The following is a 72,089-nucleotide window of genomic DNA, read 5'->3' on the forward strand; positions in this document are numbered from 1 at the left end:
CTTTTTGTTATTATTTTACAATATCCTTCATCATATTATATTCGTCGTTCTATTAATTTTGCCAATGTCCGTCCTTCTTTTTTTCTGTATGTCTACCTATATTTTACTTTCTATACTTACTATAAGTTTCTTTGAAAGCGCTTTAATAAATTTCAGTCATAAAATGTAATTTAAGCCTACTCCTGCCGACTATGATTATATTTACACGATATACTCGTTGCAAATACCACATACGTTTTTGATGCAAACGATGAAAATGATTAAAGTTTTGTTTTTTTCTTCTAAAATTAGCTTTTTTTTTAATTTTAAGTATTTTTTCCCAAAATCACTCTTTTAAAAGACTTCAATCAATTCCTGTCAACAAATATCATGTATTTCTGGTGATTAAATCACTACTCTTTCAAAATAAAACGTCATTTTACGCAAAATACGTAGTTGGCATAGGCTAATAATGTTCAGAACGCACTGTAAAATACATGATATTGCGTATAAAACGTGACCGTATCCCTAAATCACATGAGGAAAATGCAATAATTTTTATATAAGTGAAAAGATAAATAGTTTCTCCGTTTTCATGTAAAATTTGATGAAAATCCAAGCTATGGTTGAGGAGATATGGGCCAAAACACACATTTTAAAATTAGATTTTTTTTTTTTAGAGACAATGCTGGCCATAAGTGTTGGGACGGTTTGATAGGGTAATGTAAATAAGCCCCCCACTCCCCCGATCAATGTTGAATTCGACTTTTTTGGTCACACGAGCCTTGTGGCACCCAACATTGACTGGTGGGGAAGGGGGAGGGTTGGGGTGTTAGGAAAGTGTTTAGGCTTGACACCAAAGAAACCTCCACTTTATCACGTTAATAATAACGGAAATAAGGTCATACTATAGTGTACGTTTTCCATAAGTGTCCCAACACATTTTGGCCATGGTTGTATTTGAAAAGTTGAAAAAAATCATCTAATTTCAGTTTTTTTGCTTATAACTCAAAAAAGTAAATATGATATTGCCACCAAATTTGGAGCAGTTAGAGATCTTATCATGTGGCTTTACCAAAAAATTTTTGGATGGCTACATTTGAAATTTAGGGACTGGTCACTTAAAATGTCTTAAAACGATATTTTGGCCCTGTCTAAGTTCACTATTCGTCACTTTAACTGTCAAAAACTTGGGTTTTAAAATGGAAAATTATTGTTTCCACCAATTAAAATGTTACATTACAACTATAGAAGAAAATAAAAGTTATCACAACATCTCGTGATCAAAAAACAAATAAAGGAATCGAACCCATGCACACTTGTTTTCCCAATTTACCGCAGTCTACCACAAATGAAGCAACAAAATACAGAAAAAAGAAGGACGGACATTGGCAAAATTAATAGAACGACGAATATGATATGATGAAGGATATTGTAAAAACAAAAAAAAAAAAAATATATAAATAAATTCAGGGGCTTGAACTGTGTCCAAAAAGTGCCTGTAGATGCCGTATCCATTGCACCACAGAGCTGTATTTAACAGGCTTAAATTGTAATAATGTATCAAGATGCATGTATATAACATATACGTTTACGGACGATAAACAGTCAAACAAATCAGAGCTGTTTTTTATTAACTGAATATTTATATATAGCAGGTGTTGGTGACATTTGTGCTCCATATATTTCAGTTTTGGGCCGGGGTAATGATTTTGGGACAAAACGAACGATATACACGTTTGTAAAAAGAAAAAGAAAGTAATATTATATTAAAATTCTTTACTCTTTAAAGACGTGTATACCGTCCGATTTTGTCCCGTAGTCATTTATCCCGGACAAAAACTGAACTAAATGTGGAGCACAATGTCAGCCAACACCTGCTATGTGATAAATATTCAGTTAATGAAACAAATGCCGTAAAAATGTATTTTTTGGACTGTATATCGTGTGTAGAGCGTATATTTATATACATGCATGTTGAATAGCATTATATTATAGTTTAAGCCTGTTGAAGTTACACAGCTCTGTGGCGCAATGGATACTGCATCTGCCACAGGCGCAGTGGACACGGGTTCGAGCCCTGAATTTATTTAGATTTCTTTTTCTTTTCTTTTTGTTATTATTTTACAATATCCTTCATCATATTATATTCGTCGTTCTATTAATTTTGCCAATGTCCGTCCTTCTTTTTTTCTGTATGTCTACCTATATTTTACTTTCTATACTTACTATAAGTTTCTTTGAAAGCGCTTTAATAAATTTCAGTCATAAAATGTAATTTAAGCCTACTCCTGCCGACTATGATTATATTTACACGATATACTCGTTGCAAATACCACATACGTTTTTGATGCAAACGATGAAAATGATTAAAGTTTTGTTTTTTTCTTCTAAAAATTAGCTTTTTTTTTAATTTTAAGTATTTTTTCCCCAAAATCACTCTTTTAAAAGACTTCAATCAATTCCTGTCAACAAATATCATGTATTTCTGGTGATTAAATCACTACTCTTTCAAAATAAAACGTCATTTTACGCAAAATACGTAGTTGGCATAGGCTAATAATGTTCAGAACGCACTGTAAAATACATGATATTGCGTATAAAACGTGACCGTATCCCTAAATCACATGAGGAAAATGCAATAATTTTTATATAAGTGAAAAGATAAATAGTTTCTCCGTTTTCATGTAAAATTTGATGAAAATCCAAGCTATGGTTGAGGAGATATGGGCCAAAACACACATTTTAAAATTAGATTTTTTGTACCTTAGAGACAATGCTGGCCATAAGTGTTGGGACGGTTTGATAGGGTAATGTAAATAAGCCCCCACTCCCCCGATCAATGTTGAATTCGACTTTTTTGGTCACACGAGCCTTGTGGCACCCAACATTGACTGGTGGGGAAGGGGGGGATTGGGGTGTTAGGAAAGTGTTTAGGCTTGACACCAAAGAAACCTCCACTTTATCACGTTAATAATAACGGAAATAAGGTCATACTATAGTGTACGTTTTCCATAAGTGTCCCAACACATTTTGGCCATGGTTGTATTTGAAAAGTTGAAAAAAATCATCTAATTTCAGTTTTTTGCTTATAACTCAAAAAGTAAATATGATATTGCCACCAAATTTGGAGCAGTTAGAGATCTTATCATGTGGCTTTACCAAAAAATTTTTGGATGGCTACATTTGAAATTTAGGGACTGGTCACTTAAAATGTCTTAAAACGATATTTTGGCCCTGTCTAAGTTCACTATTCGTCACTTTAACTGTCAAAAACTTGGGTTTTAAAATGGAAAATTATTGTTTCCACCAATTAAAATGTTACATTACAACTATAGAAGAAAATAAAAGTTATCACAACATCTCGTGATCAAAAAACAAATAAAGGAATCGAACCCATGCACACTTGTTTTCCCAATTTACCGCAGTCTACCACAAATGAAGCAACAAAATACAGAAAAAAAAAGAAGGACGGACATTGGCAAAAATTAATAGAACGACGAATATGATATGATGAAGGATATTGTAAAATAATAACAAAAAAAGAAAAGAAAAAGATAATAAATAAATTCAGGGCTCGAACCCCGTGTCCACCATTGCACCACAGAGCTTATTTAACAGGCTTAAACTGTAATATAATGCTATTCAAGATGCATGTATATAAATATACGTTTACGGACGATAAACAGTCAAACAAATCACAAATTTGTTTCATTAACTGAATATTTATCATATAGCAGGTGTTGGCTGACATTTGTGCTCCACATATATTTCAGTTTTGGGCCGGGGTAAAATGTTTTTGGGAAAAAAACGAACGATATACACGTTTGTAAAAAGAAAAGAAAGTAATATTAATATTATATTAAAATTCTTTACTCTTTAAAGACGTGTATACCGTCCGATTTTGTCCCGTAGTCATTTATCCCGGACAAAAACTGAACTAAATGTGGAGCACAATGTCAGCCAACACCTGCTATGTGATAAATATTCAGTTAATGAAACAAATGCCGTAAAAATGTATTTTTTGGACTGTATATCGTGTGTAGAGCGTATATTTATATACATGCATGTTGAATAGCATTATATTATAGTTTAAGCCTGTTGAAGTTACACAGCTCTGTGGCGCAATGGATACTGCATCTGCCACAGGCGCAGTGGACACGGGTTCGAGCCCCTGAATTTATTTAGATTTCTTTTTCTTTTCTTTTTTGTTATTATTTTACAATATCCTTCATCATATTATATTCGTCGTTCTATTAATTTTTGCCAATGTCCGTCCTTCTTTTTTTCTGTATGTCTACCTATATTTTACTTTCTATACTTACTATAAGTTTCTTTGAAAGCGCTTTAATAAATTTCAGTCATAAAATGTAATTTAAGCCTACTCCTGCCGACTATGATTATATTTACACGATATACTCGTTGCAAATACCACATACGTTTTTGATGCAAACGATGAAAATGATTAAAGTTTTGTTTTTTTTTCTTCTAAAATTAGCTTTTTTTTAATTTTAAGTATTTTTTCCCCAAAATCACTCTTTTAAAAGACTTCAATCAATTCCTGTCAACAAATATCATGTATTTCTGGTGATTAAATCACTACTCTTTCAAAATAAAACGTCATTTTACGCAAAATACGTAGTTGGCATAGGCTAATAATGTTCAGAACGCACTGTAAAATACATGATATTGCGTATAAAACGTGACCGTATCCCTAAATCACATGAGGAAAATGCAATAATTTTTATATAAGTGAAAAGATAAATAGTTTCTCCGTTTTCATGTAAAATTTGATGAAAATCCAAGCTATGGTTGAGGAGATATGGGCCAAAACACACATTTTAAAATTAGATTTTTGTACCTTAGAGACAATGCTGGCCATAAGTGTTGGGACGGTTTGATAGGGTAATGTAAATAAGCCCCCCACTCCCCGATCAATGTTGAATTCGACTTTTTGGTCACACGAGCCTTGTGGCACCCAACATTGACTGGTGGGGAAGGGGGAGGATTGGGGTGTTAGGAAAGTGTTTAGGCTTGACACCAAAGAAACCTCCACTTTATCACGTTAATAATAACGGAAATAAGGTCATACTATAGTGTACGTTTTCCATAAGTGTCCCAACACATTTTGGCCATGGTTGTATTTGAAAAGTTGAAAAAAAATCATCTAATTTCAGTTTTTTGCTTATAACTCAAAAAGTAAATATGATATTGCCACCAAATTTGGAGCAGTTAGAGATCTTATCATGTGGCTTTACCAAAAAATTTTTGGATGGCTACATTTGAAATTTAGGGACTGGTCACTTAAAATGTCTTAAAACGATATTTTGGCCCTGTCTAAGTTCACTATTCGTCACTTTAACTGTCAAAAACTTGGGTTTTAAAATGGAAAATTATTGTTTCCACCAATTAAAATGTTACATTACAACTATAGAAGAAAATAAAAGTTATCACAACATCTCGTGATCAAAAAACAAATAAAGGAATCGAACCCATGCACACTTGTTTTCCCAATTTACCGCAGTCTACCACAAATGAAGCAACAAAAAAAACAGAAAAATAGAACGACGGACATTGGCAAAATTAATAGAACGACGAATATGATATGATGAAGGAACCTGTATTGTGGCAGATAAAAGAGCTGTAACAGGCTTAAGAAATAATGCTATTCAAGATGATATATAAATACGTTTACGGACGATAAACAGTCAACCCGTTTGTTTCATTAACTGAATATTTATCATATAGCAGGTGTTGGCTGACATTTGTGCGCCGCATATATTGCAGTGGTGGGGCGGGGTAAAATGATTGTGGGACAAAAACGAACGATATACACGTTTGTAAAAAGAAAAAGAAAGTAATATTATATTAAAATTCTTTACTCTTTAAAGACGTGTATACCGTCCGATTTTGTCCTGTAGTCATTTATCCCGGACAAAACTGAACTAAATGTGGAGCACAATGTCAGCCAACACCTGCTATGTGATAAATATTCAGTTAATGAAACAAATGCCGTAAAATGTATTTTTGGACTGTATATCGTGTAGAGCGTATATTTATATACATGCATGTTGAATAGCATTATATTATAGTTTAAGCCTGTTGAAGTTACACAGCTCTGTGGCGCAATGGATACTGCATCTGCCACAGGCGCAGTGGACACGGGTTCGAGCCCTGAATTTATTTAGATTTCTTTTTCTTTTCTTTTTTGTTATTATTTTACAATATCCTTCATCATATTATATTCGTCGTTCTATTAATTTTGCCAATGTCCGTCCTTCTTTTTTTCTGTATGTCTACCTATATTTTACTTTCTATACTTACTATAAGTTTCTTTGAAAGCGCTTTAATAAATTTCAGTCATAAAATGTAATTTAAGCCTACTCCTGCCGACTATGATTATATTTACACGATATACTCGTTGCAAATACCACATACGTTTTTGATGCAAACGATGAAAATGATTAAAGTTTTGTTTTTTTCTTCTAAAAATTAGCTTTTTTTAATTTTAAGTATTTTTTCCCCAAAATCACTCTTTTAAAAGACTTCAATCAATTCCTGTCAACAAATATCATGTATTTCTGGTGATTAAATCACTACTCTTTCAAAATAAAACGTCATTTTACGCAAAATACGTAGTTGGCATAGGCTAATAATGTTCAGAACGCACTGTAAAATACATGATATTGCGTATAAAACGTGACCGTATCCCTAAATCACATGAGGAAAATGCAATAATTTTTATATAAGTGAAAAGATAAATAGTTTCTCCGTTTTCATGTAAAATTTGATGAAAATCCAAGCTATGGTTGAGGAGATATGGGCCAAAACACACATTTTAAAATTAGATTTTTTGTACCTTAGAGACAATGCTGGCCATAAGTGTTGGGACGGTTTGATAGGGTAATGTAAATACGCCCCCCACTCCCCCGATCAATGTTGAATTCGACTTTTTGGTCACACGAGCCTTGTGGCACCCAACATTGACTGGTGGGGAAGGGGGAGGGTTGGGGTGTTAGGAAAGTGTTTAGGCTTGACACCAAAGAAACCTCCACTTTATCACGTTAATAATAACGGAAATAAGGTCATACTATAGTGTACGTTTTCCATAAGTGTCCCAACACATTTTGGCCATGGTTGTAGACGTTGACCCACAAGCCTCAGCACACTTTACAAGTTGTCGCTGACCACTACGACCCACATCATTCCATAAACCATTAAACAAAAAATCATGGACTTTGCTGCTTTAAGAGCGCATACCCTAGACATTCCACAAATAACCATCGCAACCAGGATCAGCTCCCCGAGTTTCGTACAGGTTACAACGAGACAAATCAGCAGTAAGTTCCATGTCCAGGGTAATTTCAAGTTAACTCAATCTTTCCACGAGAGCATACTAGGCACCAGCAGGGTTCGAACCCGCAACCTTTCGCACCATAGTCGAACGCCTTATCGATTGAGCTAACTTGACTGCTGTATAGAGTTCGCCGACTTATATAGACATAATAGATGCCTTCAGTCTTTCGCCATCTCGTGGGCAAAAGCTGGTCATGGGTGCATATCCTGGCACTCGTCTCTATGTTATCACGCGATTTCTTTATAAACTTGAAAGGTAATTTATATGCGATCAAGCAAGCGTCCAAATAAACCTTCAAAATCTCGAAATGTGCCAATTTTGTCATTACAGCCATTTGTGGCAGGATTTCATTCCATCTACGAGCATCTTTAAATCGACACTACATCACAATGCATCGACCGATTTCAATTCTGTTTTTTGATTTCTGATGCTTTAATAAAGCCCAATAATGTAGAATCCTTAAATAACGTGTTTCTGCTGCGCTTATATTTGAGGTGATATGCCAACTTTTAGGTTTTTCCTGCGAAGTCAAAACGCAATTGTATACATTTTATTGTTACACCCTGTATGCCGGGCCTGTATGGTACCTTTAACACTGTTCACACTATATAAACACCTGTTCGTCTAGTAGTAGTGTAATCTTGCCTATAACCGGTGATCCGCGCAGAAATTCCCGAGTTCCAGACAGAAAAACAAACAAACATGCATACATACACTATATAATGGTCCCAGTACCACTTTTGTCTTATTATTCCTGTTTTTACGATTCAATTTATCAGTTTTAGTCGACTATATCTGAATTGATAAGTGAACTGAATACTCGGACAACTTACTATTTATTTGAGTGTAAATTGTTTGCAAAAGAAACGAATTAAAGGAATTATTTGACACAATAGAGGATAGAAAATACAATAATTCCAATAGTTTAATAATTATCATTCTTAGTCAGGTCAATATTATTTATCACACGGTTTTACTAAGCAAATATTATGATGAACGTCATGAATGCTCCCCTTATTCTAAAATGAACGAGACCTGTAATTACATGTTTAGTTGTGCGCGCCACCGCGGTGCGATAATGTGCGTAACATAGGCCCAATTGAAGCTATTTGTTGGAATAATTTGGCACTATTATTGTGTACAATTTTAGTTTTAATGTGAAATGAAGGTCAAACTTGAAGCAAGTGTTCACTATTATTGTATAAATTATTGCTTGGAACATATAGGGTTGGGAGTACAAAGGGGCATTTGTTTATCCATACAGAGGGGTTGGAAAAATACAAAGGTGGTTTGTTTATCCATACAGATGTCTATACAGAGGGGGTTGGAAATGCAAAATGAAGATCCATTTGAAGACATTTCTTTCAGGGTCTATAATAGAGGATTGATTATTTTCACCCGGTCAAAAAAGTAGGGGCCACTGGCCCCTGGCCCCTCGCGGCTCCACCGCCGTTGATTATACAACTCGCTACATAAGCACGCCTCGATAAGCATGTTCTGCGACGACCCGGCCACTTTCCATAGCCATGGTAGTGTCACAGACGGCACCAAGGAACAATGACATTTAGCAGTTAAACCACATCCACTGAGAAAACATGCTAAATAGAGTATTTCTCTGTCTTTTGAATTTGAATGCAAACGACACTGTACCTACTTTCCTATGTTGAAAGCCATCGGAAATGTATTCCCAACGCGATTTGAGATTTACAAAAATAGGGCAAAAGATCAATAGAGGTAAATTACTCTTATGTTGCAAAATTAAGCTAGTGGAACATATTCGAGATAAGGATCGATGGTTCAAAAATATAGGTCGTCGGATTTGTTGAAGAGGCAGTATGAGGCTTTGTAATGAAGTTTTTGAAATGGTTATTTGTGCTGTTAAGAAACTACAACGTTGCTTTATGTGACAGTCGGCAAGATTTTTTTTGAAATCCATTATTCTTTTTAACACTCTCTGTGGTATTTGCTTATTGAAGTTATTGTAAATTATCTCGTCAATTGGGAACACCTTTATATACTGCTCACATCGTATTGTACCTCATTTCTCCATACATATGAGAAAATGCCAAGTTAGGAAATTTGTCATCAAGCTTCAAGAAATCTTGGAAGTCTTAAGGGATCTAAAATGAGCGTTTATTGCGTTTCGACAGTATTTTTTGTGGGACCTGAGAGCAGAATGACATTCTTCGTATTCAGAATGCAATTCGATATGTCTGGTGTGCTCTAATGTCCCAAAATAAATACTGTCCAAACGTTCATACCCCAGCCCTTAACGCTGTCGGCAAATCATGAAAATGGCCGGCTTCAAACATCACTTATCGTATTCTTTATTTAGAAATTACCGAGTTAAAGCAACTGATATAAAGGTAAAAGCTTTACGGGTTTTCTTTGGAAGTGTCATACACTTTAGAAAAAAAGACCTGTAAAAAGTAAACGTCTGCAATTGACATTTCGCTTAAATACAAAGTATTAAAATTCACTTAGTTTACCCTGAAGTCACACACACATATAAAAACACACACAAAGTCTCAAATTGAGAAATTTTTATTTTTATTTGTGAGGCAATGAAGACTTGTTTTTATATAATAAGTTAAACTTCCAAGACTTGTCGCCTTCAACACTGAAGCAAAACATCTTGTTTTCAGTGAGCAAATAAATACTAAGAGAAGAAAAGATATACTGTTTCTATGTTTTCCTTACATATTAGAAAATGTACTTGCAGTTGGAAATAATACACATTGCAAAATGCATTATACACGTAATTGTGGACTACCATTGCCTACAAATCTGAGTTATTATCTCGTTATAAATAATCTCGTTAGTTTGTGTAATGTTTCATGTAATTTTAAAATTATTATTACTATTATGTATAATAGGTAATCTTAAACCATAGCCAACATTGTCTGTCTCACGTGTCCTGTCCGGTTTTTGTCTGCACATAATTATGTCCTCATACGTCTTTTGATTGTGTTTCGTCCTGAATGTTTAACTTAATTGTAAAGGGTGGCCAAAAATTGTCGAGCTCTGCTCTGTTTGGTCTCCTACCATATGATTTTGCTTTACTCTGTAATAATTATTTAAAGGTGAAATAAACTGAACTGAAAGGATTGAGTAAAGTTATTATTTTGTATTTAAATCATTTTAATTCGGATAAAAATCAGATAAAAAAAATAAAACTAGTAATAGGCCTAAACGTTTTTAATCGCTAAAACATTAATTAAGACCTTCTCACATGAAACCCGGATGAAGTCGGGAGATAATGTCCAAATCTAAAATGCTCACGCAGCCACACTGCCAGCTTTAAAATGATAAAATTTTAAAATATCACATTATGATTATTCAATCATATATATATAATCATACATTGAAAATACACAATTAGTTTCAACATTAAGATTTGGCGGCTTTGTCAGGTCTCAAATTATGACTCGAAGTCTAATTATTTTAGGCTTACTGTTTTAATGTACATTCATGGTCATAAGCATAAAAGAGACAGAGCTCTAGGCTAATTCCTCTAGTTTCCCTTTTGTATTTCAATATATTCATTAAATAAAGACAATACAATTGTCACAGTATGTCTGCGTTGTTACAGTACACGTCTTATTCGAATGCTCAAGTTAAATTTCCAGGCACAGGCTGTATACACAGATAACATCTCATATTTGCGGATAGGTGCGAAAGTGATGACCCGTGTATAGAGGCCTTGCATGAAATTATCGATTGGCTCCAAACAAAGGATTTGAGCCGGTGTCCTTCACCGTAGTTATGGCGGAGTGCAGTCCATTCAATCAAATGTTGTCATCAACCTATTTGATCGTAGTGCAGGGTTATGTGTGAGACGAACTGTCACGGTATATTGCAATCATGCTTTTGTTGAATGCATTGGAGTAGTCCGCCATATTTGCAGGTAACATGCAGGTAAGGCAAAGATGGTTGATCATCATACATCTTTGTGTCCTAACTCGGTATGCTTGGTTCTTGTCGTCCTGTTAGTGTACACCAGCCAAATCCTGAGGTTTGGGGAGAAATAATATATGCATGTAATGTTTTAAAATTACAATATGATTATATATATATTTTTTTTTTAATTTGGATTTTATTTTGAAAAAAAAAGCAATTTTGTCAGTATTGCCAATAATGGTGTTTATTTTTGTTTGAAACAAATATTTTGAAAAAAAAGGAGAAAGCTTTCCCTAGACTTTATACCGCTCGTAATGATAATGCAAAAGGTTTACATTTACTTGCAAATTTGTCAAGTTATCTTGTCACGAAAATCGTACAATGTTGTCAAAAGTGTAATCTGAGAAATGGTGATTTTAGTAAAACAAGTGTCAAAATTGTGCACAACACGTCCATTTATTTTAAAACGGTAGCACTTTCACGCTTTCAAAAACTGAATCTGGTGCATGGTCTTAATTTGCATCTTTTTGCACCAATGAATCAATAATGTCAGCAGTAAAACGGCAACAGTTAGCCGCTACCTCAAAAATACTGAATCGACATGTAAGCATGTATCAACAACGGTATAGGTATAGGTATAGGACGAGGCTGTTGCTGAAAACAAGTTTAAAGTGGAATGCAAAACATTTACGCTACCTCTGCCCATGGCTGGATTTACATTTTCCAGGCCAAAATTTTGAGGCACCCAAACACACCGTGAGGAAGACATTGCACGTTTTGACTTACGTATACTATACGATAGACAGTGGCAGCGTGTAAACTCAGAGGGAGACGTAGATATTTGTTCCGATTTAACTAAGAGATGTTCAATTTCAGGTGAAATTTACTATATTCGTAAAAGACTAGTGCTCACGAAGCACGCAAAAGTGTGCAATTTAACCCTATTCTGAAAAGAAAAATGCACAAGGCTATTTTAGGAGCAGTGGATTGCATTACATTTACGACATCTCTGCCTTAAACACCGTTTGCATATTCACTTCACAATTTGAGTTTTTCTTGAGGTTTGCTAGCTGTCACTAAGGTGACCACGTGGTTTAAGTTTAGCAAAATAGAATTCGATTACCATTAGTAACAGAATATTAATTGTCTTCATTATGAGCCCACTTCCTCGGTCCAGTCTGAATAAACTTGTGTCATTTCAATAGTGTGTATTTAATTCAGTTCTGTGTAATATGGTTATTATTTCATTGGTATTAATAATGGTTGCGTTCTTACCATGATAATACAAAGAGTACAATATATCCGGAGCACATGACAAAGAAAACAGCGTTAGGTTGAGTTTCCACAGTAGCACTGTAAATCGGATTGAAAATCAATGGAGAAATACAATTGGCAAAACTCTGCATACTTGCTGCCAATGCAAACACTACACCTGTAAGGATTAAAAATGAAACCGTTTAAGGGATCCAAAATGAGCGTTTATTGCGTTTCGACAGTATTTTTTGTGGGACATGAGAGCACCTCAGACCTATCGAATTGCATTCTGAATACGAAGCATGTCTTTCTGATATCAAATATTTTTAATTTCTTAAAAATCACAATATAATACAAATTTTATGACAAATTATAAAAATTTGATATTTTTCAAATTTTGATATATGACAGTCCTCGAAGTAAATTATATAAATCTAATGATATATTCTTAAAGTGTATGTAGCAGGGAGGAAAAGCCGACGGTCAATTGAAAATTTTGACCTTTCATATTGAAAATATGGATTTTTTCCCAAAAAGACCTAATTTTTTTTGGTGTTTTGGGAAAAAAATCCATATCTTCAATACGAAAGGTCAAAATATTCAATAGATCGTCGGCTTTTCATCCCACCTACATACACTTTAAGTATAAATCATCAGATTTATAAAGTTTACTTCAAGTACTGTTAAATATCAAAAATATCAATTTTAATGATTTGCCATAAAATGTGTATTAAATTGCGAATTTCAAAAATCAAAATTATTTGATATCAGAATGACATTCTTCGTATTCAGAATGCAATTCGATATGTCTGATGTGCTTTAATGTCCCAAAATAAATACTGTCCAAACGTTCATACCCCAGCCCTTAAGAAAACCGTTAAGGTTAAATATAGTTCTAGTATCCTCTCATTAAGAACTCAAATGTCGATCGTATCCACGGAATGTTGAAACAGTGGACCGATAATAGAGCCTTGTGGAACACTATATGCAAATGTCAAAACCTTTCTATGACATGAATGTATTCATTATTCATTACTATGGTACCAATACACCTGGAACCTTTAGAATATATAGTTGAAATAAGAAGCTTTGATGTACTTATGGCTGAGCGAACATGAGAAATCCATACAAATCGAACTATGTCTTTTACGGCACTCGTATTTCCATAATCTCTAAAGCTGAATTTATACTACATCGCTGATCGATAGCGATTGGTTTCCGGCCAATGAGGTAGAGCGCTTTTTGTTGGGTTGGAAAAAGCCTTATTGGTCAGATATCAGTCGCTCGTCGCTCAGCGATGGAGTATAAATTTAGCTGTATTGTCTTATAAGTGGTAATGCGAAACAGAATTTATAGATAGAATATAATTTTATCGAAAGTTACCTCGTTCGTTTGGCTCAACGAGTGTAGACAGCATTGTCTCTAATACTGGTGAATCCATCGCACGGAAAGCGGAGACCACTGCCCCTGTAGAAGACAAAAAAAAGTTCGTACTCATCAATTTTAATGTAAAATTTAGACAATTCTCTCCCAACTGACCAACAGGAAGCCAAAGGATGGAAGAAAATGGTAAATTTAAAAACAGCAAATACGCAAAAACATTCGATGGAGGTAAAAACTAATAAATACACAATTTGATTTTACCTTCATTGCTGTTTCATATTTGTGACGTGGTATTGCGAAAGGAGACACTTTTGGGCACGGTCGTAATAGCAAAAAATCTGCCCGGGGTTTGTTATAAATGTGTGATGTTTAAAATATAATTGTCCGATAGTTTCAGACCGGAATAAAACTTGCGTCTTGTACTTTTTTAGACATTCCTACTCTTAACATTGTCAATAATATTTGTAAAGGCCGATATCTCAATTTCCAATTTTATAATAGCACAACTCAATATGGCGGAAACGGCATTGTGGAGCAAAATATATCTATATTTAAGATATGTAAAACATTCAAAAGTGTCTCTTTTTGATATACATCGTTACATTTGTATTGTACAATTTGATGACTGTAATTAAAGCCATAATATATGATTTGCTGAATTTTTAATTTTGTTATTCTTTACCAAAATTATGAATCAAAATTACTAGCAATTAGGAAGGTAGCCGAATTAATGAGGTAAAATTAGTAAAAACCTATTATATTGATCGCACAGTGGGACAGTTTTTGCATCTATTGGACAAATTCAGAAAAATTGGTTTTCGTGCATACAAAATGTAATCTAAAATGTTTTACAAGAATGAAATCAAACCCAAAAAACATTACTGGAATATCATAATTACAGCAATTCCCCCGATATGTCAGAGGTCAAAGTATCCCAAAACTGCTCTCAAAAATCGGAAGATGCAATGACGATTGGGCTTATTACCACTGTATCTTGCTAAATCTTACAAACCTAATCCACCGTGCAAGCATGCATGCATCCAACGTGCATGATGCTTGGACGCAATCACCGTCAGTATTACATAAATTAACTTAAGTATCGTTGGCCGGATCAGCGAAACACCCATGGCTTACCAACTGGTGCTTGGCACACAAGAGGTCCGGAGTTCGAATCCCTAGGGAAACGAACAACTTGTTCATAATCCTTTTTCCTTTAAAGCTTCCTTCTTTCATTTTCCAACACCAAACAGCATTCTCAGCGTTAGGGTAAATCAACCTCTTTCATAATAGCTCTTGTCCTACAATCACAACAAATTTGGCTGATTCAAATTAAGTGTATGTAGGGACATGTAAACAGGCCTTATAAAAGGATTTTTAGACTAAAATGATTGTAAAATATATATAACCGGTAATAGTTTGAGCATTTTGATATATTGATATATTGCTCTCAATTGGGGACGAGATTTACACAATTCAGAAAAACATTCGCCAATCAAGCATTACGCTACGTGCAACTAGCGTCACGAAATTCTATATCAATACATGATTATCATGATTATTATGAGTCATTTTTTCACCAATTACAAGCTTAACATTCTATATTTTAACGTATTTTAAAATCTTTCGTAACATAATTCAGATAACAAAATCTTTCCTTATACCAGACGTGTCTGACAAAGTTGTATCATTTACCGATACTGATAATAATTTTGAGATACACTATACACGAATCCAATTTCACGCATTCCTACTCCTCAATGGCAGCCATAGCCGCGACGGGGATCCAGCTATCTCACCTAAATTGTGAAATGATGCGGCCTTGAAGGGTATTTTAAACTGCATTCTATCACCCGTGTTACACGTAGACAAAATAATGATGACAGTTTACAACACAAAAGAATCTAACATCGAATTTTAAGCGGGTTTAAGCCACCCAATTGGGCACTCACAACACCTGTTTGTTGCATGCGGGGAACCAAATATGGCCGACCAAATCCTGACCATGACTTGGCTCGTTGGATTTGTCTATACCTGAGATTTATGATGCTATCGTACCTACTGTCGAAACTTACCCATCAAAAAAACTTGCGTAGTTTTTGCGAATGCTGATATCAGATAAGAAATGATCCCAAAGACATATGCAATCTGTAGAATCCAGAAGTAGTTGACGCAAACAGCAAATAATCTAGATAAAAAAAGTACTCCTGGTAATAGAAGTGATTGGTGTCAGGCATTAATAATAATTTACATCAAAATTTGACGGGAAATGTGCCAGGGACCTTGGTGCTTAGAAGCACACACCCTAGACATTGCACAATTGACTATCGCAGCCGGGATCAGTTCCCCGAGTTTCGTACGGGTTACCAGTGGTTACAACGGACAATTAGCAGTGAGTTCCGTGTTCAGATGAATCTTTATTAGAGTGTTCGAACCCGCAACCTCTCGCACCATAGTCAAACCCGGAGTCGAACGCTTTATCGATTGAGCTAACTTGACTGACATAAACTGACTAACTTGATTTGACTAAGGTAAACAGCAGAAACATAATACCAGGAAACGTAAGTCGTCGGACGCATCACATACTGGTTTCTCTCGAAAAACACGCAAATCGTAATTGGAAATGTTCGTATAAGTTTACATGTCTATAATTTAATTAGACTATGGATTTTCATGAAAGTGATTTTAAAGGGCATATCTATTGCAAAAACAAGTTTAACTCCATTCGAAGAGAATAATTATTACATTACAAGTTGACACTCGTTACAATTTGTTTATGCGTATTTCTCCTGAAAAAAGAGAAATTGTGTTGGTAAAGTTCGGGCTCGTACGAGTCCTTCCCCCGTTCGAAGCGAAATTAATTTTCAAGGCATCGGGCTGATGACGTTAGTAAATGGAGCGGACACTATAGGGAGAGTGGGGTAATCCCGAATATCTTTTTATTTAAGCCTATTACTACACATTAAAACAAAGTAAACCATACCAATATCAAGAGTGGGATTACCCGCCATTCCCCTATGATCACGATAACACATGAGCTATAGAGCCCCTTTTTATGTTCATTCATGCATAGATCATCTATTCTTGAAGAAGCACCTTAGGGCGACATAATAAGTTGGCGGTACAAATGGGCGCGAAGCGCGCGAAAAATTTTGCCATATTGAAGCTAAAGTGCTGAAATATGGTACAAAAAAGTGGTATAACTTGGCGAGAAGCGCGCAAAAATTTGCACTTTTGGGGCTATAATGGCCAATGATGAGGTTAATTTGGTCAGAAACCCACATGCAGGCGTCAAGGTACCCCACCCCCCTGGGATCTACGCCTATGAAAATAACCACTTACCTAGTGCACCACATGCAAGTAACGTAAACGAATATACTCCTGCCGTAGCCGATGTCCAGCACAATGGCGGGCCAAGCCCATACAGTATAAATATCTCTGTAGCTCCTAGCGACTGTTGAATAAGATTTGTTACGAAATAGATAAGTAGAAACATCCCCAACCGAATTCGTCTTTTTTCTGTATTGACAGCGAAGATATCCATGATATCATTGGCAAGTATTTTGAAGGAGGTTTTCTTTGCTGAGTATGATCCAACTCGCGGTGGTAATGGAATACAAGGTGATAAAATGTATAATATTGCAACAATAAATAAACCACAGGTGAGCCAAACGAGTGACTCGAAGCCATATTCTTCCACGAAATATGCTGCAGGAATTTGGGACAATCCAGAGGTTCCTTCGAACAACGCACGGGCCACAGCTATCCGTAGGAGTCTAGATTTACCGCTGCTTATGTCGGATAAATAGGCGTAACAACCACCTAAGAATAACGTGTACCCACCACCCACGCCTATTAATAAAGAGGCACAAACTAAATATGACAAAGGCAAACGAAAAACTGTCATAGTTCCAATTGCAAAGAGCCAGAGGGCGAAGCCCAGGCTGGAAATGAGCAAAGGTAGCTTTCGTCCCAACCTATCACTTAAAGCTCCAAAGAAAGGTCCGGTAAATATCGCTGGAGCAAATGACAATACCGTACCAATCATGACCCAATGGGCCGTTTCGGCAGCTATGTCCTGTTGTATCTGATAATCAGAATCGTTGGTGCCTTGTTTATCAATGCAGCTAACATTGAGTGCATCATCTTTCAGAAGAGTAAAATTACGATCTTCAGCTAACCTGTCTTCTATGTATTTAGGAAAAGCAACCATACCGATGGGTGACGCAAAAGCCATCAGGATGATGGCAGGCTCAATGGTTATCCATCTCGTCTCCGATAAATGCTTGATCTTCGAATTGTCTTTTTCATCTTTCAGGAGCCTGGATTCTATAAAAAAAAAAAAAAAAGAAAAAAGAAAAGCCACAATCATAGTGTATTTGATGAAAGCTTTAACAACATTGCAGGAAAGTAAAGAGATGAATAAAATGAGGACAGTAAATTTCTGTAATTTTCCTTCTAATTATAAGATGGAGAAGTAAAACTTCAGAGGCAGTTGTCATAAAATTAGCAGTTGTAAATCAAATTAAAGAGAGCAGAAAACTCCGATTACTAGAACAGTACCTTGACTATAAACCAGTCTGATCTAAACTAGCTTTTCGAATTTGGCAGACGTACATTTTTAATACAGGCAATTATGTAGGTGTCCTTATTGGTCCAAAACGTAACCAAATTGATCCAGTGGAATCAGCCGTGTTGTGGCTCATCAATTCTGTTTTTGAGTCAAGGTGTCGAAGATTATTACTGAATATTGCTTGACTTTGTATATACTACACAGGCCTACTATTTATATTACAACAAAACAGCAAATGGACATACTGACCCTCACATTTCCCATTCGTTACGATCTTATTCACTGGGCATGGTCTATTTTGTAACCTTAAAATCTAATAGAGGGCGGCTTATCTGCTATGTCCTAACAGGACATCAGTCAAGATGAGATATTAAATATCTAATGCAATCACAGAGGATACATACCTGATAAAATAACAAATAAATAAATAAATACAACATGGAGCTCAGGCAAACTGTACAATAATAAAGGAGATTAAAAAAAATCAGAACCGTTCGGATTCGAAACAGTGCGAACTCACAATTAATTACATGTCGTTGAGTTCACCACCACACGCCACAACAGTTTATGGCGGATTTGCCGGCGAATTAAACATGTAAGGGTTTTATCCTGTCGAAATGTCTCATGGCCAAGTAAATTTATTAAAATAGAGGGGCGCACAGTGTCATCGTCCCGATATCTTCATGGCAGATATCGCCATGGTAGGTTGAATCCACAGCCACGCATGGCCATTTTGTTCCGACCTGTTTAATAGTTTTGAGACGCATAATAGGCTGAGGGACATCCGACTACGGCTATTGACAATAGCCTGGTGATTGACCTCTGTACAGTCAGTGAGCATGGTATACGCTATGTGGTCATCTGCTTTTAGACTGCCTCCACGAGTGGTCTACGCTGCGCTATAATTCGGCACATATAAAATCAGAATTTTTGTCGGTTTTTGAGCTCAATACGCACGGTTCTTTCTCAATACGCAAGCTAACGACTATCATATCCTTTCAATACATATATTCAAGTGCAAGCACAAAAAATGGGTTCTTTAGAATAAACAAAATGCGGAGATATTCATCATTTTCTACCCCGGTATCCAAAGATTTATAGTCTGAATATCAAATCGTGCATAGCACAGTACATTCACGTGTATCGATCCCGGGTATTCATTTTAGTGTCTCTGCTGTACAATGTAATTATTAACCAGGCGATGTCGGTGTGGGGCGGCCTATATGTTTAAAATGTGACTGACAATTGCAAAATTCCGGGTGTCATCTATCAGACCGAAGGCGCCCCTACGTCATTGTGGACTGTACTAAAATGTCGGTTCTAATATATTACGTAAGCTCAAATTTCTGCATGTATGCCTACATGTACCATGCATAGTCTATCACACTATAGCATTAGTGCACTCAGGCCTAGAGTTAACATAACTGATACGATTGATTGTATAAATAACTACCTTCAGATTGTTCTTCAGACATCATGAATTTAGTTTTTTACGTAACCACGCAAAGGAAAACCAAGGCAGTATTCAGCCTTATCGTTCAGCTGCACGTTACTATAAATAATAAAAGCATCTATAATGATAAGTTTCAGTTTCAGTTGTATTGTTGATATTTTATTACAAATCAGATCGTAGCTTGTAGGCTGAATTACATGCTATTCCATACTCTATATCATATTGCACATCAATAATAGAATTAAATCCGTCACAAAACAACATAATACTGCATGTTAACAGCAGTGGTGTAAATTTCACTTTTCCGACATGTTTTTGTTCACTTGTTCGCGCCAGTGAACGTTAATACCACTTGCACCCACATCTCATATGCACAGTTTATCCCTTACATACCCTGCGTCTCGAATAGCTATTATAACCCACCATCCCCGTGGTTAAGAGGCTAGGAAATAATTCCTAATCAGTCTAAACGCAGGACAACCGATTCTTTTGTTCTGCTTAGTCGCGCTAAAAGTCGATCGATACATGTTAAAATCAGCACAATTCCGAGATGCACCTTTTTGCTATGAAATTTATTTTCTCGGTCAAATATAAAGCAAATTTTTTTTTTTCTTCAGTAATGTCAAATAAAAACATAGTGCTTGGATGAACATTTTTTTAAAATCCTGGTGTTAAAATTAAGCATCAAATTGTGTCTTTTAGTGTGATATTTTTGATTTTTATAGGCCTTTAGTTCGCCCGTGAGCTTTTTACAGAATTCATTTTCTAGCGTCTCAAACTACTATAGTTTGCTAAAGAAAGATATTTCCCACCTCTGTAAAGCACATCGTGTGGGTCTATATGTTATAGTTTTGTCAGAATTTCCGTTTTATTTTACCCTTTTTCCTTCATCCTCCGAAAATGTCAAAATCAGTACTTTATCTCGAGAGCAACCAGCTGAATTAATCGATATTTCAATTGTTGTCAACCAGGTCCCTTTTCCATTGAAAACCAGGATTGCCTGACCAGCGATTTGGTAGCCCAAATCCCCAATTCTGGTATATGAGGTGAATTTTGGAAATTTGCTCCCGTGATAGCCTGCAATTTCAATTTACAGGGGCTATGGATTCCATGATTATGAAAACCATTTTGTCTGTTTGTTTGTTTGTTTGTTTGTTTGTTTGTTTATTTACCTAGGATGAGGTCCATGGGAAAATCCACTGTCCAAACCTAGAAAAATTCGCGTGTTATTAGAGGGGATTTTAATTTTCTGTCCCTCCTATCTCCAGGTGAATTTTGAATGACCCCCCCATCGGGCATCGCGGGTTGGCATTTTCATTACACCCTTCAGACTTGCGTTCGGGTTTGTGTAGGCCTATTTGTCATAATTTAGCGCTATAGGACCTACTTTATAAATGTATAGCTATAGCCGTGCTATATAAATATTATAAGGTACCGGTATGTAATATTATGTAGGCCTATGGGGGTGGGGTGGGTACTCAACACATTTTAACCATGACTTACAATGCAAGGCTCATTGTTGCCATAAATGATTTTTCCTTTAGGTCATTATAATAGGTTGTTATAAACTTCCATGTTTAACCTTGTATTGTTTTGGCTGCTTCATTATGACTTTCGGTGGGTTTAAGCAATTTCAAACAAACACAAACTAAAGGCATATACCCAGTCACCTTCATGACAATTGAAACACCAGGTAATTTCTTTGCTATATTGAAGTTCTGGCAACACTCTATCCAGGCCGGGCACCCAGAGATATCGATCCACAATGCTAGTATTAGCCGAAGATTTCACGCGTGGATTTGAAAATATTTCAGCTGGTAGTCAAAAATTATGGAATCAAAACGGAAATTCTGACAAAACTATAATATATAGACCCACACGATGTGCTTTACAGAGGTGGGAAATATCTTTCTTTAGCAAACTATATTAGTTTGAGACGCTAAAAAACGAATTCTGTAAAAAGCTCACGGGCGAACTAAAGGCCTATAAAAATCAAACATATCACACTAAAAGACACAATTTGATGCTTAATTTTAACACCAGGCTTTAAAAAAAAATGTTCATCCAAGCACTATGTTTTTATTTGACATTACTGAAGAAAAAAAATTTTGCTTTATATTTGACCGAGAAAATAAATTTCATAGCAAAAAGGTGCATCTCGGAATTGTGCTGATTTTAACATGTATCGATCGACTTTTAGCGCGACTAAGCAGAACAAAAGAATCGGTTGTCCTGCGTTTAGACTGTAATATCTTATACTAGGGATGACCAGCACAACAGCCCACTCATTTGGACATCTTTTGTGTTTACCATGCAGCACTGAGCACACACACACACAATATTAATGGGGTTGTCCATGCAGAGACTATCTCACTGGACTGACCAATGGATCTAGGTTGAGTGCACAAATATCAATCAATATATCTATAACTTGGCCAATCAGCTGACCGGAAGTTTCCTCTGGTAAAGGTGAGTTTATGCTTTCAACTACCCATACTTTTTCGTCCACAGCTAGCTAAAGTGAAATCTACAGGTTATTTATATAAAAGAGTGATTTTACTGTACATTTTCTCCAAATTCCAAGATATATATGGTGAGTAAACTTTTTGTATACTATACTAGATATATTTATCTAATTCCATGTGCAATTTCATAAAATGTCATTACTATTTAGGGGTGCATATTGGATGATGAAATTTAGACCCTCTTTAATCGGATTCAGAATTATGCAGTACCGTATAGGCCTACATGCACAATGTACTATGCAATGACCATGGTAATATCTTAATATTGCACATGAAATTGGTTCAATATTATTATTATAATATACAAAACTTGAGTCATCCAATATAACTTGGAATTTAGAGAAAATTTGCAGTAAAAGCTAATTTTGAAGCAGATATACTGTAGATTTCACTTCAGCTGGCGGTCATTAACAGTCACATAGTTCATGTCTAACCCTCCATGAGAAACTGAGCGCATGGATGAGTCTCATGAGTAAAAAATGTATCACCACATTTTGACAACTTGTTATTTCAGTAAAAAAACATGTAATTAAGTTGATATGTAGTGACGAATTTTTATGCAAGGTTTCCGAATTTTGCACTTTTTTGGACAAAATTCGGAAACCTCGTACAAAAAATCGTCACTACAAATCAACTTTATTACATGTTTTGTGACTTAAATAACAAGTTGTCAAAATTTGGTGATACATTTTTTGGTCAACTTTGTTCATAATTTTTCTTCCATGACTGCCATCTTGGATTTGTACAAAGAAATATAGAACAAAAAGGCAATTTCACAAGAACAGATCGCCGAATGCATTATGAAAACCCGTATTTATAAATGATTTCTTCTTGTGAGTGTTTGTATAAATTATGTAATCCATTTTCAAGGGTTACTGAAAAGGTGTTTTTTTAAAATACTGAACTTGAAACTGGAAATTATTCAATTTTGTGCCATTTTTCCTTGGTGTCCATAATCTGTCCAAACTGCCTATTCAAAACACGCATATAAAATTGGCCATAACTTCAGAACCATTTATCCTATTGAGGTCATTCAAAGACTGAAATGCTCCATTTAATGAGCTCGTTAATATAAGGTATGATTCTACAATACAGGAGATTTAAAATTTTCTTGGTCATCCCGACTCATACCCTCGATCATTTGTGTGCCTTTATCTAATCCTGCTACCCATGTCAATTACTATTTAGCACATTTAATCCTGAGTGAGACTGCTTAGTGTAGGATTGTTTTTAGCCTTTTTATTAAACATGTTTGCAATTGGCTTACAGTCATCACATGCTGATAATACACATAACTGATTGATCAGTATAAGTAGCTATAATGTATTTACTTAGTGATTAGACATATCTGTATAGAAACCTATTCATAGGCGATTTACTTCAGAAAATAACTACACTGCACAAAATTAAGTCCATTCTCTATAGTTAATTGAATGTTTATTGACTCTTGTAATAACCAAGCAATGTGTGTATAAATATATCCAATGTATATTATCTTTTACAAACTAATTAAATTGGTGTTCATAAAGCTGGGATATGAGACAAATATCCGTGACAAAATCTAGCAAGACCACAATGTATTGTAATTTGTTTACTTTAGTGATAAGTCATCTAGCATCTGTATAGAAAACTATTCAACAAAATAATTTGACATGCAGTGTTCCTGAAACACATTAGGCTATTTGCTTCTAAATAAAACTTCTTTTAAAAAGGAATGGGGCATCCAACGGGAAATAGCATTTGATGCATGATGGGCTGATACAGTAGACATTTTCATGTCATTTTCTTCGTATAATAGCCAAATTTGTTTCCTGCAGGTAGCTTAAAAACCTAAATGCAAAATGAGGTTTTCTGAAAATTATTTTCCAGAGTCAAGATGCAAGTATCATTTATACCTCAAATCACTTATTTATTGTCAAATCAGTGCAGAGTAGGTTAGTATATGAATATTGAAAGTTTAACCAAAGTAGTTCAAAGTACTATACACCTGTTCCGTGAACTTTGCCTTTTTAAAGACAAATTATTGTTTGTGCTAATTGGAAAGAGCTAATAACATGATGCTCATGTTAGTTCTCGAGTCCCGGTCTCAAGAAACACTGTAACTTTGTGAGTACGTGAGTACATGTATGCATGTATAGGTAAGCTTATTCTATTTTACTTTAAATCAAAATGTCGACTATACAGTATACTTACACGGTGAGTAGTCCAGTAGTAGCCAGTCATTACCATTGAGCTGTATACAACCACCAGCGCAGCCAGTAAATTGACATGCTTGCATGAGCAGAAGTTGTACTCGTACGCATTCACGTGTTTCGCTGTGTACAACAATGCGAGACCACAATGCAAATCACAGGTACCAACATATTGTAGCTTGCTTATTCACACTTAAAGGGGCATTTCGTGATCCACAGCATCATCCCCTCACTTTTCTCAAAACAGGTTGAGATTTTTATATCGCTAGAAACCTCTGGCTACATAATGTTTATGTACAAAATATTTCTTGCAGATTAATTCGTTTAGCTAAGATATCGTGAAATTTGAATTTCGTTCTGGTGCACCAGAACGAAATTACAACGCATTGTCTATGGAGCAGTGTAATACACATAATCATGCATAACTCGCAAACGCAAAATCGGAATCAACTGAAATTTTGGGAATAGGCTTTTTCGTGGATATGTACTGAAACATGTCATAAAAAGAGGATGCTAGGATCACGAAATCCTCCTTTAAATAAATATGGTAAAAATGTTGTTTTTCACGGCAGTGAAATAATGCCACTTGCCCCCACATCTCATAATGCACAGTTTATCCCTTACATTATCCTTAGTCCGAATAATCAGACCCAGAACAAAATATTAATTTCTGACATGATCCCTGTTTCCATTCGAAATCTTGATGCCAAATTGGACAAAAGAAGCACATGGTCCTACCAGAGAGAAGATATTCTTGAGAGGGCACTATATTCACGCGGTTTCTTTTCCAACGCTTAAAGATCACGAATTTTGGTGGTTTGCAAATGAAAAGTGTCCGCACTATCGATTGATTACGTAACTGTTATGAAATAATTTATTAGGTTTTTCAATGCAATCGTCTCGACCCATTAGTACATTATTATCTGTATTATCAAAGTAGGCCCTACTTGGAATAGCAATACGGTGAGTTCACTGAACTACGCCCTAATACTGATGGAGGTTTAATGGCGTTAATCCTCTCCATACACAGATGAACACATACAATAGATGGAGGTCAACACGTATGACCTCCTATGTGACATGTTATATGCGATGTACAAGAACCTAAATATCATAAAGATCAGTATTCGTTTGTGCATATGAACTGCACATTTACGTTGCTAAATATTACTCATTATATATAATGACAAATATTGGTATTATGACAATACGGTATATACATTGTATATACAACGACTAATAGATCCTACTATCATGGCGTCAGGTCAATGTTCATCATATCCCGTATGTTTCTTAAAATTCATTCATATTTGAGGCAAATTGCTGTGCCCATTTTATAGGTGCACAGGTAGATCCGTGTTTTTTAAAAATAATGTTCATTTCCTTTTAATGAAAGAATTAAGGTTTCCACTGCACGGGGGCCACAAGGGTGATATTAATTTTAATGCTATATTTTCAAAACGAATACGTGTTCCCGGTTGGCTCTATAGCGATTTCACAGAAAAGGTATTTCTAGTGCAATGCAGCGTCGGACTCTAGCTGAGAGCGTAGCCTAAGTCATTACGGACTCCAAGAAGGGCTCTCCATACACAAATGAACAAACACAAAGGAGGGTAGTCTCCTCCGTGACCAGCTTGATTTCGATGGAGCGGTACCAAATTGGCTGCAGAGGAGACGGATCATTTTGCTATGCAAATGAGTTGAGTGTCATAGCCCTGGTCCTACTTCACAGTTTTTTAATCCCCTATTCATGTTGCGTGAATCACTCTATTGTGGACCATCCTTTTGATACTTCAGTATTTGGACAAGCGGAACAGTTTTAGTACGGCACTAACATATCCTGTGTCTTGAATAGCTATTGTAGTGCACCAACTCTGTGGTTAAGTAGACTGCGGAACTCAGTCTTCAATGATTCCCAAATCTAGTTGCTTTAGGCTTAATGTCTCTTGTACAATCGTGGTCATTATCATAAATAAGACAGGGCTCCAGGTTAATTCATCTATTATTTTCTCCTTTTGTCATGAGTAGGATATACTCGTTAAATAAAGACGTCAATTATACTGCGCTAATAAAGTATCCTTACAGTTGGAAAATTAATCACAATTTTCGAACTGAACAATATTGGGGTAAATTTGTTTTTTAAATAGATGCACTAGCTAATCCTGCACATTATGACACCACATTGAATCCAATGTGACTTCAAGAAGCAAAGTTACAAGCATTTGATTTGACGAAGGTCCAGTTTTAAAAGTGACAAATTAGCCTATTCAAAACTCCACAGAATAGACATCTGGTTTGAGAGTGGTAAATGGCTAATTTATTCGTTTGGCCTTAATTTAAAACAAAAGGGACAAAAGAAATTGAAACAAAAGAACTGACAAATAAAATGAAGCTTTGAAAAGTACAGAGAAGTAAAAACTGAAATAAAAACTGCTTTAAATAACGCTTCATTGAAGAAACTGTGTTGTCTCTTTGTTTCGCTTGTTGGAATCTTTTTGCGCCTTGTATAGGCCAGTTTGTCACTTTTAAAACGGGACCTTCGTCTATTCAAATGCTTGTAACTTTACTTCTTGTGCAGGATTAGCTAGTGCATCTATTTAAAAAACAAATTTACCCCAATATTGTTCAGTTTTAAAATTGTGATTATTTTTCCAACTGTAAGGATACTTTATTGGTACAGTATATGTTGTGACAGTGCAAGTCTGATTCTAATACGCAAGTTGAATTCCCTGTGGATGCCGGTCATCCATACTCTCTTATTAATTATTTCTGCATGTTATTGAAATGTTTTAACTAATATTTTTGCTCTGATATTTTTGTATTTTACTATTCACATATCATGTTCTATTGTTTCTGTAATTGTATTTTACTATTTATTACTTGCACGCTTTGTAAAATCAACACGTTTGATTTTCAGTCTTTTCCCCTTGTTTCTGCTCTCCTTCTGACTGTATTCTTAATCGTGTTGGTTCTTTAAAAGAACATGTTTGCTTGTATATTTTGTTGTAAAGCGCTTTGAGGCTCTTCGTAATAATGCGCTATATTAAGTGCCTGTTTAGTATGTGATGTGCCCTGAGTAATTTAATTTGATGATTTATCTTTGTTTACAAAGTTACATGAGTGATGACATTTTGGGGGAATTCCCCTCTCACATTGAGCAAAACAAGTTCAATCATATCTAATTTGGAATATTTGGAAACCCCCTGAGGTTGTAAAATGAAAGTGATGTAATGGAATTCCCTATTAAAGGAAGTGATGCAATGAGAAAGGTTAATGTTATAATTAAGACTTTGGAATTCCCCAGATTGAACATAATGTGAAGGTAGTAAATGGCCCATAATAGAATGGGGTTTTTCCAATGCTTGGGATATAAGAAAATGTAAACACAATTATGGTCACAGTTGATAGTGTTGATCTGGGCTATGCTTACAGTCCAATTCCTTCAAAGAAAGGAAATTGCAAACCAGAAATATTTTATGTAGTCAAAGTACTACTATTTGCCAGTGTTGTCGGAGAAGATCTAGAATACGTCAAAGAACGTACTTCTTCCAAGAAAGGAAAATATATTCTTGTGTCGACTTGCTGAAGTCTGGTATTTTGATTCAACGCAACTGTCAAAATAAGTGGGGACAACTGCATCGCAGTCCTGCTTCCTGAAGATATTGTGTGAAGGTGGAAATAGCACCAAGTTTGGAGAAAGCAGCGCAAGGAGTTGAGTTTGGAGCAAGCAGCGCAAGGAGTCAAGTTTGGAGGAGAAAGCAACGCAAGAAGAAAGCAACACCATTTTTGTGTTAGGATTTCATACGCAAGGATATTCATAAACTCAAGTGTTCACTGGACTTCGCTGGTTTTCGCAGGACAAGTGAATAGGGATATATTACATCAGTCGTCCAGAACATTACAAGAACTTTATGATCGCCAAGAAGAAGAATGCTGGCTAAGTACAAAATAGTTAAAGAGTGATTATATTTGATTAGTGTATATGTGCATTTGTTGTCATTATATTGTACCAAACAAAACTTGCTTTCAATTAAAGACTTAGATTTTGTTAGCTTAAATAAACAGTGTATTTGTGTTGTGCATTCGTGTGAGTTCGGGTAAAAGGTGATTTTGGCCTTGAGTCAAGTACGACTCGTAACAAGTATTATTATTATTATGTTTTGCACAAATATATACGCGACGTCGCGTCGCTCCATGGTATCAGCTTATTATGTGGCCTGAAGCAACCCGGACAGGAATCATTGTACACTTGCCTGCGCACAACTGAAAGAGCGGGGTATTTGATTTGCATTTTGGCATGCATGGGTAAATCTTTAACCTGCGGCCTATTCAGGCGACGTAATTCTTGGCACTCACGCTAGTTCCGCTATGTGATACAATTCCCTATGTCATTTTAAAAATTGCACGAATTTCCAAACAAAGGTTCCTCTGCTCACGATGATTAAACTTTTGATATCAAATTTGGTATCAACCTTCGAAGGAAAGTGTATAGAAAATTATTATAAAAATGATTTTGCCATAAACTCATCAGACTCTGAGTAAATGGGGATGGAACTACTGGAGACTTTTTAATTTGGCTGTGTTTATTAATTTATCATCACTGTTATAATAGTGCACCACGCAGGTAAGGATTAATTCACCATTACTGTTATAATATATGAATCGTAGATCATGCATGTGAGGAATACTGGTCGATCATCATGCATCTGTTTGTCCTAACTTGGTATGTTTTGTCCTTGTTGTTCTGTTAGTGTACATCAGCCAGGTCCTGAAGTTTGGGGGAGAAATAAGAAAAATAATATGCAATGCATGTAATTTTTTTAAATTACTAATTAGGATATGTATTTTCAGCCTTAAACATAATTAGCAATTTAAGCCTGGTGGCAGTGATTTGGGATCCTGCAATTCGATAACACAGTCTCGGACTAAAACACATTGGTAATTTAAGCCTGGTGGCAGTGATTTGGGATCATGTCATATGATTTCATAGTCTCTGACTTAAACATATTGGCAATTTAAGCCTTGTGACAGTGATTTGGGATCCCGTAGTACGATCACACAGTCTCAGACTTAATAATGGCAAAAAGGTATAGCAGTGATTTGGAATCACGTCATGCGATTGCGCAGTCTCAGACTTAAACATATGTGATGCGATCAAGCAAAATCAGTCGGAACTCGCAAATATTGATTTTGAGATATGGCCAAACGAAGGAAATATTTCCTTTTGTTTCCTATTGTTTTGGAAACTCTTTAATTGCTCATATCTTTGGAACTGGTTGTTCAATTTTAATGAGGTTATCTGCAAAATCCAGCTTTGTAAATGCTTTTAACTATTGTATAATAAACTGGAAATTTAATTTTACCGAGTTCCGACTGATTTTGCTTGATCGCATCACATATTGTGGCAGTGATTTGGGATCCCATCATACATTTACGAAGTCTCTGACTTAAACATAATATTAATTGCTGCGTTCTTACCATGACAATAAAAATAATACAATATATCCGGAAGACATGACAAAGAAAACAGCGTTAGGTTGAGTATCCACCGTAGCACTGTAAATCGGATTGAAAATCAATGGAGAAATGCAATTGGCCAAACTCTGCATGCTTGCTGCCAATGCAAATACTGTACCTGGAAGGATTAAAAATGTAACAAGTTCAAAAGAGCCTTTAGCTCAAATAAAGTTCTAATATCCACTCAAGGAGCTCTAGTAGCGAATGTATCCACGGATTATATGTTTAATATGGACCGAGAATAGAGCCTTGTAGAACACTATATGTAATAGCAAAACGTTTCTACGACATAAACGGATTATCGCTGTAGATTATATAAGCTTTGTTGATATTATGACTGAACGAAATCCGTAAAAAGCGCTAATGCTAAAACAAACAAAAAATAGATACAATATATCGAAATATACCTCGTTCATTTGGCTCAACGAGTGTAGACAGCATTGTCTGTAACACGGGTGAATCCATCGCACGGAAAGCGGATACTACTGCCCCTGTAGACGATAAATGTTTTGAACGGTTCTTAATCATGAATTTTAATGTAAAAACTAGAAAATGACAAATGACAATCCAATTTCAATACATAATTCCAATTCTATTCCAACAAACTAATATGGACCCAAAAGACATATCAAAGAGGGTACACGTGTGTCACACTAACAAAGGATAAATTTAAAAATAGCAAAAATATGAAATAACATCGGAAACATGTGGAAACAAACAAAAGCACAATTTGTTTTTAACCCCATTGAATGTGTCACATTTTAAATGTTCATTAGGCATTTCAACAAAACAATATACAGCAAAATTAGACCAGGGCCCAACAAAAGTGGCAAATTAAGCACTGATATCTAAGAGATGAGTGGACCCCACCCTTGCAAGCTGGTCATGAAAATAAACAAAGTATTGCACTAAAATACACATAAAAATTTCAAAGATTATTAACACATTAAAAGTACAAACATTTTTAAAAACATCACTATGTTAAAAGCATGAAGCACTTCCTGCCGAGGTCACAACTATTTCCGTAGTGATGGATCAAGCGGTTTTTTTTATCTTTTGACATAGTATGTCAGGCAAAATGCCTTTTATTCACATTAAAGGGGCATTTCGTGATCCACAGCCTCATCCCCCCACTTTTCCCAAAAAAAGTTGAGATTTTTACACCACTGGATACCTCTGGCTACATAATGTTTATGTACCAAATATTTCTTGCAGATTAATTCGTTTAGCAAAAATATCGTTAAATTTGAATTTCGGTCTGGGGCACCAGAACAAAATTACAACGCATTGTCTATGGAACAGTGTAATACACATAATCATGCATAACTCGCAAACGCAAAATCGGAATCAACTGAAATTTTAGAAATAAGCTTTTTTCGTCGATATCTACTGAAAAATGTCATAAAAAGAGGATGCTAGGATCACGAAATCCTCCTTTAAATACACTATAAATATTATAACAACAAAAGTTATTGCACTACACATAATCCATATATAATAGTAGATGTTATAAAACAAATTTACATACATGTATATAATAAGAAAATCAAACAAATAATTTAAGCAAAATGACAGAGCCAAGAACAGACACGGAAGTCATCCAAGTAACTGAATATATGAATACAAAAGCCACCTAAGTCCATACTTTGGCCAAATTGAGTTAAGCATGGGAAATTGTTGCTATACATAGGCTTGTTATATGCATGAAAGAACAACTCAAATTCATTCTTTGTGTCTATTGGGCATGTGAAAAATAGCATGTATGAAAGAATCACCCAATTCCATGATTTGAGTCTTGTAACACATTGATTGAAATCCAGTATGTATAAAAGTCCACTTGTAACACATTCATTGCTAGAGAATGACTTTTGAACAAAAAATGGGTTTAATAAAGGAAAGTGTGTGGTTTATATTACATGGCAGAATGCTTATCAACATTATACATACCTGTGTGCTTTATTTTGTATTATCTTACTAGTGGTAATCTCATTCTAACATTGTTGTCTTTGTATATGATTCAAAAACCACCAAAATTTAAAATGAACCCCACGAAGTCCCTGAAATGCTAATCGTCGTACCTAATACAGGTTAATCCACTCATTTGCACGTAAAACTTACCATATTGACCAGGTAAATCTAACTGAAGGAATTAAAATGATACACGGGTTTTTCTCTCAAAATAACTTCGCATGGACTTTGGTGGCTTTTGTATTCATGTATTCAACTGTTCATCTGCGATCAACTAGCTAAAGTCATCGCGGACCAAACCTCTCATACGAAGGTCCTGCCTAAACAGTCAGCCACCTGCACAACCGATTCTTTAGAAATGCTTAGTCGCGCTAAAAGTCGATCGATACATGTTAAAATCAGCACAATTCAGAGATATACCTTTTTGCTATGAAATTAATTTTCTCGGTCAAATATAAAGCAATATTTTTTTTCTTCAGTAATGTCAGTTAAAAACTTGGTGCTTGGATATATATTTTTTTTTAAATCCTGGTATTAAAATTAAGCATCAAATTGTGTCTTTTAGTGTGATATTTTTTATTTTTATAGGGCTTGAGTTCGCCTGCGAGCTTTTTACGGAATTGGTTTTTTAGCGTCTCAAACTAATATAGTTTGCTAAAGAAAGATATTTCCCACCTCTGTAACGCACATCGTGTGGGTCTATATACTATAGTTTTGTCAGAATTTCCGTTTTTATTTTCCCTTTTTCCCTTCATGCTCCAAAAATGTCAAACTCAGTACTTTTTATCTCGTGAGCAACCAGCAGAAATAGTCGATATTTTTACTGTTGTCATCCAGGGTAATTTTCCATTGAAAAGCAAATATTGCCCGACCAGCGATTTAGTAGCCCAAATCCCCAATTGGGTTTTCTGGTAAATGAGGTGAATTTTTAAAATTTGCTCCCGTGATAGCCTGCAATTTCAATTTATATGGATTCCATGATTATGAAAACCATTTTGTCTGTCTGTTTGTTTGTTTACCTAGGTTAGTCCGTATTTTCTCTTAAAAGAGACGCACGCTTGAGGTCCATGGGAAAATCCACGGTCCAAACCTAGAAAAATTAGCGTGTTATTATACGGGATTTTAATCTTCTGTCCCTCCTATCGCCAGGTGAATTTTGTATGACCTACCCCCCCCCCCCCGCCCCCCATGGCGGGTTGCCATTTTCATTACACCCTTCAGACTTGTGTTCGGGTTTGTTTTTAATTTGACATGTAGGCGCTATACCTAAATGTATAGCTATGCTATATATTATTATGTAATATATTATTATGTATTATTATGTACATGTAGGCCTATGGGGTGGGGTGGGTGCAGAGGTGTGTGAGGTAGGTAGTGGGGGTGTATGTAGGGAAACTTTGGGGTGGTACTCAACACACTTTAACCATGACTTCCAATGCAAGGCTTATTGTTGCCACAAACGTTTTTTTCCCTTAAGGTTATTTAATAGGTTTTTTTAAACTTCCATGTTTAACCTGGTATTGTTTTAGCTGCTTCATTAGGGCCTATGACTTTCGGTGGGTTTCCAAAAGCAGTTTCAAACAAACACAAACAAAAGGCACCATACCCAGTCATCTTCGTGACAATTGAAACACTACGTCAAGTATTAACATCCAAGTTATTCTGTTTTTAGACAGGCAATTTTAAATAATTGCTTGAACAGGTTTTTGTTTAAAAACAAAAACCTGTTTAAGTTAACAATGATAATAAATGGTTCTTATAAGGCACAATCTCTGATGAGGAACTCAAAGCGCGTAAAGCACGAAATTTACAAACAAACATAAAAACAATCAATTTATAAAGATTGGTTTTAAGCTGGCGTTTAAATAACGAAAGTCTGGGGGCGTTACGAAGGTTATTTGGAAGTGTGTTCCAAACAGTTTGCTTGATCATAAAACATACAGCGTAATATTATGTTTTGTAAAAGAAAGTTTAGTTAAAAATATTGCCCAATTGCATGTAAGATTGTCGGGCAAAGTTGTTTTGAGGAGAAGCAAATTTCAACACATTGGTCCGATGATCAAATCAAATAATTAATCACTCACGTGATGAAAGATCCTCATCGTGCTATAAACATGATCAGTTAGTGGCGTAGCTGCCGGGGGCAGGGGGGCAATTTCCCCCTGGCAAAATTTGCCTCTTTGGGCCCCAGCCCCTAGTGCAAGGAAAAAAAAGAGGAAAAAGGAGGAGAAAGAAGAAAAAGAGGAGAGAGAGGGAAGAGAGGGAGAAGAGGGCAGAGAGATGGAGAATCCATACGATCGATATGCAATACCATACGATTATATTCAATAAGCCTGGCAAAATTGTCTATTTGGGACCCTGCCCCCCCCCTCCCCCAAGTGCAGGGAAATTTGGTGGATTTGGGCCACCGCCCATACAGGCTTGCCCCCCTTGGAAAAAATCCCAGCTACGCCGCTGTGATCAGTTGGAGCGCTATTAGGCCAGGGAATTTCGTTGCTATATTGAAGTTCTGGCAACACTGTACCCATGCCGGTATTCCTATTAAACCCAGGGATATCGATCCACAATGCTAGTATCAGCCTTAGATTTCACGCGTTGATTTTGAAAAAATTTCAGGCGGGAGTAAAAAGTGGTGAAATCAAAACGGAAATTCTGACAAAACTATGATATATCGCTCACGGTGATGTGCGTTAGAAAGTTGGGAAAATCCTTCATTAGCGAACTATATTACTTTGAAAAGCTAAAAGGTTGATCCAAAAAAGGCTCGCGGGCAGAGTTTAAGCCTATCAAAGTCGAAAATCTTACAAGAAATGACTGAATTTCACGCCTAAGTTTAACACTAGGATTTGAAAAAAAATACAGTTTCAAGCGCTACATTTTAACCTGACATTTACTGAAAAAATGAAAATGATTGCTTTTTATTTGGCCGAGAAAATTAATTTTACATTGAAAAGGTGTAACTCAAAATTTCGCTCATTTCAACACCAAATTCGATCGTTTGTATTGCCTCATTAAATGACTGAGTAAGCCTTGCAGAACAAAAAGAATCGGTTGTCCAGGTTGCTAACTGTAAAGAGGAACAGAAGACAAGGATGATCCCCGTATCTGAATTTGCCAATGCACATTTTGCCAACACATATAACATAATTGATATATTTTGACCGATCACTGGTAATGTCATGATGATAATTAAATAAAACATTTTCAACAGAAAGCCTAAAGTTCTTACCAAGCCTTTGTGTAATAACCCTGTTAGCAAATTCCCAAATAGGAGTGGTCTTATTACAATGAAAAAAGAAGTGCTCTGGATGATCAACAGCATTACAGGAATTGCACAAATTTGTATCTTCTTTCCCCATTTTACATAATAAACCTTTTGTAGGATAAATGTTATGAATAATTTTCCAATTAAGTGAAATAAGTCTGGCCTCACTGGTACAACATGGTATTGAACCCCAAATCTTTTCCCAATCAAAATTGTAATTGGGGAATCTTCTACACCAATAGTTCATACAAATTGGTGGAACATAAATCTTATCAACCATGGAATGTCTAAAAACCTTTGTAGAACAGGCTTCTATAGGGACTGCATTAAAGACAATTGCTTCAGTCCTAATTTGGTCTAGAACTGGTGCATTCTTCCAATCATTCGGCAGAGCTTTGCAAAGAGCGAAGTACTGAAAAGGAATGTTGCCAGTGCGCGGAATGCGGTGCCTAAAATACTCAAGTGAGTAGATTGAACCATCATCATCAAAAATATCTTTTATAAAAATAAAGCCAGCTTCAATTCAGTCTCTATAGAAAAGTGTTTTCTTGTTAACAGTGACAGCATCATTGTTCCAAATGATTTGATTGTAGTAATCAGATATGTCAGCTTTATTTGAAGTACATTTAGTATTGAACCAGACTTTAAACATGTTGTTATAAAAAACAGGAAAGGTGTCAATAACATTCTTGCATACAGTGTTGATTTGGTTGAAGCTACAATTACAATTAAACACATTCATACCCAAACCAAACTTGTTGACATAGTAAAGTGGAATGTTCTTCCAGCAAGCAGGACTAGAATTGTTTAGTTTTTTGATCCAGGACATCTTTAAAGCATTGAAAAACATCTCAACCTGAAATATGTTTATACCACCTCTTTCATAATCTGCAATAATGGTGTTCCGCTTCACCGCTTCCACTCTATTCCAAATAAATTTAAAAAACATAGTGTTTAATTTCTTTACAAATCTCTCAGGAAGGTCTACAACTGGAGTATGTATGAAAGTTGTGAAGCCAGCAATGTTTTCACGATCAAGTTTCTACCAACCATTGATTAATCCTCGCATCTTCCATGCACGGATTGAACACTCGATCTTATTCATTTTATCCTCCCAATTACAAGACAAATGATTTATTGAGATACTTGGGGAGAAATACACACCAAGGATTATTTGGCGCTAATTTCCAGTTAACATTTCCGATGCCGAAATTATTATTTTTCAAGGACCCAATCCATACGGCATCACTTTTGGCATGATTTACTGAAAGACCAGATAATCTTGAAAAGTTATCAAATACATCCATAACCGTTTTAACACATTCAGGGTCTTTTACAAAAATGGTAGTATCATCTGCAAAAGTAGATATGCGAATTTCTTTACGCTCATAGTTCTGAAATGGTAAAGTAATACCCTGGATTTGCTTGGATTGACGAATTTTACAAGCGAGCAACTCCACACTAAGGACGAAGATCAAAGGCGAAATCGGACAACCCTGACGTACGCCACAATTTACATCAAAGGAACTTGAGATGTGACCATTGTTAATAATACAATTAGTGGTATTGGAAAAAATAACTGAAATCCATTTTCTGAACATTGAACCAAAATTCAAATTTCTGAGCGCATAAAATATAAAGTCACGTTCTATACTGTCGAATGCTTTTTTAAAATCAATACACATCATAACACCAGGTAAATTATTATTATCAACATATCTTCAATAAGGCGGATATTTTCGTGTATACTTCTACCCTTAACAAAATCATTCTGATCAGTATTCACAACAGACTGAAGAATGTTTTTAATACGAGCAGCCAATGCTTTAGTGGCTATCTTATAATCAATATTCAACAAAGCAATTGGACGCCAGTTATTAAGGGAATCCCGGGGAAGCCCTTTACCTTTATGAATGAGGGAGATTATGCCACGATTCTGACAGGTGGTAAGTGACTCAGAAAGATACGCATCATTAAGCGCCGTAACAACAATGGGACCAATCTTTGATCAAGCGGTTGCATGACGACGCTATCTACGCTGTACACGTCGATGTTTTGCTGTTTGAAAATTAAGTTTTAGCCATATCCTATGGGTTTCACTGCCTAATAGGCTTTTGCAAGATGTTTCCCTTCTAAAATCATGAGGTTTCAGGTCTTAAATATGACTGGTAATTTAAAAATTTGATATATAAATTCCATACATTGATATCGCCATTTCGGTTCTCACAAAAGCGTGATCCAGCCGCTATGGTAACGCCCCGGGGTCTCCAATATGACGTCATGTCTACGATAGCGAATACACAATGTTACGAGTCTCATTGTCTTCGCCAATTATAGCCGAACAAATGCATTTTGAAGTCTTACGATTCAGATGAAAATATTAAACTTACGACTGCAAATTAGAATGTACCGATATCAGACATCTTTGACAAAGTTTTGGCATTTACCAATACTGATAATTTTGAAACACTCTGTGTTTGAGATTCATGAGGCTACTGTAAAACTTACCCAGCATAAAAACTTGTGTAGTTTTTGCGAATGCTGATATCAGATAAGAAATGGTCCCAAAGATATATGCAATCTGTAGAATCCCAAAGTAGTTGACGCAAACAGCAAATAATCTAGATAAAAAGAGTACTCCTGATAATAGAAGTGATTGGTGTCAGGCATTACTAATATTTTACCTTGTTAAAATAAACCACAGAAACATATAGCAGGAAACATTATGATTATTAACATCTCAAAAACGTAATTACTCCCCTCTCCTTAAATAATAGCCATTATTCAAAAAACGGGCTATTGTATTAAGGTGGTTTTTACGGCTATCGTGTCATGCTCAGATGTGCTTGAAAATGATACAGAATGTGGAGATGGGTGAGAAAAACTCACCTGCCAGTTTTTATTTTTTTTTCCAAAAGGAGCTTTTTGTGATTGGAAAACCCCATAGACTTTGCACACAGCATGTTTTTGGCATGTTGCCAAGTTCTTCAAATCAGCTGGATTTTTGAAAACAAGTAATTTGTTTAAATGTGATTTTCTCTCCTTTACACCCATTGCATAAATCTGGTTTTTAATTTTTTTATTGCAAAAATGCTAAATTCGAACACGGCTCCATTCCAATAGTACTCTCGAACCAATTTGTATTAAAATACTAAGGTTTTTGTAATACTATCACCATGATTACTTTACGGATTGCATTGGACATATTCTAGTTCTTTTTCTCCCACCCATATATTTAACTCTATTATGTATGAGGATTATTTTAGCTCAAATGGACACTTTAGTTTCATCACTATGTTAACTAATCAGTTTAATTCGGTTTTTACATTTGATGCTGTACAACGAATCTACGAATAAAAATAAGGCATACAAGGTTCATACCCAGGGCTTGTCGTGTTGTCGCTGAGGCAAAAAAAAATCGAACAAGAATCTGAGCCGAAAATCGTAGATGATTTAGTTTAGAGAACTAAAAATAGCAGCGGAGAACGGGAAAATATTCATTTGTCGTAAAAAAAAAACCCAAAAAAACAAAAACAAAAAACCCCAAAACACCACAAAAAAAAAACCAAAAAAAAAAAAAAAACAACAATAACAGCAACAACAAAAACTGCATCCAAAATATAAGACTATTGATTATATGAACAGGGGACAAATTCTCTATCAATATCAAGTTATATCGTAGAGGGTCGCTGCCCATCACCATCCATGTACAGTATCCATGGCCGCGTTGCTGTTGCGTGGATGGATGCGAATACTTATGCGAATAAAAATTGAGACGCCTAGCGGTGTAACTAATCGTATCTCGAGTTGGGGTGGTCGTGGGGTAGTCGTGGTCATAGTCGGCTGATGGTTTTACACAATTTCTTTTTACCAAAGGGAGCTGCTCATGGAGGTTGACAGAGACCGGTTAGGGAACATTAAAATTATTGATATTAATAAATTAACACATTATGATTTCTTCACTTTACAATAACAACTTACCCAGTGCACCACATGTAAGTAACGTAAAAGAATATATCCCTGCCGTAGCCGATGTCCAGCATAAAGGCGGGCCAAGCCCATACAGTATAAATATCTCTGTAGCTCCTACCGAGAGTTGAATAAGATCTGTTACGAAACATATAAGTAGAAAAATCCCCAACCGAATTCGTCTTTTTTCTGTATTGACAGCGAAGATGTCCATGATATCCTTGGCAAGTGTTTTGAAGGAGTTTTTCTTTGCTGAGTATGATCCAACTCGCGGTGGTAATGGAATACAAGGTGATAAAATGTATAATATTGCAACAATCACAAAACCAAAGGTGAGCCAGACAAGTGACTCAAATCCATATTCTTGCATGAAATATGCTGCAGGAATTTGGGCCAATCCAGCGCTTCCTTCAAAAACCGCACGGGCCACAGCTATCCGTAGGAGTCTAGATTTACCTCTGCTTACATCGGAAAAATAGGCGTAACAACCACCCAAGAATGATGTGTACCCACCACCCATGCCTGCTATTGAATTGGCACAAGCTAAATATAACAAAGGTAAACGAAATACTGCCATAATTCCAATTGCAAAGAGCCAGAGGGCGAAGGCCAGGCTGGAAATTAGCAAGGGAAGCTTTCGTCCCAGCCTATCACTTAAAGCTCCAAAGAAAGGTCCAGTAAATGTCGCGGGAACATATATGAATACCGAACCAATCATGACCCAATAGGCCGTTTCGGCAGCTATGTCCTGCTGTATCTGATAATCCGAATCGTTTGTGCCTTGTTTATTAATACAGCTGTCATTGAGTGCATCATCCTTTAGTAGAGTAAAATTGCGATCTTCAGCTAACCTCTCTTCTATGTATTTGGGAAAAGCTACCATTGCGATTGGTGCGGTCGCAATAGCGATCAGGATGATGGCAGGTTCAATGGTTATCCATCTTGTCTCCGATAATAGCCGGTTCTTTGAACTGGCTGTTTCATCTTTAAGGAGCCTGGATTCTATTTAAAAAAAAGACAACACCATTGTGTAATGAAGAAAGCTTTAACAACATTGCAGAAAAGTAAAGAGATGAATAAAAGGATGATAGTGAATTTCTGAACTTGTTTTACGATGATGTAATCTAATTTTAGTACGTGTCCGACCAATAATGTACTTTTCCTTCTAATGTAAGATGGGAAATTGAAACTTAGGAGGCAGATGTCCTAAAATTAACCACAGAGAGAAGAAAACACCGGATCACCAGAACAGTACCTTGACTAATCAGTCTGGTCTTATATTGTCGAATTTGGCCGAACTTCATTTTATCATACATTAGTATTTAGGTGTCCTGATTGGTCCAAAACGTATATATGGCAAACAAATTGAGGTAATGGAATCAGACGTGCTGGGGCTCATCAATTCTGTTTCTGAGTCACGGTGTTAAATATTATTATTGAATATTAATTGTTTGGCTAAATTGTTTATATATTACAACAAAACAGGAAGTGGACATACTGACCCTCGTATTTTCCTTTCGATACGATAAACAATCTTATTCATTGGGTGTTTTCTATTTTGTAAACTTAAAAGCTGACTACAATTGAACGATTCCGGGTGCGATCTATTAGACAGGCACCCATACGTCATTATGGACGGTACTACCAAGATCCCGGACTAAGATGGCAGTTCTAAATAATTTATCACGCACGCTCGAATTTCTGCATGTGCCATGCATTCTCTATCACATGATAGAGAATAATAAAAACAACAAATTCTATCGTTTATTGCACTCAGGTTTAATATAAACATAACTGATACGATTAATTTATAAATACCTTCAGACTGTTCTTCAGACATCATGAATTAATTTAGTTTATATATGCAACCAGGCAAAAGAAAACCAAGGTAATGTAACAACCTTGTCGTTCAGCTACACGTTGCTGTAAATAATAAAAGCATTTTTAATGATAAGTTTTAGTTTAAAGGTCCACAATCGTTGGCCTGGTCAACTGGCAAGTTTGTGTAGGAACTAAATACCCACAATTACTAAATGTTTATACTAGGATTTTGGGCAGGTAACCTTGTCCTTGCATATCACAATGTTCTTTTAGATGGTCTGGACCTTGGGGAGTTGGACACTTTTATCATCATGGCTTATGTTAAGAAGAAGGATAATAGGCGGTACTAACATAAAAACACAAAATGTTATGCATAATTCAATTTAATTCACAATTTTTCATACTTTTTTTTACAATTCTCCCTTTTTTCTGTCACCCTGGGTAGTCTAGTGTTAACCCCATTTTTTCGCCACCGCCTTCCGTCTACCGACGGCCTTACTTGACGGCCATGACAAGCGGGGGGGGGGCACAACTGCCCCCTGGCTATGCCACTGGTTCAATAGCCTTATTGTGATGTGATGTAGAGGGAGTTTTAAAACACGAGCCCTGAACAAAACATGATGATTACGTTATTAATATTTCTTATGCCAATAACTCGAGCTACTCTATATGAAACCTCTTCATTTTATGACATGTTCTTCCTGGTACTCACCGTGTATCGTCTCACATGATACACTAGACAGCGGCCCTCAGTCTTCAACGATAGTCAAGGTCCGTCATTTATCTATTTATGTGCATGATATTCCATGAAATTTCAAACAAATTGATGAATGGTACTGAGTGGAAGCTCCCTAGTTTAAGTGTAGGTTTAAAAACATGTATTATCAACTATCGCGTTGCAATATGACCACATTATGTTCAATCATCAGGTCATTTTATATAACAGCATATAGTATGCCAGTAGTTCAATCAATATATCGATAAGATATCTTTATAAGATCATGCATGGGTGATTTTTGTTCTCCGTATTACTTGTTGTCACGGGGTCACTGCACACGTATTTTATGAGTTAACGCTGCATCCACGTCCTTGATTTGTAAATCTTCTCAAATCCGTTAGCACTCAGAACGCTTGTCATCAGTTTCTATTGTTATGCATAGTCATGTTAAAAGTCGATCGATACATGTTATTCTGGTATCAGATATATCGAATTGAATTCTGAATACGAGGAATGCCCTTCTTATGTCAAATAAATTTGATTTTTTGAAATTCGCGATATAATACAAATTTTATGAAAGTTATTTTAATATGAAAGTTTAAAAATAATATGAAAGTTTCATATTATTTTTAAATTTTTGATATTATCCTCGAAGTAAACTTTCTAAATCTAAAAATGTGTACTTAAAGTGTATGTACCTGGGATAAAACAAAAACCACGACCAATTGACAATTTTTGACCTTTCATATTGAAGATATACATTTTTTCAAAAAGACCTTAAAAGTATTTTTTTGGTGTTTTGGGGAATAAAATCTATATCTTCAATACAAAAGGTCAAAATTTCCAATTGATCATTTCATTCCAGCTACATACACTTTAAGTACATATCATTCATGATTAGATTAATACATTTTACTTCGAGGGCTGTTAAATATCAAAGATATCAATTTTTAATCATTTGCCATAAAATGTGTATTAGGCCTACAGGCTGAGTCAAAAAGAAGTAATCTCATGTTTGAGGGGCTGTAACTCAAGATCTGCAAGGAATCTGCTAAAAACAAAAATACCACTGGAAAGAGCAAATTCTACACGTCTAAATAAATAAAATAACTGTTGCAATTGCTCACAGCAAATTAAAGTTATACTCATTTGGATACAACCACCCATTTTAGTAGTTGCACACGGCTGATCCATTTCAATTTCGACGAATCAGCAAAGTGCTAACAGGATTTATTGTTGAAAAGACAACTTTTGCTTTTAATTAATATTCAACAAAGTCCATGACGGTACTTTAGTTTGTAGGGATAACAATTCAAGTTTTTACGAACGATCCGGCAGAAGCGTGATTGGGGAATATTGGGTAAAGGATTGAGCTGATCTTTGGTCTTGCTGTAACGCATGTCTAACTCTAGCAATGTTCACTTGTGATCTAGCAGATCGTGGTCTGCCTGAAGCTATCGGCTGTCTGTTCCTCAGTGTCCCATGCACATTGAGCTTGTTCACATTCTTATATAATGCTCCCTTGCATGAAACCCGGTTAGCTGTAGGAAATTGGAGACGAAAAAGACGCTAAAGACGCTAAACTTCAGTGGGACTCTTAGCTTAATGACACTTCGTCGACAGAAACGTGCACTCCTGTGCGGTAAATTGTGGTGTCATATTGTCATTTGGCCCGTTTTATTATAATGTAGCGCAATGAGGTAAAATTCATATTGAAAAGAGCCCTTTAAGACGTAGGAATTATTGATCGAAACCACACCTGCCACAGAACTTTATTTGCATTTGAAAATCGCGCCTTACCAATCAATATAATAGGTAAGCCCCTACTTCAGTACTTAGGAAGTGAAACCGTGTACAGCTACAAAAACGGGTGGTTGTATTCAAATGAGTATAACTTAAGATTGCTGTAAACAATCGCAAAAATTCTTTTTTTAATTTAGGCGTGTAGAATTTGTTCTTTCCAGTGGTATTTTCATATTTAGCAGATTCCTTACAGATCTCGAGTTACAGCCCCTCAAACATGAGTTTACTTCTTTTTGACTCAGCCTGTATATCGTGAATTTCAGAAGAGCTAAATTATTTGATACCCGAAGGACATTCTTCGTATTCAGAATGCAATTCGATATATCTGATGTACTCTCATGTTCCACATAAAATACTGTCCAAACGTTCATACCAAGAGCCCTAAAACCAGCACAATTCAGAGATTCCCTTTTTGCCATGAAATTAATTTTCCCAGCCAAATATAAAAAAAAAAAAAATTTTTCTTCAGTAATGTCAGTTAAAACATAATGCTTGAATAAACATTTTGTTTTAAACCCTGGTGTTAAAATTAGACATGGAATTGTGTATTTTAGTGTAAGATAGGCCTTAACTTCGCCCGTGAACTTTTTTTCGGAATTTATTGTTTTTAATTTAAACAAAAGGCCTAATATTGTTTGATTGGCGTAACCCTACGACCGACCCTAAAAATAGGCCGGACTGTAGACTTACTTTTTCTGTGTGGGTCTACTGTCTACATATTATAGTTTTGTCAGAATTATCGTTTTGATTTCATCGTTTTTCTCCTGAAATGTCAAACTCAGTACGTTATCTCGAAAGCAACAAGCAGAAATAATCGATAATTATCCAGGTCCGTTTTGCATTGAAAGCAAGGATTATCAACCAGCGATTTGGTAGCCCAAATCTCTAATTGGGCGCTCTGGTAAATTAGGTGAATTTTGGACATACGGGTGTCAAGTTTTTTGATCCAATTTTGTTCTAATCCATAACAAATTTATATGCTGGTAATAGCGATTCCGAAGATAGGGCACATCTGTGAGCTCAAAGCTCAAAAGTTGCATTTTGGGCTAAACCTAATGTGATTTTAAATCTCATAATGATTACGAAACACAGAGTAATCCCGGGAGGGTGCATGTGACGTTCTTTTTATCAACATTGTCTCCTGCCTGTAACATAAAGCGCAGTACCAGATAGTGACGTTTTTGTAGTAAGGTAAACAGGTCCAACAGGAAATATTTAGCCAGATCATAAACAAGAGGTTAAGCTAATAATGACCTGCACTAGAACGTGCAAGAGATGAAATATAATTATAGGGAAATGGTCGTTGCGAGAAGATTTTGAAATAACCCGCGGGTTACAAGCCATTTTATAAAATTTGACGTCCGTAAGAAAGGTATTTCGTTCGTTCCGGATATTCCGTACATTTACAGGAAATGTACACTATTCTGTCGGTCCAACATCCGGGCTACCTCTAGTCTCCGGCCCAAACTGCATGTGACTCACGGTTTGTTATGAACAACAGAAACCGGCTGTGAAGGAGGCTACATAGCGATGTTGTTGGAGTGACATTCAATTTCGGAAAAAAAACGACACTCGACCATGGAATTTAATTTTAAGTTTGTCAGTATATAAACGGTAAATCAAGTAAGTTTCTTCCACTCTGAAGGCTTAGAAACGGTTGTTTGATTCCACTGACTATTTGCGATCGAAATGTACATAACACCAATGACAGAAATCATCAACAAAAATCGAATCAGGGACTTGTTTTCACTCAACCGTGAGTCGCATCATCAACCGGAAGTGACGTAGCACGGACCAATAGAATAATTACAATACCAATGATAAGCAATGATTCATAATTGTATAGTGTAGAATGTATTGACAGAACATTGTATCGTTTTAGTAAAAGCCAGCCTTTTACAGCCTGGCCCGGGGGTGCACTCACTAAAATGGGTGACGGGGATGTGCGCCACATTGACCCTGATTTTTCAACTCCCCTCACCAAATGACCCCTTTTTGTTTTACTGAACTCTTTCTCACTCAATGACCCCTTTTTTGTTTTCCTGTCACCAAAATACCCCCTTTTTCATGATTTTTGGACAAATTTCTGATAATCTCTCGCTGAATTACCCCGTTTTTTTATTATTTTTCAAAAATTTCAATGACTTTTTGAAAATTTTGTATCAACTTTTATATTTTGACCCAAAATTTTCCCAGTCTTACGGAAAGATCACCCTTTTTGTAAAAAATTCCCCAGTCTCACGAAAAGACTCCCTCTTTGGGGAACTTTTCACCGAAAGACCCACCATTTGTGGTGTCTAGGCTCTCACCGAAAGACCCCTAGTTTCGACCTGCTGTCCGCACATCCCCGTCACCCCGAGTGCCCTCCCCGGGGAAGAAGGATTTGAGATTAGGCCTAATCAATCAAATCACAAACATGCGATGCCGTTCCTGAAAGTATGGACATTTTGCCAGCAAAATCATTTCAGTTGTCAGCAAATCTTAAGTTTAGTATCTGTAAGTGCCGCCTTACTGTTTGACAATGTGTAATATATATAGCGCTCATGTATCCCGGTAAAATTAGTGTTGTAGCCGTCAACTGGACGATTGTGCTCTCTTAGCTATTTTAACCGGTACCTCACTTATAGCTGGACTAAAACCAAACTGTGGATATGTTACTTTTAGGCAGGACAGGTTGCTAAGTTATTAAGCCTAGAGGGAGCCCAATCTCGACATTAAGTGTTGCACTTCATGTAGTGACCCAATTGTTTCCAATTGTTCTATATCATTGCTTATCCAGCATACAAAATACTGGAATAGTGTCATTTCAGATTCCATGGTTAATAGAATTAGTGCTCTAATAAACAGGTCGCATTGAATGTTGAATAATGGGCTCGTAGGAAGAAAATAGAAAAGCAAGCGTAACTTAATGGACACTTGTTAAATGTCGCGTCCGGATGATGATGTAAATAGAAGTGACACTCTGCCAGGTTTAATTACACATTTTTGTACCATCTCGTACACTCTCAGAACATTGGTTAAAAAAATTAGCCAACTTGGTTAAAATTGTAACCAACCATGTATTTACAGGTGAACAACCCAACAGTTGGTTATATTGTTAACCAACCTGGGTTGGTTAACAATATAACCACAGGTTGGTTAAAAACATTGACCAACTACTGGTTAACATTACGGTAACCAACCAGTTGGGCAAAGCATGTTGGGCAAAATGGGCAAAATATAACCAATAGTTGGTTAAACACTATGAATGGAAATTCATTTCATTGTTCATATTTTAACCAATTGGAGACATTTGAAGGTAGGAAATTATATTATAAACATTTTATCGGGTATAACACTTACTTTAAGTGTATGCTTAAGCTTACCGGTTGTGGTGGTAGTTGTCGTCGATAAAGCATCGTAAGTCTTGCTCACAACTCAGTCTCGGCATCGCACACACTTTATAATATAATTTCCTACCTTCAAATGTCTCCAACAGATCTTGAAGACCCCGATCCACAGCTTTGCAGCAAGCCACTCATATCGGCCATCTTGTTTTCTGAAATGCATTTTTTTCTAATTCTTTGACCAATCACAGTTCGCAAAGGAACACCATGTGACCATGGTTGGGCAAAACCATACTTTGCCCAACTTTATTGGCGGGAAAAGGATGTTTTTTGCCAAGGTTGGTTAACTTTTAACCAACATTGTGTAAATACCATATTGACAGGTTTGACCAACCATGTATTAAACTGTATTTTGCCCAACTTCAAGAATCTTAACCATTGTTGGGTATTTTTTAACCAACTGTTTTCTGCCCATTCATTTTTTATCCAATTTTCTGAGAGTGTATAATACCCGAAAAAGATTAAAAAGGCAATGAATTCATTTTAAGTTTACGAGTCTTTTCTAGCCTTTCAACAAGGCTCTGCCTGGAGCACCGTAGTGGGAGCGCCATCTATATTAATCTACTCGCGCCTTCGGCGCTCGCTGTTGCGGCTTCGCCGTTCGCCCCCCTAGGATCGCGAGGTCTTTGAAAAAGACTAAGTCCTTTCCGATAAAGATATTGTACATGTTCAACGAAACTTGATGATAATTATGATTAACACATAGTTTGACTTTATTGTATTGAAATACAACGTTAAAGTTTTAATGTACGATCTTTTTAAATCTTTAGATTTAAAATAGTTAATATGCAATCATTATGGAAGTTACCAATACATTTGGACGCGAAAAACATTGGAAATTTGCAAAGAAACAGCATCATAAACTTCACCTCTATCACTCGAAATGTCTCGCACTTTTTGGATTAGGACGGCGAGTACCGGCGGCCTCAGAGCTACTCCTACGCAGCCAGTTTGGTTACACTCCCTGGGAGCGTAACCAAACTGGCTTCGTAGGAGACTACGATTTGCGATCGTTCTGACATATTATCATAATCTGAAAATTATGATAATATGTCGGACCAACAGAAAATCATCCCATTTTACTACAAATAGGACGAATCTGACAGTTTTCTCATAATATTTAAGTTGGAACATGTGTAAGTATTACAAATATGCCCCCCCCCCCAAAAAAAAAGTCGGTTTTGAAAAAATAAAGGTAAATTCTGAAGATCGTACATTGAGGCTAAGCATAATATGGCAATAGTACCGATGATCATAGTTTATATGATTAATACTTCTTTCACTTTGACTTCAATAATAATTATTTATGGCGATGCTTACCACCATTTTGCAGGAATCGTGAACCCTGCAGCAAGTTCTTTAAACATAACATAAGGTGTGTGAAAGGTGATATATTGCTTCTGATTGCAGTATGGCGAAGTCTGACCGATGTGCATTTTGATGAAGTAAAGGAGGAATGGTCCGTTTTTAGTGAGTTGTGAGTTTAGAGTGTTTGGTAGCAAATTTGGTATCGAATTGGAGCTAACAAGATTCTGCATACGACCTTATTAATCAAATTGTCATAACAAGATCAGGTTTTGGTGTAGGACGGGTTACAAAAGTGCGGACTTTCTTTATATGAGTAGTTTATGAGATACGGCATCACATTATATCGTTCTATATTTCGCATCTATTTGCAATACGTAGATCGTTTTACCGATTTGGTATTTCACATAGAGTACAGATGTATCTTGAAAAATGCATCACACACTGTTCAATATGCCGATTCGGTGTTCTACATATAGATCATGCCTATACTCGCTAATCGCTATACGAAATACGCTCATTCGATCAGGCTGAGTTCACATAGTATACCCGATATGAACTCAGCCTGATCGAATGAGCGTATTTCGTATACACCAATCCGAGAAGCGTTTACTGTATTTGGCCCTCTATTGACGGCAACACAGATGTACCAGAGCGGGAGATTTAATTCGTAATTCAATACTCATGATTGTGTATTGAAAATCACTGTTGTGTACAATTCCCGGGTACAATACTATATAGCACAAAATAAATAATGGATGGAACCCCGACCTCGGACACCGCAGTTTTACATCAGGGACACCGCAGTAATGGCGAAGTCGGATAGGTGTATAGCGAATACCGTATACCGTATACTTCTATGTGAACTCAGCCTTAGGCATGAATATGATAACACGTGGATCGTTCATATCGATTCAATTTCAAACACAGATCTATTTGGAAAGTACGATGACACTGCGATTCTTTCATCGTATAACGCTCTGTGGGGACGGTCTTCTGGTTAGGATGTATACGAAAATATGGAATGTATGTAAATAATAGAACCATGTCCATGGTCAAGAAAGAAAGAAAGAAAGAAAGAAAGAAAGAAAGAAAGAAAGAAAGAAAGAAAGAAAGAAAGAAAGAAAGAAAGAAAGAAAGAAAGAAAGAAAGAAAGAAAGAAAGAAAGAAAGAAAGAAAGAAAGAAAGAAAGAAAGAAAGAAAGAAAGAAAGAAAGAAAGAAAGAAAGAAAGAAAGAAAGAAAGAGAGAGAGAGAGAGAGAGAGAAGAAAGAAAGAAAGAAAGAAAGAAAGAAAGAAAGAAAGAAAGAAAGAAAGAAAGAAAGAAAGAAAGAAAGAAAGAAAGAAAGAAAGAAAGAAAGAAAGAAAGAAAGAAAGAAAGAAAGAAAGAAAGAAAGAAAGAAAGAAAGAAAGAAAGAAAGAACTTATAATCTTTGGGGCAAGAAGTGAAGTATCTAACGACATACTACTGGGAGAAGTTAGGAATCACTCTTGATTTTAGCGTATTCATTGCTACTACATTGTGCTATTGATCTTCGATCGGAATGAATTCATTAATTAAAACTCATGTTTTGATCGTATACGGCATTATATCTAAAACATATTTTGATTATACACGGTCACTTTACACACCTTTTTGTGTGAGATATGTTGATAGGTTATTATTCCGCCATTTAAGCCAAATTGCCACGGTCTACCATTTATGTAAAATAAATATATATTACCTTTTAAGTTATATTATGTTAGTAGACCGTTATTGCGTCATTCTTGTTATACATATTATAAATAAATTAGCACGACTAACGCAGGCTATACTGCAGTGGATTCGTTACCGGGATTGTGATCAGGAGGTCTAGAGTTCGAATCTCATTGGCGCCGGGTTTTTTTTAATTATTTTTATTTATCCCTTTTTGAATAATAGAACCATGTCCATGGTCAAGAAAGAAAGAAAGAAAGAAAGAAAGAAAGAAAGAAAGAAAGAAAGAAAGAAAGAAAGAAAGAAAGAAAGAAAGAAAGAAAGAAAGAAAGAAAGAAAGAAAGAAAGAAAGAAAGAAAGAAAGAAAGAAAGAAAGAAAGAAAGAAAGAAAGAAAGAAAGAAAGAAAGAAAGAAAGAAAGAAAGAAAGAAAGAAAGAAAGAAAGAAAGAAAGAAAGAAAGAAAGAAAGAAAGAAAGAACTTATAATCTTTGGGGTAAGAAGTGAAGTATCTAACGACATACTACTGGGAGAAGTTAGGAATCACTCTTGATTTTAGCGTATTCATTGCTGTAGTAGCGGGATTGTGATCAGGAGGTCTAGAGTTCGAATCTCATTGGCGCCGGGTTTTTTTTCATTATTTTTATTTATCCCTTTTGAAATTTCAGATAACACCTACGACGGCAGGTTAATCGATTCTTATTTTAAAAATTATAATCCATTATGAAATCTGTGAGATAAATTAACAATGTCTCAAGATACTGGTTATGGCTTACATTTTATATACACCTATTTGGACACAAATAACGTAATGTATGTGTTTTGCATCAAAACAGGTTATCATGATCATTTTGTATTAGAAAATTAAGCTCACAGTAATTTCTGTGTCAAACAACCATTTGTGTCAGGTTGTTGACAGGTTAATTGGGGTTTCTCATTCATTTTGATCAGAAAGTTTTATAGAAATGAATTCCCCATTTAACGGGTTAGGCCATTTTAAATCGACTTTTTTGATACATTCATTGATTTCTCAAAAAGTAAAAATCGCAGTTTAACAAATAACGGTTCAAATGAAAGCCATTATTGGGGGCTAATTGTTGTATCACTATGATAGGCCTGACACCAATATAAACACTTGTTTCGGTGACCCAAGTTCATGGTCATTTCTGCTCACGCACTTTTTTACAGATGGCCAGGAATTTCATATTTCGGTTTCAGCGATTGCCCGAAAAAGGTGGTATGTTTTTGAAAAGCGTTTCCGCTTGGAATGTAGATAGTTATTGTTGCTATTACTCTTCGCGATTTTAATTTATGCCCTCTTTAGCCGACAATTTTCAATGCATTTTACACAATAGATACGTCGCTTGCATAAATACCGCTATTTTTAACAGTATCGTTTTTGTTAACCAACATACCATCCAAAAGAGTTCTCAAGACTTTGATGAAACCATAAATACCAAATCGGACTGCATGTGATGAACAGATTTTACACTAGAATCAAAAGAACCAGCGTAGGCCCTCTCAAAATGTACTTTTTTAAATATCGCGTTGTGATAAAAATGACTGCCTTTTCCTTGTTTTTTATAACAAGGAAAAGCTTTACTTACCTCAAACTTCAAACGTAGTGCTGTCTCAGTGTCCGTTACTGGTTGGTATTATTCAGATTAAGCGATTTTCATTATTTAGGCCTACTTAGCCTACATTTGACCAACTATTTGCCCACACCGTGTACGAATATATTCCAAATATGGCGCTGCATTCAATATCACACTAACGACAAGGTTATACTAAGATGTGTAAGACTTTCTGACACTATATTCACGGTTGTTCTAATGGCTATTCAAACTTATGACAAATTTGGCTGGTTTGCGTTGTTCAATACCATTTCACCCTGATGTGACAGTGACGTCACATCCGGGGTCATGTCAGTATAAAGCTGGTTTCATACTACCATGACTACCCTGCCGGTTGCAATGAGCGGCGTGGCGCACGCGCATTGCAGACACACGGACACAATCAAGGCTTGTCATTGGTTGAAACGCTCTGCCGCTTGCCGGGTGTTCGTGATCGCGCGCCATTATCGTGATGATCGGGGATTCCTTTTTTGTGATGAAGGCACCAGCCGAAATGACCGTTTTCCAGAATGCAATGAACATAACTCTGTACTCCCCCGGGGAGATGATGTATTTTGCGACACTCATACCCCCCTGGAATAGTGCATGGCGGGAAAGAGGGAAAAAGGTCTATACGAATTTTATTAGACGCAGCATCACTCGCTGGAGTTCGATGGCGCTGGTGTACATACGCACGCGCTTAAAGACACCGCATAGATGCGCGCGCGAAACAGCTGTTCACAACGCGTTGACATCACTGCCACATCGGGGTGAAAAATGGTATAGGTAATAGATGACTATGAAACCTCAAACTCGTCCCCTCGACACGGTTGTTTGATGTATATAGAATTGGCGTCATTATTAAGTAAATGCAAACTATAGGTGGCGCTATTTATTATCAATCATATTTCTTAATTTGCAAGGGGTAGGTAATCAATACTGCCATTAAAACAGGTGGAATAGGTGAAACAAGCAACAAAGAAATTTTATAAACATATTTCATCCAAAAATAAAAGGAATTATTCGTATTAAAAGCCTGAAAGAGTAATTTCCCGTATCTAAATAGCGCCACCAATCTTATCATAAATAGATACATTTTATATCCGAAAAAGCTTCAAAATGCTCTGAAAGTAAATAATGTTGTAAATAAGGGAAATTAAAGTTGAAAATGACTCAAAAGCATCTGTAAACATTAGCATGATACCGATTTAAGCTGTTTAAGCCTAAAATTGGGTTGTACAGGATATTTTGTTTGAAAAACTAATAAATGATCACATCAAACAACCGTGTCGATAAAGGTTGGCAATTGAAGCAGGCCTCAGTTTAGCGAACTTTGTCTAGTTTAATGCGATGCGAGTGCAAGCGCCGCTCGGACTGTGAAGGTTTCTGGATACCGAATATGGGTTTAGATTAGGCCTATATCATGTCCTCTAGGCCATATAATTTATTTTTGGAAAGGAAAGTCTAATCTCGGAGCCTATTCAATTGAGAAGGGACTGGATTTTGTCATAATAATATAAAAATTAATACTTGTCGTCCATAACAAGAAATAATGCCTCGCGATTTTTTTGATATCCAGCCATAGTATTTTAATTGATTAAACTGAACATGAAGTTATATCTTTACTAGCTTCATGCACTAATTTGCAGACCCGCCCGGCCTTCTACATGTAGTGAGTACCACATTAGATTGTGTTTACCAGAAATAATAAGCGCTGCCTCCTCGAAATTTCTTATGCCATCAGCTTTGATGATTAAATATTATCTACAACTCGGCACCTGTGTTCAAGGCCTTTCTTTTATCTATTGACCTCAAAAGAAAGGATTAGAATGATCAGAATGCCGTCCCTGACCCCTTTCTACACATTAATAATGAGTCGGTAAGGGAACGTGCTACCGTTATACTTCAGTGAGTACGTATGGCTACTACGCAGTTCAATGGCCTTATTGTGATCACGGTCCCTGACTGCGTGGGCATATTTCCGGACAAGGAACAATAGAGACCAATTGCCTGGCAATGACGTCACATGTAATATCAGTCTATAGTGTGATTAAAACATTATAGGCTGGTGGTCACTTATAGTACGATCAGTACGAAAAGTCCAATGCGATTATTAATGTATTTTCTAAAATTAAAAGAACCACTTTTTAGCGGGAATTACACAGCTGAAGTTGTGAAAGGGTTGAAAGACACAATATTACGGCATAAACAAGCATTTCTTTATTTGGTCGTTATTCCAATAGGCTCATCCCTTAAACCAATGCGACAGTTGGTTGACACGTTAATTAACATTTCTCATTCATTTGGATGAGAAAATTTCATTTCTCATCGTTTTGAAAGAATTCTCATCCTACTTTTCCACTAGTGTAGGCGAGGCTCTGACCTTGTACAAAGATACCAATTTTGGGCGCAAAATGCGAATTTCAACCGTCAGCCTGATGTGCAATAGGCGAGGCTCTGACCTTGTACAAAGATACCAATTTTGGGCACAAAATGCGAGTTTCAACCGTCAGCCTGATGTGCTATACAATTAGGTGACCTAAAACTATTCTTTCTTTGGCGGCAATTTTGGAGACAATTATTGCAGTGTGTGAGTTTCATCATTTGAGCTGCCGGCAGAGATGGAATTTTCATAAAAGTATAAAGGGGGTTCGTCCTTAGTGTCACGGCATGTATTTATGTCCACAGCATATTGGCAAACCCACAACTACGTAACGGAGAAGATTAAAATTTACTGCGGAGGATCCTCGATGAAGTTATATTCTCTGTAATAATGACATTTTGGGTAAAAATGTGGTAAAAATCACATAAATATCTGAAATATTATGATAATATGTCGGACCAACAGAAAATCATCCCATTTGACTACAAATAGGGCGAATTTGACAGTTTTCTCATAATATATAGGTTGGAACATGTGTAAGTATTACAAATATGCCCAAAAAAAAATCGGTTTTGAAAAAGCATAATAATAGTAATAGTACTGATGATCAAAGTTATGACTTCAATAATAAATATTTATGGCGATGCTTACCAGCTTTTGAAAATAGTTTGCAGGAATCGTGAACCCTGCAGCAAGTCTTACTTAGGATTCTGTTCTTCAAACATAACATAAGGTGTGGGAAAGGTGATATAATTATTGCTTCTGATTGCAGTATGGCGAAGTCTGACCGATGTGCATTTTGTCGAAGGAAAGGAGGAATGGTCCGTTTTTAATTTGCAACTTTTACAATTGTGAATTTAGAGTGTTTGGTAGCAAATTTGGTATCGAATTGGAGCTAACAAGATTCTGCATACGACCTTATTAATCAAATTGTCATAACACGATCAGGTTTTGGTGTTGGGCGGGTTACAAAAGTGCGGACTTTCTTTATGTGAGTAGTTTATGAGATACAGCATCACATGGTATCGTTCTATATTTCGCATCTATTTGCAATACGTAGATCGTTTTTACCGATTTGGTATTTCACATAGAGTACAGATTTATCTTGAAAAATGCACCACACACTGTTCAATATGCCGATTCGGTGTTCTACATATATCTCTATTACGAAAGTGCATCGTATACCGTTCTACGTTAGGCATGAATATGATAACACGTGGATCGTTCATACCGATTCAATTTCAAACACAGATCTATTTGGAAAGTACGATGACACTGCGATTCCTTCATCGTATATAACGCTCTGTGGGGACGGTCTTCTGGTTGGGACGTATACGAACGAAAATGTGTAATGTATGTAAATAATAGAACCATATATTTCACACATTCACATAGATCTTTAATGTCAACTTAGTCATGGCTGGTGGAATAATTAACACTTTCATTTCACTTATATAATGTTAAAACTTGCTCATATTAGCTTATACAGTAGGAAATGTATAATGAAAATGGTGTTTCTTTTTTATATATATAGACCATGCACCCGACGATTTGTATTAAGTTTCATCTCGTATCCAACCTAGAGGCATTACCAATGCATCTGAACACAAAAAAAAAACAGAATAAGAAAAAACACATAAGTAACCTATTTCAATTGCTCAATATTAGGTCAAATTTGTATGAAGTGGTACATTATTGCTCTTATTCTAAGTGGCAACACCTATTTAACTCTGTTACAATTTGTCTGTGTAGCGCATAGAAGCTTAATTGCTTAACTTCAAGAAGTTTATTATTAACAGTAATAATAATTTGGTTATTCTTTTTAATGTACTCTTACCATTAACCAGGAATCCACATAAAATGTCTGAACTCCCAGGCAGACAAACAAACATCCATATACATACACTACAGATTACCGTTACCATGACAACTGTTTTTTATTAATGTTCTTGTGTCAATATTTTCAATTTACACAAAGAATACTCATTGATAGATAAAAAGAATACAGGGAATTTGTTAAGCCACTCTTAGTTGTGAATCCAATACTATCAACAGTGAAACCATTATCAAATCGATATTTTAAACCCCGGAAAACCCACCAAAGCTGTACTTGTAATGAATTCAAGGCACAAAAAACAAACTTATAAAATGAAAAACTATTTTATAAACTTTAAGAAAAGCCTGCTTGTATCAGACATACTTTTATGACATGTAACTGATTAACTGATCAAAGAAAGACATATGCTGAGAGTAGAATAACGCTTTAGGGTGATTTTCAAATGATAAGCAGTTATATAATGATAAGCAGTTTTCAAATGATAAGCAGTTGCCCCTTGCAACAGAAGTCCAAGGGGCATGCGTATTTTGTTTATTTAAATTTCTCTTATCTCTGGAATATAATAAACGCTGTTTCTGTTTGGCAGGATAAACAGGTCTAAAAGGAATTAAGTCAGAGCATAAACAAAGAATGAGGTTACACTAATAATGATCTGTGCTAGAACAACAGATGAAATATAAAGAAATTCTAGGGTAAAGGCTATTAAGACGATTTGAAACAGCCCGCGGACTATGAAACAATTTTAAGAATTGCGGAGGTCCTTAAGAAAAGTATTTCCTTTCTTCCGGACATTCCTTGAACAATATGCAGGAAAACGCAAACTATGATCATTGTCGTTGTTTTTATGGCATGGTGATATACCAGTATGATACCAAATCTAACTAGCAATGATATAAAATAATCCTAAAATATCCCGGGGCGTGAGGTTAATCAATTGATTATCAAAAATAATTGTAATTGTCAGCAACTCCATGGTTTAGTAGCTGTTGCTGTTTGATGGTTTTCATGCATACAGCCTGTCTAAAAAAAAATGTGCAAGTGAAAAGCTCCCTCTTTGGCAATTAGAAAATACCGTTGTACCGACATAATGCTTACATCAACGTCACGGGCGCAGTCTTAGCTCTCAAATGCCGTTTGTTCTGTTCAATTTGCTTGTTCCAATTTCGAGATATGTTTATTTAACAACGAAAGGGTAAAATCACAATTGTGCCACTTTTACTTGGGAAGAGAGCTGTGCATGTAAATCAATGATAGCTGATGTTGATTTGTCTAATGCACTCCCCCTTTCGGGCGCATGCATTAGACGTATCAACATCAGCACGCGTGCATTATTTTGTCTAATATCTCACCCAACAAGTAATACTCGTTCATTAACCTATAACATGTATAAGTGCGCAATATTTGTTTGTCTTTTAACATGTCTACGAGAACATTATTTAGCATGATAAAATCATTGACATGCACATGCAGAACAGCAGAATGTGAAATGCATTTTTACAGCAGAATGTGAAATATTTATTTATCTTTTAATCTCTTTTAAGTGGAAAAAGAGAATCATCATTCCTGCATCATGATAAAACAGTAAAAACGGTCAAAAAAAAGTGTGTATTGTGTAATTGATGCATTCTTTTGATTTCATGAAGGAACTCTTGATAAACTTGATGCTATCACTATTACATGTAAAGCCCTCTTCCCTAGTAAAAGTGGCACAATTGTGATTTTACCCTTTCGTCTTTAACTAAACATATCTCGAGATTAAAACAAGCAAATCGAACAAAACAAACGGCATTTGAGAGCTAAGACTACACCCTTGACGTTGATGTAAACATTATTTCACAACGATATTTTCTAATTGCCAGAGAGGGCGCTTGTTACTTGCACATTTTTTTGAGACAGGCTGTATATCATTTAGTTATATTGGCATGTCTCTCGTTGTTTTTTTGTTTGTTTGTTTGTTTGTTTGTTTGTTTGTTTTTCTGTTGTTTTGTTTGTTTTTGTTTTCGCCTGGATCAACTACTTTGTCAAAGTACGATCAAATGACATATCTTACTTTGCAAAACGTTGACACACAAATATATGAAGTGACAAGATAGATCAAGTGCAAAATGCGACACAAATGGCCTATTATGGATGTGACTTAAGGTTTGTACCCGTTGTAGCAGTTCCTGAGCTTGTTGTATTTCTTCTGACAGGAGGGCAATGTCATCAGCTAGGTCGGTCTAGGTCGGTTACCACTTCTGGCCCAACTCGTCTGCTTTTTCTCCTTTCTAGCTGGAATCCTAGTGCTTCTTCCTTACCATCTATAGCCATTCTCAAGGCATAATCTAGCACTATCACAAACAGATACGTGGCAAGAGTATCTCCTTGTAGAACATCAGCTACAATGTCAAACAGCTCAGTTTCTCCATCAGGGGAGATCACGTTGGCTCTGGTTTTCTTGTATGTCGTTCCAATAGCGTCCACAATTTGTTTTGGTATCTCATAGGCTATTAGGATTTGTAGCATCTTGCCTCGGTGGATAGTGCCGAAGGCTTTCCTGAAGTCAATGAATGTTATAATGGCTGGTAGATTTTTCATAGTTGGACAATAGGTAACTATTTATGCTGTTGTTGCGGGTTTACCCTGAAAGTTGGCAGCCAGGATACGGTATGTGTGCTGTGTCACGCTAGCTAGTGAGCTTTTTGCACTAGAACTGAGAACGATGCCAACACCGCCAGTTGCTGCACCTGCTCTATTTCTGGCGAAGGATGTCCTCATATCTGACTGGTTCCTTGTGGACTATGCGATGTTCCTGTATCCCCAGGATGTCTATGATGTATGCCATTAAGATGCACACTAGTTCCTCACTGCATCTTTGTTCTCTGATGGTCCTCACATCCATGGTGGAGATTGTGACAATTTTCCTGCAGTTCATAAGGTTACTCCTTTTGCTTCCACACTTGTCAGCCTTGTCCCTTCCTTGCGGCTTTGAGGGCAAGCCATCATTTGATTTCTCAAAATCTGTGTTGGTGTTTTTGTAGGGACTCTAACCCTAGTGTAGTTTAGGTTTGCTTTCATAGTTTTTCATTTGCTAGTTAATTCTGTGGTTGCAACTCCTACAGAATGATGGACACAAAAAGTACTGAAAGACTGGTAAAGAAAGCGATTAATCTCAAGTGAAGTTGGAAGCGGCAGTATGATGCCTGAAATGTGCTCAGCAAGTAAACAAAAAATGTTATCTGCATGTTTTGTTTTGTTTTGTGTTCTTTATGCTGAAAACTTGAGTAGGCCTTTTTGCATTTATTTTCCACCTCGTGTTACTTAAACATTCATATCTTTTCTCAGGAGTGTCGTACGGTAGTGATTGAGGTGTTAAAATGCGCAGGGCAATCCCCCGCATGCGATTATTTAATTTTAATAGTGGGTACATTTCCTAACCATAAAGAAACTTTTTTTGCGTAGTGCATTTGTTTACTTGGACCAGAGAAGATAAATACGGATAAGTAGCCGATAATATGCTCAGCACAATCATGACAATAGGCTATTATATACGCATATGGTACTACACCAGGCACAAAAAGAAACTCGTCAGTTATATTCATCCTTGCTGTTCAATAACTTGATAATTTTAGATTATTCGGAAATATACATTTTGTTAATTGGACTTTTCTTTCTCATTTGACACCCTGTTCGTGAACATTGAGCAAGAATTGACCAAGATATGCGCCTCTAAACTCTCAAACCCCAAAATGAAAAGTTGCAATTTTAACGATTCACTTGTGCCTGTTACACTGTGTGTTTTATTGATTGGCCCGTGGTGCTTCTGTGCAATACAACGATGCGTTCCCATTGAAAATGGTTGAAAATGCAACTTTTGATTTTGGGGTTTGAGGCTTTGGAGGAGCATATCTTGATCAATTCTTGTTCGTTTTTCACGAACAGGGTGTCAAATGAGAAAGCAAAGTCCAATTAATGAACAGCAAGGATGAATATATAACTGACGAGTTTCTTTTTGTGCCTGGTGTACATGGATACAATAGTGTGTGCCCTTCCTAAACTAATGTTGAATTGCTGAGCGAAAAGCGTTTGGTATTTGACCAATGAAGTGCACACAAGATCTGCTCCTGTTTTTAATCCCTTGTTTTGTTTTGTTTTTGTTTGTTTTTGGGTTTTTTTTTTTTTTGGTTTCTTAACAAAAGAGAAACTAAACTGAGATACGCGTTAATAGTTCTTAGCAATCGATGACGTCACTCGCCACAACTGCTCTAAGATTGGTGGAACAATCACGGTATGCAGTTAGCAGTTTATACATACCCCATATTATATTTGAATGTGACATGTTTCAAACACAATCCTGTACACTTTAATACCAATATTATTGCTTGAAATTAATTGTGCTCAATAGATGAGCTTATATGACGTTTCTATTTACCAACATGTACCAATTCGACCTAAATAATTGACATCGTATATTTCACATAAGAGCTATATGAAATGAGATTTGATTGGGTTGCAGAGTTGTAACGAATTGTATCGAACGACTCGATATTTGTAAAGCCTCTATGAGTAAAAATTCACTGAAAGCCAAACTGGAGTCAGCGTGACTCTAAAACCAGAGTCCAGCCACTCTGCGACTTTATGTCTAAAATGACTCCATTTTGGGAGTCATCTAACTCACTTAAAGAGTCATAATTTGTTGACTCCGCTGAAGAGTCAACATTGATGACTCTAGATCTACACAAGAGTCATTTGACTCCCAATATAGAGCCATTTTAGAAATAGAGTCACGCAGTGGCTGGACTCTGCTTCTAGAGTAACACAGACTCTATTAAGTCACACCATCTCCATTCTAGGGTCACTTCAACAGTCCGACTCCATGTAGGAAAGCTTACTATTATTAGCATATCACACTGTCCAAACACCAATACATGATACACCGTGTGACTGACCAGCATACTGAACAGCAGCAAACAGCAGCAGCATAATGCAAAATGGCCGTTACCTCAGCAATACCCGTGTACCGCGACGATGACTCTGAATGAAGAGTCAATTGACTCCACGAATAGAATTAATTGACTCTGTGGTGAAAGGTTCCGACTCCTTTTGAGAGTCAAGTAACTACTACTTCTTATATAACTCCGTAGGTAGAGTCAATTGAATCCACAGGTAGAGTCAACTGACTCTCTTGTGGCAGTCAGGTGACTCCTTTGAGAGTCAGTGCTAGTTTACTTTACTTGGAGAGTAACTTGACTCTATTCTGGCTATCAGTGTTGACAAATCCGAGTCTCGAGTTGAGTCTCGATTCATGATATGCTAGTGGAATATTAACGCTCCAATCTCACTTTTTTCAATTAAATTATTTTCATATCGAATCTTTTGCAATGAAACTGTTTAATAATATCAGCAAGTTGCAAATTCCGCTCGGATTCTGTCATCTCCTAGAGGCATTCCTAAGCAGTTATAAGACAATAGTAACATAATTAACCCATTTCAATTTAGTATTGCGTCAAAGTCTGCCTGAAGTGGGACCTTCTTAGCACTATTGGTACCCCTTGGTTGTTCTATGGATAAGATTAATAAAACAAGGAAGAGGTGTGCATGATGAAGTAGAACAAAAACCAGAGTATCGAGGAAAAACTACAATGACAACAAAACAGTATGCACAAATCTGAAATTTAAAAAACAGCAAGTAAAAAAACCCCGGTGGGCGGCCGCGTTAGAGAGCGAAAAGGAACACACTAATGTGTTCCTTCTCAATTTTAAGGTATATTGGCCCTTTGAAGTTAAATCAATAATACTAGTGTACCTAATTATAACTTTAATTATAACTTTAAAGCCATGGGGAATATGTCCCCCGGAAAAGCGATTGAATCGCTAAAGTAGAGCAAAGGATCAATAGTGGCATCATTACGGTTATGTTGCAAGATGAGGCATCAACTAGACAAGGACCAATATACGCTGCATGATTTGTTAATGAGGCAGGTTAAGGCTTATGTTATACAATTCCTGAAATGGTCACATGACCTTGCAGACGCCTAACTTAAAGAGCCTTTCCAATAGCAATAACAAGGTGCTTTATGACAGGCTTTTCTTTGACATACATAAAAAAGTGATGCTTTATTATACAAATATTGACTGCTATGAGGGGCATGGTTAAGATTATAGGCCCAAGGTGATCTCAAACCATGCTATGACCCGAATATAAAGCAGTCAATATTCGTTTTATATACCAAATGGATACGTGGATGTTGCGATTGCGCAGTTTGATCGTTACGCACGTGACCGGTCCATAGTTCTTTTCCATGGACCGGTCCATAGTTCATTTTGTGGGCATAGTTAATTCATTGACTGTACTTTCAACCAATCAGATGACATGAATCTATATATGAGGTATATAATAGTAACCAACACATGGTTAGGTAGCCTTTTGACTTGAATGTGTTCCGACACCTTGTTGTTTTGTTTTCAAAATACATTCTGCAATTAAAGCGAATTATATCATTCTTTTAAAGAAAGGAAATTGTATATCAATCGATCCTGCAGATATGAATCCTAGCCATGCAAAAGGGCGAGGGGTTGTAATCACTGACAGTTTATCAAAATACGCGCTCAACTTATTTGTAAATCTATCCTCTGTGCTCATTTGAGCGAAATTAATAATCTACCACTTTACCAATGGGAAGGATGTCCGATCACATTCACATTGGCTCTTACAAATGTAAAAGTGGTATTGAGTTCGATCTTGATATTTAGATAAGAATATGTGTATTCAAAGTCAAATTACTATTAGCCAAAACCCTGACGAAATGTTCATAATTGAAGCACTTTTTACGCAAATATCAACATTTGTCCAAATTTTGCGAGGACGCACTTACATTATGACGTCATAGCAACAATACGTAAGGGAAGTTGGGACGTTAATTTTAAAATCACTGGATTGAGGAGAACACTAGCGATCCATTGGTACCAAATATTTATTTATCTCAATTGTACTACTTAAGCAGACAGGTATCCATATAGTATACAAATATTGAATGTTTATGATATCAATGGTAAGAATATTTTCATGAGGTGAAATATGGACTGTTCCTTTCAACGAGGCTTTTCCGAGTTGAATGGAACGTTTCATATTGCACCGAATGGAAATATTCTTAACGAATTAAAACACTCAATATTTTGTTTTATATAACTCATAAATAAGTTCCCTTGCTTCCACGACGGAGTACTTTCATGGTTATTTTACCTAATTCTAACTGGATCATAGAGGAGAAGCTAGGACAACGCGCAGCGGATGTCTGATTTTGGACCTAACACCCCCAGGTCAATGCCCCAGCAAGTAGAAATTTACTGCAATGGTAGTATAATATCACCCTTGGGAAAGCGTTTAACCAAAATACACCTTAGTACACTGTAAATTGGCCAGAACACATGGAACACGTTCATTAATGTAACGGTTTTTAAACACATGACAGGTGTTCAACTTATTTAGAGAACGCTAGTGTTAATGTAGAGAACACATGTGTTATTACCTCAGAACACTAAGGTAACATGTTCTAATCCTTTAAACTCTGGTGTTCAAAATTACTATCTATGAACACCTCGGACACATGAAAGAAATGTAACGGTTTTTTAACACATGACACGTGTTCAAACATTGATTTTCAGAATGCTGGTGTTCAACCTTTATTTATACATTTTCAAAATCTCATTACTCGACAATAAACAAATGCATGGTAGTAGGCCTATAAACAAGATAATGGCGGTGTTCCGAAGAGTTTTCACCTAAGGCAAGCCCAATGCTCGAACCCTCGCCGATCGTATCTCCCGGCTGACAGCGCAACGCATTTTAATGCGATTAAAATCGCTCGGTCATAGTCACCCGCTTGTGTCTCTCCTATGCTTGTTCATCGCTGTCAACAGATATACGGGCTCCGAGTCGCTCCCAAAGTTGCCCTGAATTTCATTCTTCTCTAAATCCTTCGAATTTACTCTCACTATCATCCCATTTGTCTTGGAAAAGACAGTTTGTTATAGCGTTTCCCGGAAGCGTTTCCACGTTGTCTCGCCATTGTTGTTGTTGTTGTTGTTACTTATATCCCTCCTTCAAAGGAGCACCGTGTATTTCTCGCTGACACGTCGCAGCTCTCCAACGCCTCTATCGGCTCATGCGTTCCATTTTTGAACACCAGTATTCAATATAATCATTCAGAACACTTGTGACACGTCTGATCAATACTATGTGTTCTACATTATACTAAAAGAACACTAATGTGCAAGGCTTATCATATTTTCAAATACACTAGTGTTCTAAAGAGACAATTATGAACACCTCGGACGCGTCAGAGAGGCGTCACGTGTTCGGGAACATTTGCAGTGTAGGAAGATGTTTAACCAGGTACATTCCGCACATCACCTTTACCGAATTTGAGAAAAATGAACATAACCATTTTGCTCAATGCCTTTGCTGCTTCTTCTTCTTCTTCTTCTTTTTTGTATCATCGAGTAACTTACCTGATGGATTCCTAGTACGAACAAGTAGAATCAAAAAACAAAATGATCAGGAAGGTAGTTTACTTGGAAAAGAGATCAAACTTGAAAGTTACAATATTCGTATATTGACACTAAAAGCACACTGTCACTGTTTTCACTTCAATACGTGCAACATGATATATCCACGATATATGATCCTACACATAATACCAATTTATATAAATTCCTTATTACCAGTAAGAGTTTCTATGAGGAATGTTATGTTGTTTTAAAAGTACGAAAGCGCATTAGAGACGGGTATGAATATTTCTCGCCGATTTGACAAATTAATCTTACAATACGATACCGTGTATTCATACAAGTTTATGTACCAACATCAGATGCATCAGAGAGCGAGATGACAGACTTCTATGAGATGGTACATACCTAGAAGAGACTTACTCATCGTACTGGGAGATTGGAATGCTAAGATTGGCAAAATGAAGGAGAAAACTGTGTATATAGGCCAATATGGACGTGGGATCAGAAATGAACGTGGAGACAAACTGGAGGAATTTTGTGAAGCTAATAACCTAGTCATTGGGAACACGTTATTTCGGCATCATCCACGGCGACTATGGACTTGGATGAGCCCAGGAGATAAAACAAGAAACCAGATCGATTACATCATTGTCGGGAAGAGGTGGAGAACATCACTCCAAAATGCCAGGACACAACCAGGCGCTGACTGTGGTAGTGACCATCAGCTACTTGTAGCCAAAGTGAAACTAAAACTGAAAGCTAAGAGAGACAATGCACCACCTACCAGGTATAATGTTGACAACATATTCAGTAGAAGTGAAGAACAAGTTTGGCGTTTTGTGTTCTGTGTGACTCTCAATCATCTGGGAATCATACCATCATGCAGTTATTGTTAACTACATGTATGCACACAACACAGGGGCACTCACAATAGGCAATTGAACCCTACTGGTAGCGCTGTATCGTAGCTATTGGGGATGAACTAGTTAGTATCATATATCAAAAAGTATAAAAGCTATGATTTTAGTACTTTCTCTCTGTTTCAATTACTTATTCTTTTCCAAATATCTGAATCTTCAACCCGGTACAAGCTTTAATAACGGGGGAACATACATTTTTATTAAAAAGAAATCCTATCATCTATCCAAACTCACCGTGTTATTCCAATGCACATTTTACTTCACCGGGCAGCCATTTTTTGATGATCGTATTTGAAGGTACAAATTTAGTACTTTCTGTCAATCAATTATGGCTTATTCTCTACATGTCAATCTTTAAATAATTGGCATAGTCCTTATAATAACGGTACTCCGCCTTGATGAGTAAATGACAGCAAACAGCTGCAAACCAGTGAAAAATATCCCAAAACTCGGTCAGTGGGGCTGCGTTCGTACATGTCAATAGAGTCATTATCGATTGGATTACTCGTCCGTAGCGGACAATTCGGTCGCTCATTGGATCAATATTATCAGGTGGTAATAAATTTGCATTGGACAATAGATTACTATATAATGGTTTAGTACTGCATATATCGGTTTAATCTTCAATAAGCGGGTTTATGGCTGGAAAGGTCACGGTGAATTCGCCGTGGACGTAAGTGCACTATGCAATGAGAGAATGATTTCAAACTATTCAACCAGATTAATCCACATACCTTGGAGCAACCAACGTCAGCTGGGTTGTGATGTTAAACACCTTGAGTCCCGATGACAAGTTTAACACGTTTGACGAGTTACTGAAAGTTAACGAAGAGGAGCAGACCCCAAATGAATTGTGGGAAGACATGAACGAGGCAGTCCAGAGCACAGCAAAGAAGTACATCCCCAGGAAGAAGAAGCGTAAACAGCCGTGGATCTCTTAGCAGACCTTAAACCTATATAGCTGATGACAGGAAGAGAGCAAAGGCAGATGGAGGAAAGGAAGAATTGGCACGCTTAAACAAAGATGTCTCCAAAAGTGTCCATAAGGACAAAAGAAACTACATCGAAAGGAAGTGTGTGGAAATGGAAAGGTGTAAGGGTGACTCAAAAATAGCTTTTGGTGTTGCCAAAGAACTTACTAAGAAGTGGATTCCCAGGATGGATGTTATAAATGATGAGAAAAGTAACACTCTTACAGTAAGTGAAGACATCAAGAGGCGATGGGTTCACTATAGTTCCCAGCTGTTTGAAGCACAAGATGACAAGGTGTATGTACAGCGTGAAACGAGTGAGGAAGAACCTCCACTATTGAGATCTGAAGTTGAGCTTGCCATGGAACAAATGAAAAATGTCAAGTCACCTGGCACTGATAATGTAGCTTCTGAGTTGTGGAAGGCAACTGGGAAAGAAGGGATAAACCTAATGTGGCGTCTATGTGGTATCATCTGGAAAAAAGAAACCACCGAGAGAATGGTTCAGGGTAGTATTTATTCCATGCCGAAGAAGGGAAATTTGAATTTGCCAATCACCGGACCATCAGCCTGATTTGTCATGCAAGTAAAGTGCTTCTGAAGATCATCATCAAGAGAATGAAGAACAAAATGGAGTAAGAAATATCTGATGAGCAGACATGATTTCGTGAAGGAAGGGGGACTAGGGACCAAATTTCCAATATCAGGATTGTGATTGAGAAATGCAGAGAGCATAGACCCCCTCTTTACACGTGCTTCATAGATTACAGTAAAGCTTTTGACTGTGTTAGCCACCCTCAGATGTGGGAAACTATGAAAAAGATGGGTTTCCCAAGTCATCTTGTGGATCTGATCAGCTGCTTATATGAAGACCAAGAATCGGCAGTCTTAGTGGGGACACAGATTGGTTCAAGATTGGAAAAGGCTTCCGATAGGGCTGTGTGCTATCATCAAACCTATTTAACATCTACTCTAAAGACATAATGAGAACAGCTTTAGATGGGGTTGAAGGTGGAGTGAAGTTTGGCGGTATAAGAATTACTAACCTGAGGTACGCCGATGATACCACTCTTATTTGTAGCAGCAGAGTAGAGCTGATTGATCTTTTGAAGCGCATCAAAGAGGGCAGCGAAGAAAAACACCTTCTCCTGAACACAAAGAAGACACAAATAGTGGTTGTAGACAGAGAGCGGAAAAGTGATGAGTTTGTGATAGATGGACAGCAGATTGAGGAGGTGAAGCAATTTGAATATCTGTGATCAATGATTAACAACAGTGGTGACAGCACAACTGAAATTAAGAGAAGACTGGCTACTGCAAGTCTAGGATAACTGTGCAGGGCATGTCAAGCGTATAGAAAAGCAGAGGCCTATCCATTGACCTCAAGGTACGTCTACTTCGTTCAACTGTGTTTTCCAGTGCTACTTACGGATGCGAGTCTTGGGCTATGACCTAGAATGATAGGAAAAGAGTAGATTCTTTTGAGATGTGGTGTTACAGGAGGCTTCTACAAGTTACATGGAAAGACAGGAAAACAAATTACTGGATCATCGACAAGATTGGTACAAGTATAACCATCAGAAACGGCATAATGGAGAGAAAGCTGAAGTACTTTTGCCATATTATAAGGAAACATGGGGGTGTAGAAAAACACATTTTGCAAGGGGCTATAGAAGGCCGACGAGGAGGAGAACGCCCATCAACATCTTAGACAAATGACGTGAAGCTGGTTTCTAACCAAGGAATGCAAGGTACAACGCACTTGGCATCAGATCGAGTGAGATTGCGTACTTTTGTGAAGACCACAGCAGCGCTACACAGCGCCACCTGACACAGAAAGAGAGAGAGAGCCCGAGTTATGAGCTTTTCCATTAGTTCTGCTGCTTATCGTGACCTTTAATAGCAACAGATACAATCTGGAATGAAACCTATATGTTAAAAGAGGAAACATCGAAGCTATTCTTGTAATGATTTCAAACACCAAAAGCAAACTTGCCTTATGAAATATGCATTAGAGGACTGCTTTCTTGAACTTTAAGATCAACCGGTATGGATTTGACATACTTGTGAAGACAATTTAATTTCAATTGAATAGTAGAAAGTGAGAACTGATGGGGCATGAGGAAGAAAGAGAGAGAGGGAGAGAGGAGCAGAAAAGGAACTTCAATAGCAACATATGGAATAAAACTCATAATCACGTATTATGGAGACATCGAAGCTTTTCTGGTAATGATTGCAAACACTCAAAGCAAACTTGTTTTATGAAATATGCAGAAGAGAGGATTCTTGAAATTTAAGATCAGCCGATATGGATTTGACATACTTTTGATAACAACTTCATTTCAAATAAATTGACTATTGGAAAAAGTAAGAAGTGACAGGGTAAAACATGAGAGGAGAAGAAGGAGATAATTAAGACCACAAAAAATAAAAAGAAATATTCGAAATTAATGTGGGTGATATATACAGTTAATTAAAGTGAAATCATATACACCAACAAGCTGAATGAGTAGCTGGCTCTCAGAATTGGTAATAACACCATAGAGGAAGGTAACACAGAATACTGAAAGTATAAAGCGAATCTGGTTTAACCATGAATAGTTGTTGAAGTGTCCGTTATAAAAATAGAAAACGGGTTGCAAAGTGACATACATAGCTAAAAGCATGTGAACATAATCCCGGAGAACTCTTATGAACATAGATTCTATGACAACCTGGCACAGACGTTGTTAAAGTATTGATGATATCAAGTACACGTGTATTACTATTAAGTTAGTAATAAGAACGAGTAACGGAAGAGTATTGTCGCTAAGAAACACAATTTTGACAAACTACAATTTCAAAGATATATTTATTTTTTTATAGAAATATATATGAATATGCATTATGCAATACGCATTGTAGGAGGAATATGTGTATCAAGGATGTAATAAGCTGATTGTTTTGTAGTAAAATCTTCCATTCCGTAGAATACCTATTTTCCAGATTTCTTTTCTTTGTTTATGAGCATAAACATACTAAAAGTACGTCACTGCACCGATTCATAAAACCTAAACCTAAATTATTGCAATATTATAACATGTCTTGTATCCCGGCTGGCAGTAGGCAAATACAGCCTGTCTAAAAAAAAAATTATTGTGCAAGTGAAAAGCGCCCTCTTTGGCAATTAGAAAATACCGTTGTGACATAATGCTTACATCAACGTCAAGGGCACAGTCTTAGCTCTCAAATACCGTTTGTTCTGTTCTATTTACTCTTTTTAATCTCGAGATATGTTTAGTTAACAACGAAAGGGTAAAATCACAATTGTGCCACTTTTACTAGGGAATAGGGCTGGTACATGTAAATCAATGATAGCTGATGTTGATGCGCCTAATGCACTCCCCCTTCGCATTAGACGCATCAACACCAGCGCGCGTGCATTATTTTGTCTAATTTCATTAATTTGTCTAATTTCATGAACTTGTCAAAGTTCATTAACCTATAAGTGTGCAATATTTGTTTGTCTTTTAACATGTCTTGAATGACAAATGAGAACAGTATACCATGGTAAAATCATTGACATGCAGATGTATTTAATTTTACAGCAGAATGTGAAATATTTATTTATCGTTTAATTTGTCGTAAGTGGAAAAAGAGAACCATTATACCTTTATCATGATAAAACATTAAAATCAATTATGTATTGTTGTGTAATTGATGCATTCTTTTGATTTCACGAAGGAACTCTTGATAAACTTGATGCTATCATTGATTTACATGTACAGCCGTCTTCCCTAGTAAAAGTGGCACAATTGTGATTTTACCCTTTCGTTGTTAAGTAAGCATATCTCAAGATTAAAACAAGCAAATTGAACAGACTAAACGGCATTTGAGAGCTAAGACTATGCCCTTGACGTTGATGTAAACATTATGTCACAACGGTATTTTCTAATTGTCACAGAGGGCGCTTTTCACTTGCACATTTTTTTTTGAGACAGGCTGTATATAAGGAATGAAAAGTACCAATCACATATTAAAGCTTCAGGGTGATTTTAAAATAATAAGTAGTGTACTTGTATACGTTACATAGCTTAGCAATGGAAGTCATGCTTGCTTTCAGAGTATTTATATTTCTCTTCTACCTGACCTAAGCGCATTAATACATGAAGTTTCCTTTTAGAAAGGTAAACAGGCCCACGTGGAAAAATTACGCCAGTGCATATAATATGAAATGAGTTTCAACTTTTAAGTACGCTGGAACAGGTCAGAAACTATTTCTATAACTTACTGGAGTGACACTATTATTTTCCGCATACGAACTTTATGCAATCGTAAGCAACGGGTTTACTACATGGCGCGGTAACCTGTTTATTGGTTAAAAGTTGTAACTCTCTTCATAGACTTCTCTTGCCCATTGTGCATAGCTCTTAAAACTGTGATTTAATCAATTTGTGCACAATTGATAGATTTTCACATCTGATATTTATAGTCACCGTACTCCCTCTGTTTGTTGGCTTCCGAAGTGGTACTTACTTTGGGTTGCGGTTTTTAATAAGATTCTTAACACGGGACTCTATGGCGAGTTAGGCCAATTTCTGGCCTAACTAAAATTGGCCATGATGTAATGCATCTTTAAATGGATTTGGCTTTGTGTACTAGGTGCATGAGCGTACAGGCTTTGTGCTTGCGGTTAAATTGAAGTGATAAACAAGTATGATTGACAGTGTGTGTTAGGGACTAAGTCCCTGGTCAAAGTCCTGTTGAAAATGCAATGTACATAGTCGATTGTAACTGGGGCTTTCGCGATTATTAAACTTGTAGATTCTAAATCAGAACTGTTCAGTATTGAAGTGCCATTATAATAATTATGTCGTATTCAATTATTATGTTGTATTCAATTAGCCTACGTATACTTTACTGTTACTGTCACTAATATAATTATAGACATTTGTTCATAACCATTATTTACTAGTATTTTGATGTATTCTGAATGCGTTCATAATGATGATGGTTGTGTACCACCAATGTATGATTCCTGCCATATCCTGGGACGTGGGGTTAATCAATCGTATCTTTTTATAACTTTCCTGAAGGTAAGGGAAGCGCAATGTGATTATCGGAGGGGCATGGGAGTTTGAGTAATGTGGATTTCTTTTTTCGCCGGGGATGAAGGAGGTTTTTTTTCCAATATTAATGTACACCTTAATATACAGAGTTGGGTGGGCAAATGTTTTTTTTTTACTCATTAGTGCGGCGATATTCTTTTTTCGTCTCACTAGTGCGAGAAGTTTTTTTTCTTCTTCAAACAAACTCCTACCCGTCCTCGGAAATGAAATGGTGGTGTTATATCAAAAGTGAGGTAACTGTATAATTTGAATCCATACGAATCATGGTGCAAAATTAAAAGTAAATTCCTATGTTTTCCCTGTCCACATCGGAAGATTTAACAACCAAAAATCACATCAAGGTATAATTGTTTATAGAAAATGGCTTCGGGAAATGTTATTTTATTTATACTATTCAAATATTTTAGCTTCACTAGACAGTGTTTATCCCATGGGTTTATACACAATAGGAAGGGGGAGTTACTTTAAAGAAACAAAGCTATCAAGTCTCGATGGAACCCAATCTTGGCATTAAGAGTCGCGTTTCATGTAGTGACCCAATTGTTTCCAATTATTCTATATCATTGCTTATCTAGCATACAAATACGGGAATAGTGTCATTTCAAATAACATGGTTAACAGAATTAGTGCAGTTGCGCTAATAAACAGGTACCACTGAATATTGAATAATGGATTTGTAGGAAGTAAAAAGGAAAAGCAACTTAATGGACA

The 72,089-nt window shown here is 36.4% G+C and overlaps 3 protein-coding genes and 1 long non-coding RNA gene across 5 annotated transcripts; all 4 read right to left on the reverse strand.

Annotated features, from left to right (window-relative positions):
• Nucleotides 1–9,869: 9,869 nt before the first annotated feature.
• On the reverse strand, nt 9,870–25,149 carry LOC140150889 (lysosomal proton-coupled steroid conjugate and bile acid symporter SLC46A3-like). 2 transcript variants are annotated; one of them, XM_072173051.1, is made up of 7 exons: nt 24,615–25,149; nt 19,897–19,995; nt 17,213–18,199; nt 15,946–16,077; nt 13,874–13,957; nt 12,512–12,668; nt 9,870–11,346 (listed from the first exon to the last, which is right to left on the reverse strand). In XM_072173051.1, exons 2-7 carry the CDS (start codon nt 19,919–19,921, stop codon nt 11,277–11,279), a joined length of 1,455 nt encoding a protein of 484 aa, XP_072029152.1. In that variant the 5' UTR covers nt 19,922–19,995; nt 24,615–25,149; the 3' UTR covers nt 9,870–11,276. The 2 variants fall into 2 exon arrangements, with proteins under 2 accessions (XP_072029152.1, XP_072029153.1); XM_072173052.1 differs by lacking the exon at nt 19,897–19,995.
• Nucleotides 25,150–28,941: 3,792 nt separating this feature from the next.
• Nucleotides 28,942–40,215, reverse strand: LOC140150194 (lysosomal proton-coupled steroid conjugate and bile acid symporter SLC46A3-like). Its single transcript, XM_072172198.1, has 5 exons — nt 39,345–40,215; nt 37,872–38,003; nt 30,538–30,621; nt 30,092–30,248; nt 28,942–29,381 (listed from the first exon to the last, which is right to left on the reverse strand). The coding sequence occupies exons 1-5, from the start codon at nt 40,213–40,215 to the stop codon at nt 29,312–29,314; spliced, it is 1,314 nt and encodes a 437-aa protein (XP_072028299.1). The 3' UTR covers nt 28,942–29,311.
• A 30-nt stretch (nt 40,216–40,245) lies between these two features.
• LOC140150891 (uncharacterized) lies at nt 40,246–42,086 on the reverse strand. Its single transcript, XR_011858860.1, has 3 exons — nt 41,866–42,086; nt 41,151–41,255; nt 40,246–40,334 (listed from the first exon to the last, which is right to left on the reverse strand). It is a non-coding gene; the product is annotated as an uncharacterized lncRNA (long non-coding RNA).
• A 16,008-nt stretch (nt 42,087–58,094) lies between these two features.
• LOC140150195 (uncharacterized) lies at nt 58,095–58,466 on the reverse strand. The gene has a single exon (XM_072172199.1). It carries the CDS (start codon nt 58,464–58,466, stop codon nt 58,095–58,097), a length of 372 nt encoding a protein of 123 aa, XP_072028300.1.
• Between the last annotated feature and the right edge of the window lie 13,623 nt (nt 58,467–72,089).

The sequence above is a fragment of the Amphiura filiformis genome, chromosome 4 (assembly GCF_039555335.1).
Source record: "Amphiura filiformis chromosome 4, Afil_fr2py, whole genome shotgun sequence".
Lineage (NCBI taxonomy): Eukaryota > Metazoa > Echinodermata > Ophiuroidea > Amphilepidida > Amphiuridae > Amphiura > Amphiura filiformis.

Coding starts and splice junctions, on each gene's coding strand:
- LOC140150194 (XM_072172198.1), bottom strand. CDS start 40,215: ATGGTAGCTTTTCCCAAATACATAGAAGAGAGGTTAGCTGAAGATCGC. Junction 30,249..30,537: donor CGTTGAGCCAAATGAACGAG/GTATATTTCGAT, acceptor TAATCCTTCCAG/GTACAGTATTTGCATTGGCA. Junction 29,382..30,091: donor GTATTATTTTTATTGTCATG/GTAAGAACGCAG, acceptor CCCAAACTTCAG/GACCTGGCTGATGTACACTA.
- LOC140150195 (XM_072172199.1), bottom strand. CDS start 58,466: ATGAAAAATCTACCAGCCATTATAACATTCATTGACTTCAGGAAAGCC.
- LOC140150889 (XM_072173051.1), bottom strand. CDS start 19,921: ATGATGTCTGAAGAACAATCTGAAG. Junction 18,200..19,896: donor GTCTGAAGAACAATCTGAAG/GTAGTTATTTAT, acceptor TTTTTTTTATAG/AATCCAGGCTCCTGAAAGAT. Junction 11,347..12,511: donor GTACTCTTTGTATTATCATG/GTAAGAACGCAA, acceptor CCCAAACCTCAG/GATTTGGCTGGTGTACACTA.